At 34.4% G+C, this 72,089-nt stretch overlaps 4 protein-coding genes and 3 long non-coding RNA genes across 11 annotated transcripts in view; 2 read left to right on the top strand and 5 right to left on the bottom strand.

Moving 5' to 3' along the window:
- LOC112278111 (tryptophan aminotransferase-related protein 1) overlaps positions 1-174 on the bottom strand; it is a 3,575-nt gene extending 3,401 nt beyond the window's left edge. The window contains exon 1 of the mRNA XM_090248147.1: positions 1-174. This exon is cut by the window's left edge and continues 1,126 nt beyond it. The gene's annotated coding sequence lies outside the window, so the exon portion shown is untranslated.
- A 37,380-nt stretch (positions 175-37,554) lies between these two features.
- LOC112277689 (uncharacterized) lies at positions 37,555-39,742 on the bottom strand. The gene is made up of 4 exons (XM_090248048.1): positions 39,506-39,742; positions 38,970-39,393; positions 38,267-38,675; positions 37,555-37,929 (listed from the first exon to the last, which is right to left on the bottom strand). Exons 2-3 carry the CDS (start codon positions 39,195-39,197, stop codon positions 38,337-38,339), a joined length of 567 nt encoding a protein of 188 aa, XP_090104174.1. The 5' UTR covers positions 39,198-39,393; positions 39,506-39,742; the 3' UTR covers positions 37,555-37,929; positions 38,267-38,336.
- Positions 39,743-41,224: 1,482 nt separating this feature from the next.
- LOC141044969 (uncharacterized) lies at positions 41,225-42,609 on the bottom strand. Of its 2 annotated transcripts, none has more exons than XR_012216811.2 (2): positions 42,366-42,609; positions 41,225-41,666 (listed from the first exon to the last, which is right to left on the bottom strand). It is a non-coding gene; the product is annotated as an uncharacterized LOC141044969 (long non-coding RNA). The 2 variants fall into 2 exon arrangements; XR_012216810.2 differs by having other exon boundaries at positions 41,334-41,666; positions 42,366-42,581.
- Positions 42,610-44,350: 1,741 nt separating this feature from the next.
- On the bottom strand, positions 44,351-49,108 carry LOC112277911 (zinc finger CCCH domain-containing protein ZFN-like). Its single transcript, XM_073531726.1, has 7 exons — positions 48,388-49,108; positions 47,403-47,566; positions 47,125-47,187; positions 46,719-46,838; positions 46,315-46,605; positions 45,512-45,829; positions 44,351-45,366 (listed from the first exon to the last, which is right to left on the bottom strand). The coding sequence occupies exons 1-7, from the start codon at positions 48,605-48,607 to the stop codon at positions 44,989-44,991; spliced, it is 1,554 nt and encodes a 517-aa protein (XP_073387827.1). The 5' UTR covers positions 48,608-49,108; the 3' UTR covers positions 44,351-44,988.
- A 3,210-nt stretch (positions 49,109-52,318) lies between these two features.
- LOC141045001 (uncharacterized) lies at positions 52,319-54,373 on the top strand. The gene is made up of 2 exons (XR_012216861.2): positions 52,319-53,164; positions 53,299-54,373. It is a non-coding gene; the product is annotated as an uncharacterized LOC141045001 (long non-coding RNA).
- A 1,017-nt stretch (positions 54,374-55,390) lies between these two features.
- On the bottom strand, positions 55,391-59,717 carry LOC112277851 (uncharacterized). 4 transcript variants are annotated; one of them, XM_090248140.1, is made up of 4 exons: positions 57,549-59,717; positions 57,308-57,416; positions 56,892-57,090; positions 55,391-56,740 (listed from the first exon to the last, which is right to left on the bottom strand). In XM_090248140.1, the coding sequence occupies exons 3-4, from the start codon at positions 57,025-57,027 to the stop codon at positions 56,574-56,576; spliced, it is 303 nt and encodes a 100-aa protein (XP_090104266.1). In that variant the 5' UTR covers positions 57,028-57,090; positions 57,308-57,416; positions 57,549-59,717; the 3' UTR covers positions 55,391-56,573. The 4 variants fall into 4 exon arrangements, with proteins under 4 accessions (XP_090104266.1, XP_073387679.1, XP_090104265.1 ...); XM_073531578.2 differs by having other exon boundaries at positions 56,892-57,416; XM_090248139.1 differs by having other exon boundaries at positions 56,892-59,523; positions 59,614-59,717.
- A 5,215-nt stretch (positions 59,718-64,932) lies between these two features.
- LOC112277829 (uncharacterized) lies at positions 64,933-69,963 on the top strand. The gene is made up of 3 exons (XR_012216818.2): positions 64,933-65,072; positions 65,237-67,293; positions 67,622-69,963. It is a non-coding gene; the product is annotated as an uncharacterized LOC112277829 (long non-coding RNA).
- The last annotated feature ends 2,126 nt before the right edge of the window (positions 69,964-72,089 follow it).

Here is a 72,089-nt window from a genome sequence, read left to right as displayed (position 1 = left end):
CCACTAAACTGAGGAATCGCACAGACCTGATAAAGGACTTTCTTATCCCACAAGCTCCTCAGAACTGTAAACGGAAATGCCGAATGCACTGAAATCCCTGAAGAAGGCTATCCAATGCCAAACCAACTGATAAGGCGTATTGAACAACTGATAACTATCACCTGAAAATTCTTGTTTAGCAACATCAGTTGGTAATTCAGCACGAACAAAAATGATCTAAACAGACTCAAACACGCATCCATGCTCATGCGGCACTAATCCTTGGGACGTAGAAATAGATGTCTACCTCTCCGAAGCTCCGAAAATTTATGCTTCAAGAACCAGAGGTAGAGAAGAATAGGCCCTTTCGTTTGTAACGCTCCCTGGTAATTTTGTCGCATATTCCTGTCGCGAGTGAAAGACTACCGAGGTCGGCCAGTGGAGGTCACTTCGAGACACCACCGAGGCGGTCCCTGGCCATTGTAGAATCCACTGAGTCACCTTCCATGACAACCCGTGATATTTGATGCGATCTCACTGTTGGTTGTCTCGAACACGAATCTGGGTGATCTAGTTGTTCCTAAACATCCCTGATTAGACACTTGCACCTCGAATTTTTGGCATCAACTATGAAGCACAGAGATGAGAGGATTTCACACGTTTCAGAAGCTACATGTAAAATATACCAGTGGCTTGGGCGTGTGGACTCAGGAAGTCCGTCAGAAATTCGTTAAGTAATTGCGAAGCATAATTTCCGATCAGGATTCAGTTGTAGACTTCAGTGTCACCTCTGCACTCCAACCACGGGAGCTAGGTTCACAAAATGTACCACAACAGAGTTGAAATGTAATTAAGTTTCAGGCTTCAATATTTCTCCTTTCTTACCACCTCCACGATCACCATCTGGACACGAAACAGTATGGAAGTATAATCGAATCACAACTATAAGAACCCATGTTCTAGTTCACAATGCTGCATGGGTAAAATGAGATTAAATAGTGCAAGTTATCAAAACATCTGCTTCTCATCAATGATTAGGACGAGGTGTAATAACCACTGATTGTTTCATCATCTGAACTAGCAAATTGAACACTCCGTAATCATGTACGCACAAGAAAAGAATCAAGCGAACATGGGAGGTCATGCCAAAGCACCCTTCGATGCACACATCTCACGTAACATGATCATCGATGGATCATTGTTTGCTTATTTGTGCACCATAATGTGGGTACTTTCAAACTACACTTCTCGTGTCCAGTCTCGTGATTGTTCAGTCATTTCCATTACAACCCGCTGTAAATCGTGCTTTCTGCCACTAATCTGAGCTGATTATAACAGAGATGTATTGGTCACACATCGGGGAAGAATTATCATCGGATTAGAATGTGCACTAGCTTGTGCAGATTGTCCCTTTTCCTTCACTACCCAAGCTATGTCAACCAAGATTCAAACCAAGATCCCTCAATTTTATATTTATCGAAGGAACACCCTTGAACATGATTGTAAGTACTTTGTACGTACTTGGAAGGCTTTTTTTGTACTTTAATGAATGTATTCCTACCAATTATATATATATATATATATATATATTCATACATCTCTATATTTGATGAATGTATTCCTACAAATTTTATAAATAAACTAGTTGAATCCATATAGTTGTTATGAATAATATGTTATTTTATAATTCAATTGTCTAAGTTACAAATCTCTTCAAAATCTCTTCAAACCACTCATTTCAACATTATCCTCTTTGTATTATCCTTTTTTGAGATAAAAGTGAATCATATGTGTTGTTAAGGCCTTGTGAATTTATAAACCTAATTCTATTAAGACCTTGCAAATTATTGCGTAATTCAACTTTTGCTTTACTTTTCATAAAAATAATAAAATATGCAATCAATCAAAGATGGTTTTTATTTCCTTTGGTTTATCCTCCTAAGTTTATTCTTACTAATTTTATATAAATATATATATATATATATATATATATATATTTAATGAGTTTATTTCTATCAATTTTAAAAATAAATATATATATATATATTATTTATTTATTTATTTATTTATTTAAGTATCACTATCTTTGCTTAGGAATTTAAGTAGCTAATTTTTTGGTATCAACTTGTGATCTTTTAATAAGTTGAATCAATTTTAGTTCTATATCAAAAAAATCAAAATCAAAAAAAAATTTAAATGCACTAACTCTTTTTGTAAAGAAAATTAATTGTGATTGCAAAATTAATCTTTAAAAAAGAGCCTAACTATCATTTATATTATTTTACAACTTATTGTGCAACAAATTAACTATTCTAAAAGAAATTAATTCAAAAAAATATTGCTAAGAATATAATTTATCATTCAAAATTTCATGTAAGTGCACTAATTCTCTTTGTAAAGAAAAAAATATAAATCTTTGTAAATATATATAGAAAATTATGAATTTAGCAAATCAACTATCAATTTTTTTTTTTTTTTTTTTTTTTTTTTTCTTTGATATTAGGACTTCTTAGTTAATCAAATAAAGTTAAAATCTTTACTAAATTAAATCTATGAAGAATCTGTAAGAAATAGAATAAGAAGTCTATTTTATTTTAAACTAGATTTGATAATTACAAACATAATGTAATGTCTTTTGACTTATAATTACTCCAGTTATTTCCAAAAATTATTAAATAATTTATTTCTTAAATTTTTAGATAGTTTTGTTATGATGTATTTAAAAACATTCTTATCTATTCCTAAAATATAAAAGAATACGAATTTGCATTATATACTATAAGGAATCAAAAAAAATTATGTGTACTTTAAGTATCTTATGACTTCTTAATAGTATGATATTTTTATAAAATAAAACTCTAGAATCTAGAGTAAAAGATTTATAATCGTCTTAAAAATAAAATAATTATTAAAGAATATGTTGAATCCTATGACATTTTTTTCTTAATCAAAAGATTTGTCATTGATTATATAGACTTTTTTAATATCAACCTATTCTATAACAACTTTTGTCACCTATTATAATAGACTTTATTACAAATCTTCTAATTTCATATTTTATTAATTCTATCTTTGATTGTAGATTTTTTAACCACATTATATATTTTTTTTATATTTTAAAAATACTATTATTATTGAAAAAAATATGATTATTTTTTGATAATATTTACTAATATTATAGACTTCTAATTGATATTATATCTAATCAAAGACCTTAATTAATATCAAGGTTTTAGAAAAAACTTTTTTGACATATTAAATTTTGATGTTTAATTATTTTTAGTTTTTATTTTTATATTAACAGATAAGTAGAAAGTGTGAATGAAGTATTAAAAAAATATAATTTAATATGAATTATTACCAAGACAATTAGGCAACTCTCTTACCATTGGTAGAATTTTCCTAAGAAAATTATATATATATATATATATATATATATATATATATATATTTAAGGAAAAGAATATTTATTTACAATTAGTAAAAAGATATGGTTACTTTGTTGTCATATCAAAACTCATTGGCCTTATAACAAGCTATTTTATTAAATATTTAATTTTATTTATTATTTAAATTTAAATAAATTTAATTACATATTAATTAAAATTATTACAACTAAGAAAACTTTATCAAATATTCTCTATATCTCTTATCAAATTTTATAATAAAATCAATATACTAAAATGAAGCAATTACGACTACTTCTTATTGGAATAAATAAAATCTAAGAATTTAAAGTAGAAAAGCTTTTGAATTCATTATAGTTCCAAAATTTATTGAAATATCTTATTTATTTGTGTAGATATGATAATAAAAAACTTATATAGAAGTGATATAGTTTTCTTACTTTAATATGAGATATTATTAATGGCTCATAAGACCTATTTATAATTTAAGTGCAAAACTTTTTAAAAACAATTACTATTATTTTTGAAAGATATTAAAATTTATTTATAAAATGACTTAATTACTTCTTATAGAACTTGTCTCCAAAAAGCGAGGAAGTTTTGTGATAAATGCGTGTAATATTTAAGTGAATAGAAGTAAGTAGAAATAGATATAATTCTTAAATTTATAAATAATTGGCCAAAAAAAGTTTCTTAATATTTAAATTAATAATATATTATATTTATATATGATAATATATAAATATTTATGTAATTATATAATTATATAATTATTAATTTTAAAATAATTTTTTAGCTTATAAATATTATAATTATAAAATATTCAATTAAATCAAATTTAGAGATTTAAAAAAAAAAAAAAAAAAAAAAAAAAATTATGTTGGCTCATTAATTGTTTTTTTTTTGACACCTTTATATCTTGTGCCAATTTGTATCAATTATAATTTACTAAATCAATTAGACATCAATGTCTTTAATAAATAAAAATTAAACCTTTTGCATGATAGAGAAGTTACTATACAAGTAACATAAAACTTAGAAACTTATACCACAAGTCTTTAGAAGATTATTCTTATTTGTTACATCTAGAATATAAAACTTGACTTCTTTTCACAATCCACTCACTACATATATATTACAAATTCAGGCTTTTCTTTTGAATTTGAAATATTTTCTTTAATTTTTATCATTTTTTTTTATTCTTTGTTAAGAAGACCATTCTCCACATATTCAAAAAAGCTACTTTAGACCTCTAATTCCAATTCACAATTCAAGTTTATATTGTATATGCAATTTTTAAGCATAGTAAGACTATCACCAATGCAAAATAAATAAAGGTAATGCAATAATACCATCTATAAGAGCATACCTGCTAAATATTGTTCTATCATTTGCATGGAATTTTACATAATTGATCCAACATCAAGAAATGAGTAAAAATAATTGATCTTATACTTATTACTTATTCACATGTCATATTTTGAATAATTAAGTTAGGAATTACTATAATATATTAGATTTCTTTAAGAAGATTGATAAATTATTTGTTAATGCAACTAACAAGTTTATCTTTGGAATTAAAATGATGACTACATTATCTCACGTTCTTCTTAGCAATAATATCAATAATATATACAAATATTCAACAAACTTAAAGTCTTAAGTTAATAAATCATATATCTAATCATGTATGCTTTTTTTTCTTTGTTGATTTTATGGTTATTATTATAAGCTTACAAGATATTAGTTTTTCTTGTGAATATAGAAGAAAAAATAATAATATTTGATATTATCTTAAGATTTTACAAAAATATATATATATAAACAATTTTCTCATGTTTCTATACAATTTAAAAAACTATCTTTGAAAACTCCATATTTGTGCCACTTACCTTCATTGCAACTATTTGGTTATTTTTAGTAAAATCTACAATATAATGATTTATTTTGATGGAGCAATCTTTCTAATATCAATACCATCATTTGAAGAAATGGATGTTTCAATTTGTACATGATGTCTCCAAACAATCTACAAACATTGCATCATGACAAAAAATAATCAAGCATGGTATTATCTGATGTAACATTACATGTCAGATTTCATTGGATGTATGTGAATTAGTTCAATTTAGTGGATTTTCATCTACTTAACATTTTTTGTTATTTGACCTTCTAAGTATCAATTAGAACTTAAAGACTTAAGAAAAAAAGGTGCATAACTTGAAATTCTTATCAAGACAAGTCTTACGAGTTATTTTGAAGAAAAAAAAACTTTTATTGTAAGATTTTGCTTAGCTATGGTAATTTAGTAGTTTAATAAAGTTTTAGGATTTTTTTTATATACACTTATATTTTTAGATTCTTCTTTTGTGGTATAAAAAATAGTTTGACTTAGTAGTCTTAAGTTTTTCCATCTTTTACATAATATGAATGTTCTAATCCTCAACTTATCAAATACATTGAAATGAATTAATTAAATTTATAAATAAAAGAAAATTTTAAAGAATAAAAAATCTCTTCATTAATCTATTTTGATTGCTATGCTTTAAGGCCTAATTTTTTTACTAGATCATATTACACCACAATACAATATAATTCACTAAGTTATTGGCTTCTATACTATAGTATTCAATATTGTTGTACTACAATGTTGACATATTGATGCTAGTATAAGGCTATTATCCTATCAAATATTATTTTTGTATGCAATGTGGGAGTAAAAGATGCAATGTTGACTTATAGTAGAATGTTAAATTGTAGTTGGTAACATAAGATGGCTCAGTCAAGGTATAGTGTGGCACAAAAGCAAAGGTGATAGGTGGCAACATTACACAATTTGTGCCATATACATTCTTAGATTTTTTTCATTTTTGATTTTGTATTACAATTTTCCGTCACACATCATTGTGTGGATTGCAATGTGAAGACAAGCAATAATATACTTAACGCCCAATTGATACAATGATGGAGATTGAAATTCAACATAATACATAATGATTTAATGATCAAGATTCAACATAACAAGAGATGGAACAATCATAAGAGCCATACTGTAATAGACTATAGTATGGTCATAAAATCAGTGTCGTTATAGACATAAGTGAGTGGTCATAGAGGCTTGTACATATACATAGACACACACATAAATAGACACAAATACAAAATGTCTAACAATCTTAACTGTTAAAATTTAGAAATTCACTTTGAGAGCATATAAAGTCCAAATTTGATAATTATTAAAATATTTTTATATAAAAGTTGTCCAAAAAAGCCAATAATATTCTAAATTAATAAATTAGAGATAATTTAAAGTATTTAAGAAGTATTTATTTAATATTATTTCTTTTTAAGTAAATTTTAATTTTTTTATATATTTTTTATATTTTAGATTTTTTGTTGTAATTATCTTTTATTATTACAAGTTTTATAATTTATAACTATTAATTATAAGAAATTTTTGGTTATTCTAGTTTACTTGTGCTTTGTAACCATCAACAATAGAGAGGTCTTGGTTGTTTTGTGATATGGTTTACTTATAATTTTTGCTTTTGTATTGTTAGAAATAAGAATTCATTGTCAAATTTTAATTTTTTTTCTTAGTTACCTTCTTCTAGTTCCAAGTTTTTTTGTTGAAGATTTTTGGTGTTGTTTTATTTTTTGTTGTATTAATCTATATTGATAGGCATTTAATAAGCATGAAGTTAGATTAATGGCCAATAAAATCCTTTTATTTATTGGTCTCTTGGCTTTATAATAATTTAAAAGTCATTATTAGTGAATTGCAAAGATTGATGGTGGTTGTAGGTATACGTTGTTCTTAAGTCTTTAGATAGTTGTAAGTACCTAAATAGTATTTTTATGATACATACTAAAAATGGATATTATTGATTTACTTTATTAGACTATTTAAATAGAAATCACATCTATAATTTTAAGGTAGTGGTAGATACTAACAATGCTATTTATTATATTTCATTGTTGAATACCATTAGGAGGCTTTGGATTTAGAATGAAAATATATTTCAAAAGATAGAAGACTATTCTTGCAATATGGCAAGAGATCAATTCTCAAAACAAATTGAAGGCATTTCCTTATTAAATTGGAAGATAAAATTTCAAATATATATAAAAAAAAATGCTAAAGATCTCTTACTTTTAATAAGTGGTATATTTTTAAACTAGTATTATAATATTTAAAATAAGAGGCACCCTAAACCTTCAAAAGATGGAATGAAAAGCATTCACTTGAATTATAAGAGATGGAACATTATTGAGAATCAAGAATAGATCTTATTTTAGATCTTAAAATACTATTTTTAATTTAATTCCTATAATAAAGAAAGAAGATCTACCAAAAATAGAATTTAAAATATTCTCTAAAAAAAACCAAAAGAAAAGTAATAGTAGTGGCTTCAAACAATATTCCATCCACTTTATTACAACTAGAGCAATCTATGAAGATGGCATTATTTACATGATTAAGCAAAGCTTTTAAGGTAGCTATGCCTATGGCTATAGAAAACTTATCTATTGCTTAATATTGTAATAATTTATAATATGATTGCATTTCTTTAAGAACGTATTAACCTCAATTGTGGAGATTCTCAAAAGAAGATTATGCATATTTGCAACATGAAGTGCCTACAACTTTAAATGTTAAGATTTGACACACAATTCTTTATATTAAAGATATATTTTTTAGTGGTATTTTATTGCTTAGAGGCAAAGATGGAATAGTATATTCGAAGCATTCAAAGAATTGTGTTCTTTGTCAACTTTCTATTGATGATTTTGTATATTCTAAATTAGAAATTGTACTAGATGATCTTCTTCTTATTTGTATGTGGTGAGAAAAATGAAGATGCTACCATACTATTCTATAATCAATATTAATGTAGGTGGCTAGATGGCTCTTAAATAATTGAGGGGGGAAAAGAGACTTGAAAGTGTGTTGCTTATGCATTTATATTTGGTTTAAATTGCATACTTCATGATTGATTCCTAAGACTTACTTTGTTATGTGTAACAATCTTTATTTACATGATAATGGATCCACCAACTTATAATTTGCAACCATAAAAAGCAATTCTACTATTGATAAATTGTCTCTATACTAATGTGCATTTACACTCATATTCATACTCATATGTTTTCACACAAAAGAATTATTTTGATACTATGTTAGAATCAAATAATATATTTTATTATTGTTAATATAGATTTACTCATACATCCTTATGTAATAGACGTCATTAGTCCAATGTACACATCTTTTCAGCATGAAATGTTACACCTATTGATTTAGTAACATACTAATATACTACATACTATACTATGTATCCAATACACCATTCAAAGTATCAACTCCAATTACAATTGGAACCTTCTGCTTGAACAAACTGAAGATTTTTATCACACAAGGGAACAAAGCTTCTTGGGAGGTATTACTCCGCTTCTTTTCATTCACGAAATTCATGTATGCTGTGAACTGGTCAAAAAGGTGGTATATGATATCTGTCTTAAAAATTCAGACGCCGATTTCTTCAACAACTCTTTAGCCTCCAAAATTACCTGCAACATTGGGTCAAAATTATGGACACTGGAACAAGATCCACGTCCACATAAGACATGAATATGAACAACACTAACATGACATTACTTAACCACTCATACACATGTCCAAGGTTGATGCCACAAAAACCTCACATTGCGGTCGAACTAAAGGTGTAGCACGAGGCTTCACAAAACTTCCACCAATTACTAGACCCACTGCAATTATGTTCACTAACACAGAACTGTGCCGTTGGATAAATCCTCTCAGAATCTGACCACTTCCGCACGTACTGAAAACGATACCTCACAAGGCAAACATAATTATCGAGACGGAAGAAAAGGAGACTCAAAAAAGAGTATCCATCCTCATGAAGACAAGGGTGTTCATCCTCTACACGGTGATCACACCCACACAAACTTGAACATACCTTCACATCAAAAGCCAAAATTGTTGCAAACTCCTTGCGCTTCCTTTCCAACATGACACTAGCATGCTTAACATCCTTCTTGTGCACCGCACCAATACTAATTCTACTAACGGGAATCTTCATAGTTGGACTCGTTAATGACTTCAGCAGAGCTTCCAATGAACCAAGAGTGGAGGATTGCACGCATACACAGTCTCCGCTCTTACCAATTCTGCTCATTACGTTCCTCATATCTTGCATTGCTACATCTTTCATATTTTCAGTGTCATCTTCGAGACTCACAACATATAATTGGGTAGCAGCAATCACATGCTCCAACTCGTGAAACAAAAGATATAAGCGGAATGAACAAATCACTGACTAAATCCAAACTTAGGCACGATAAACTAGACGCTACGATGCAACCTTCATCCTGCATTGTGCATATGAATACTGCTTACGGATATTCAAAAGGCCCAATTCTTCTCATCACGACTCACAACTTCTTCTGTAGCTGGACCCTCTGAAAGAAACAACCGACAAACCAGTCACATGCCACTTCATACTCTAAAACTCACGCCCACCTGTGCTGTGATTTTGATTCCCTAGGCTGCCTTCAGCTCTTTATGATGTTGGTATGTCCCTTGCATCGCGCACCAAGTAAGAAAATATGCTCACAAACCCATCATACTCAAAGGACAGATTATAGATCGTCCAAGGCCTGCCTGAGCCACCACTTCTTGACATATCAGTTTAGAAATCAACCAAATCCAAAAATTAACAAAGTCCACTTGCGCACCCTCATCTCAACAGCCACAGCCAGCCGTGAAACGTTCAAGGTAAAACCGCATCCCATTTCAACTGGCAATTAAATCTAAGAATTGCAAAAGTATTGTTGAAAAACAGTGGCCATTTCAAACCTTTACACGAAGCTCTTTCATAGGATGTGGAGTCAACAATGCTTGGATATTTTTTGCAATAGGACCCTGAACATACCAGAAATCAATTCCAGCTTGATCATAGGCTGCTGAGCTGACCACATCGAATATATCAGCAACTTTTAGGCACCCTTGCACAAAATGGTTTATAAGCAAGCATGCACACTTTTGTGACAAGTTCTCGCCCCAGTGTTCACGTGGCATGTAAAATACGAGAATGCAGTCCCAGATAAACCGGACATTTAAATAAGGTGATAGAAAAAAAACAAACAAACAAAAAATAAAAAACTGCTTGCCTCAGATAACTATTCGATAGCCTTCATGGAGCACACCATTCACCAATACCACGTCGATAGTTGTTGCTCAACCACTTTGATCTCCAAACTGATGCCTGCATATCACAACCAACTGCTCCGAGTGAATAACCAATACTCAACCAGACCTCTAGCCGCACATCTGAGAGATGTGCAGCACCCACACCATACGGCTACCTATGGCCACGTTGTCAACCGCATAATAGCGAACATTTTCCCGGGCACAGAAGCCCATTAAAAAACACAAGCAATTCTAGTCTTCACAAGATGGGATAGGCGGCAGGAAGCACATAGCCGTAAGCGAATAATTCCAGCGAAGAGACAGCAACCGGGCTAATTGAACTTCTGTACCAACACATCAACAACCGCGGCTTTAAAATTATTTCTGTTGTGGTAACAGATGTCAACATTCATTCACCTACAAAAGTTGTAGATATATTCTCCAACTTCAGTCACCTGCACTTCGCTTATGTACATCAACTTATCCTCCATTAGCTTCTATGTTGGCTGGACTAACAGCATCAAAATATCTGGAACAACCTCCCCACTGCCACAAAACAATGCTAAATTCAAAAGGGACCCCGAAACTTTGAAAAAATTGGTTGGCTACTGCTCCAATATCTTCACAAATTAATAGCTCATAGTGGCGCTGCAAGCCAAGTAGAATCTGCACGATTTTTGTGGATGATGACTGTATAGCTCAGTATTACAAAAATTCGACCTTATTGCAGGAGAAGGAATAATGCTGATGAAGTTCCGGAGTTCCTTGTGTAGAAAATATGACTGCTAGTCCCAAACTTTCTGTAATACAATTGTACTCCAAGTGATGATACTGGTTATTGTATCACTATATTTATACAATTTGGTCCTGGATACATGTATGAATCCTCCTGAAAAATACATTCTAAGGTTAAGGAGAATAAATAGCTAATGACTGAAGCAGAGAACTCACATAAACTTTTGCTTCTCAACTTGCCTACAATCTTGGCTAATTTCTTGCCTACTACTCAATGATGTCCACGTTGTCCTTTTTCAAGTATGGTAATACATATTCTCATGATGAGTATATCAGATCATAGGGGATTTTTTGCTTCAAAACTCTCCTTCAAACCCTATAATTTGATTTCTTGTTGAGTGCACATCTTTTGTAATGATGGTTACAATTCAAAAAAAATGGGGAACTGTACTCTTATGCGAGATCATCAATCACTTCAACAACCTCTCCTTAGTAAGTGTAAAAGACCTTTGTTTTGTCTTCTTTTTCCTATCTTGCATTTGGATTTTGACCATCTCATTTGTTTTGCAAGTAGATGTTGTTGTAATCTACCTCTAATTTTATTTATTGCTAATTTGTTGTTGCTATAATTCCATGTATTCTTAACTTGAATCTAGTGGCCCTCTTATATATTTAGACTTTGTAGTTCCTCTTAACAATGCTTATTTTATAGTTGTCAAAGCTCTTTTTTATAGACTCATTGATGCCATGGTATGCAACTTGGTCTATTCATTACTTTGTGCCTTTGAAGATCTCTACTTGATCATGTATCTTTAAAAACTTAACCACTCTCAATATGTATTAGTTGAACAATTTCTAAAATGGCATGTGATTTATTTTTTGAGGCTTCACAAAGTTGCTTACTTTTGATATTGTAATTGGTTTCGGCTAATTAAACTCACAAAGTACTACTCTTTTGAACTAATGTGCATTAGGTTTCTTAAGCAAGAAGATCTTTTTAAGTTCAAGTATAGTTTAGAGTGGTATGATAAGTCTAAATATAATAGGTGTGAGTCTTAAGCAGTGTATTACTTATATAGTATAGATGATAGGATATTGTACTATGAGTATTTTTTATAATGTGTCACGGCCATAATCATGTAAGCTAATAATTACATATAGAAATAGGTAGAAGTAAGTAAAAGTAGATAAAAGTAAGTTAATTATATAATATTTAATATAGAAGCTTCCTAGAAACTTCCTAGACGCTGCTTTGACTTCATAGGTGTCTTTAATTGACTTTTTGGATTAGAAACGTGGTCAACAAGTTGGCCATGCGCCACACATGTTGTTAGCTTGAAGATCAAGCTAACTATGTGGCCCACACGTAGAAAAACTTGCCTTGTAAGTCAAGGCATGTGTCCTACAAAGTCAACACATATTGGAGGTCCTATAGAACGTCGCCACGTAGCCCCTAGTTAGATAGTATATATAGAGACAAGAGTGAAGGCTTCTTCACTCTTGACAACTCCTTTCTTGCTTCTAGTCCAGGTTCAAGAGTCTTTAGTTTCTTGTCTTGTGGCAATAGCCATTCCAGTTTCCTTTTAATATACCTACTTGTTTATATTTTGACTTACTATATCGAGATAGCCTTTTGATGTATATTTTTCCTCATCGAGTCTTTGTCCTTGACAGATTGACAAGAGTACACTTACAATATCAGAGCTTTGTTTTTTCTTGAGTAAGAGTGGATTACCCCTTTCTCTTGACAAGACATAAGCGTATTAGAAGTTTGCGGATTACCCACTTCTAAACTGATATTGTTCTTAGTATCTTCTTTGTTATCAAGTCTTTCTTTTCTTTTGTCTTGAGCAATATCAAACAAATTTTTCTTCTTAGTGTCATTATGGCAGAACTTGTTGAAATGAAGAGTGCAATGGCACAAATGCAAGAGCAAATGAGGGAGTTAATGCTTGCGATGTATCAACTCAATTCACCAACACATGAAAGAATAAGAATAGCAGAAAGTGGAGATATAGAGATGATCGGAGCTGCTTCAACATCTACAACAAATCACGTTCCTTCTCCAATTGTACAACACCCTATAAGCACTAGAGAACCAAGAATTGCCTTACCTGAAAAATTTGATGGTACGAGATCAAAGTTTCGAGGGTTCATCAATCAAGTACAATTGGCAATTGAACTTCAACCGCAAAGCTATCCAACTCCAGGATCACAAGTCAGGTTTATTGGCACTCTACTTTCTGGTTCTGCATTATCGTGGTTTTCGTCTTTTCTTGAACAACGAAATCCAATATTGGACAATTTGGAAGCTTTTTTGGCGGAGTTTCGATCTATGTATGGTGAACATGATGCAACTCGTGTTGCAACAAATAAGATCCGAATTCTGCGACAAGGAAATCGCTCAGTAACAGTATATGCTTCACAATTTCGACAACTTGCAATTGACATCAAGTGGGATGATGCTGCACTCATCAGTCAATTTCTTTATGGATTGCAATACGAAGTAAAGAAATTGATGCTCAACTTACCTGATCCTCAAACTTTGAGTTAAGCAATCGATTTTGCGGTAAAATGTGATAATCGACTTTTTGAATTTCGATCTGAGAATCATTCACGGGAACCTCAACGTTATTACTCAATGGCAACATCAACATCTTTACCAAACGTACATTCGGAAGTAGAAGACATGCAAATTGACGCGGTACGTTTTAAACCTCTAACTGAGCAAGAAAAGATTCGTCGTCGTCAAGAAGGATTATGTTTATATTGCGGAGAACCTAAGCACACTACTCAACATTGTCCAAAGAAACGACGCAACTATAAAATGAGGGGTACGATGGTCAAAGAAGACAACATGTCGGAAAACGGATTCGTCCAGCTACAATAGGGACCGTGCAACTGGAACCTTGTACAATTCCTAATGAAGGTCCTATCCTCTCCTCAGAACCCTCTCCTTGTTTTATAATAGACTTATATTTAGGACCTAAGAATTACAAAGCCTCTGCTTTATTAGATTCGGGAGCCTCAGCATGTTTTTTAGATGAACAATTTGTTAAAAGTCGTAAAATACCCTTTGTACAGAAACCTAAACCAGTACATGTAGAAGTCATAGATGGTCGTCCCTTGTCTTCTGGAGATGTCACTCATGAAACTCATCCTATAAAAGTAACAATAGACGGTCATGATAGCTACATAGCTTTTAACATAATTAAATCCCCGTCCAATCCAGTTATTTTAGGTTTATCCTGGCTAGAAAAATATAACCCTCGAATAGATTGGAATTTGCGTAAACTTGACTTTTCTAAAAGCGTTATTAATAGTTCTACGAACCAAGTAAAAAATTATAAGTCTAGTATAGTAAAACCCGTACTGATAGGTGCAAAAGCATTTATACACGCAGCAAAAGAAGGATCAACTTTTGCTATTTATGCTGCACCTATTTCTGAAAACGTAAAGACTTCAAGTGGCATTCCAAGTCAATATCACGAGTATCAAGACGTTTTTGAGAAAAAGAATGCAGATATTCTTCCTGAGCATCGTCCACATGATTGTTCAATCGACCTCAAGGAAGGAACTCAGCCACCATTTGGACCAATTTACAGTTTATCGCAAGATGAGATGGCTGAACTCAAGACATATATTGACGAGAATTTAGCGAAGAATTTCATACGCCATTCAAAATCCCCAGCAGGAGCTCCAATTCTATTCGTAAAGAAAAAAGATGGATCTTTACGAATGTGTGTTGATTATCGAGGACTCAACAAGATCACAATCAAGAACAGGTATCCATTACCTTTGATATCAGGACTCCTTGACCAGTTGAATCAAGCTAAGATCTATACAAAAATAGATCTAAGAGGAGCATATAATCTAGTACGGATCAAAGAAGGAGATGAATGGAAGACTGCGTTTCGAACCAGGTATGGACATTTTGAATATAATGTCATGCCCTTTGGACTCACGAATGCACCAGCTGCTTTTCAACATCTCATGAATGATATATTTCGTGAATTCTTAGACAATTTTATCGTCTGCTATCTAGACGATATCCTGATCTACTCCAAGAACGTCGAAGAACATGAAATACATGTTCGTCAAGTATTACAAAAACTTAGAGATGCAGGATTGTACGCCAAGATGGAAAAGTGTGTATTTCACACTACTCAAGTTGACTTTTTAGGATACATCATTTCAAATGATGGTCTCATGATGGATTCTAAGAAAGTCCAAACAATCGTGGATTGGAAGATTCCAAGGACGGTAAGAGATGTCCAATGTTTCTTAGGATTTGCCAATTACTATCGGATCTTCATCAAAGATTTCTCACGAGTTGCAGCTCCACTTACACGCTTGACTAGTAAAGGTAAATTTCAATGGAATCAAGAAGCGGAAGCAGCATTTGAAGCCTTGAAGACATCGTTTGTCTCTGCACCAGTCTTATATCGTGTTGACTTTTCCAAGGCATTTTTTATGGAAACAGATGCATCAGATTTTGCCTTGGGTGCTGTTTTATCACAAATGGGAACAGATGACAAACTTCATCCGATAGCTTTTCATTCAAGAAAATTCTCAGCAGCCGAGATCAATTATGAGATCCATGATAAAGAACTTCTTGCAATCGTGGATTCCTTTCAAGAATGGCGTCATTATCTAGAAGGCGCTTCTAGTCCAGTCACTGTATATACAGATCACAAGAACCTCGAGTATTTCATGTCAGCACGCGTGTTGAATCGTCGTCAAGCTCGTTGGAGTATGTCTTTGTCAAGATTCGAGTTCATTATCACTTATCGGCCAGGAAAACAATAAGGTTTATCCGATGCCCTATCTAGACGTTCTTATTTTGCACCAAAAGAAGGAGATGCAGCTTTTGAGCAACAAAGAACGGTCCTCTTGAAACCGGAGCAATTTCATCTCCGAGCAATGAAATCAACATTGACTGTTGATTCAACTTTTCTCAAGCAAATCCAGTCCAGTATGTCCTCAGATCCTCTTGTTTATGATATCGAGAATAATTCTTCCAAGTCTCATGATCCTTCTAAGTTTGAGTTCAAGAATAATCTATTATATTTTGAAGGACGCCTATATGTTCCAGAAGGAGAAGCACGTTTACGTGTTCTTCAAGCACGTCATGACTTTCCAGCAGTAGGGCACTTTGGATATAATAAGACTTTGGAACTCATATCAAGAGATTTTTGGTGGCCACAAATGTGGAAGTCAGTCAAAGACTTTGTACAATCATGTGATATTTGTTCAAGATCAAAAATTCCTCGTCATCGACCTTACGGACTTCTTCAGCCATTACCTATACCAGAACAACCATGGTCTTCTGTTTCTATGGATTTCATCACAGATCTTCCAAGCTCAAGATCTTATGATTCTATATTTGTGATAGTAGATCGTTTCACCAAGATGGCACATTTTGTGCCATGTACAAAATCTATCACAGGTGAAGAAACAGCTAAGCTTTTCATTGATAATATCTATCGCTATCATGGATTACCTAAAGATATCATATCAGATAGGGGAACTCAATTTGTGTCAAGATTTTGGAGGACCCTTTTCAAGATTTTAAAAGTGGACATAAAGCTATCTTCGGCTTTCCATCCTCAAACTGATGGACAAACAGAGTGCGTAAACCAAGTCTTGGAGCAATATTTAAGGTGTACTATCAACTACCAACAAGATGATTGGACAACCCTTCTGCCATTGGCAGAGTTTGCTTATAATAATACGGTACATTCTTCCACGCAACAAACACCTTTCTTTGCCAATTATGGCTATCATCCACGACTTGATACTTTTGATTTTTCAAAAGTTGATAATCCTGTAGCAGAAGATATGGCAAATCGGTTGTCAGAGTTACATGCAATAATGAAGACACAATTGAAGGAAGCTCAAGAACGACAAAAGATAAACGCAGATCTATATCGTAAGGAGCAACCACAAATCAACGTGGGTGATAAGGTATGGCTACTTCGTCGCAATATCAAGACTACTCGACCTTGTGACAAGTTGGACTATCGTAGGCTTGGCCCCTTTTCTGTTTCTGAACAGATCAACCCAGTTGCTTATCGGTTACATCTATCGGAGTCAATGAAGATCCATCCTGTATTCCACGTATCTCTTCTTGAACCATATAAGACAGTGGATATACAAGGAAGAAGACAAATGCCACCGCCTCCTATAGAAGTAGATAATAATGAAGAATTTGAGGTGGAAGAGATATTAGACTCAAGGCGGCGCCGAAATAAGCTGGAATATCTTGTTCATTGGCGCGGATATGATATTAGTGAACGCACATGGGAGCCATCCAGGAATCTAGGAAATACATCAGCTAAAGTCAAAGTTTTTCATCAACGACATCCATCAAAACCAAGATGAAAATCTCTCTTATAAAAGAGATAAGATTGAGGCAAGATAACATTCAATTTCGTATCCTTGTTTGTAACTTCTTTACATTTGTGATGCTAATTAGATGGAGAGCCAACAACCAGCGGATTCAACTTAAGAACCTTCGTTTGCTGACCTGCCGGACGAGACATTACGATTGTCACAACCTTCAAGACGACGCAATCGAGATGAAGATCTTCAAGAACGACATGTTCTTCCTCGAACAGATGGTGAGATACAACGCGTTTGGTATCATGATTTGGGAAGGGACTCCCGATGTTTGGTGATTTTGCTAGAGGTAGGAACAACTCCTGATGGTGTTCCGAATATTCTATTCGAAGGAAGTTATGAAGGCCTCAATAATGATCAAATAACTGGGTGGTCTTTCCGCCTTGGTATGGGACACTACCGATAGTTGAGAGGCCCTATCAATCATCTTCGAAGAGAACAGAGATCAGAGTATGTGGCGAATACAATTCGTCGCATCATAGATTTCCTCAACATATGATGACCGCTCTTCGTGGAACTCGTCTCTAGAAGGGGGGGTAATGTCACGGCCATAATCATGTAAGCTAATAATTACATATAGAAATAGGTAGAAGTAAGTAAAAGTAGATAAAAGTAAGTTAATTATATAATATTTAATATAGAAGCTTCCTAGAAACTTCCTAGACGCTGCTTTGACTTCATAGGTGTCTTTAATTGACTTTTTGGATTAGAAACGTGGTCAACAAGTTGGCCATGCGCCACACATGTTGTTAGCTTGAAGATCAAGCTAACTATGTGGCCCACACGTAGAAAAACTTGCCTTGTAAGTCAAGGCATGTGTCCTACAAAGTCAACACATATTGGAGGTCCTATAGAACGTCGCCACGTAGCCCCTAGTTAGATAGTATATATAGAGACAAGAGTGAAGGCTTCTTCACTCTTGTCAACTCCTTTCTTGCTTCTAGTCCAGGTTCAAGAGTCTTTAGTTTCTTGTCTTGTGGCAATAGCCATTCCAGTTTCCTTTTAATATACCTACTTGTTTATATTTTGACTTACTATATCGAGATAGCCTTTTGGTGTATATTTTTCCTCATCGAGTCTTTGTCCTTGACACAATGTTAAGAACTCTTCAATATCATGTACATCTACTTATTTTCTTAAGAATTAAAATTTAATTTTTTCTAAGAACTTTGTAAAAATATTTGCTTGTTGTTTTGTAGTATAAATGTACTTAACTTCCACTTCTTTGTTTTCTACTTTCTTTCTAATATAGTGATATTGTATTTCAATGTACTTAGTTTTGGCATGATGAATTGGATTTTTAATCAATTTGAAGGCACTCAAATTATGACAAAAAATGATAGTGGATTTTTCTTCCTTCACCTTAAGCTCTTTGAAGAGAAATTTTATCTAAGAGATTTTTCTAACTCCTTTTGAAAGCACTCAATATTTTTCCTTAATAGTAGACAGTGTAATTTTGGATTGTAACTTACTGCTTCAATGTAGTAGAAAACTTCTTTCTTTAAACAACATTTTCATAGTAGATTTTTTTTTGTTAAAATTCGTTTTTCAAGTCCATGTCTATAAAACTTATTAAGACTTCTTCAAAGTCCTTATGAGTGTAAATTTTACTCCTCAGTCCCAATTACAAGATGGCTTCAATTAAAAGTTGCTTGTAATTGGTGGTGTGAAGTGAAGTAAGCAATTGTCAAAAGACCAAGGAGGAATAACCACAATACAAGTAAAAGAAATGAAATCAAATAATCACAACATCCAAAACGAAGTCACAGTCCGTTCATTGGATTTTTATCCAGTAAAAAATAAAAGTAAAAAGTAAAAAATATATTTTTAGTTAGATAATTTTTTATCTTTCCAATGACATAAAAATCATGTAATTCCAAATTACTATGAGTAAGTTATGATAGATTAAAGATAGAATGTAAATAATAGAAAAGTTAAGTGAATAATTTTTACCTCAAGGGTAACTTGCTTAAGAAATCAGGAGTTCAAGCCTCACCAAGGCTCACAAGTAGTATGTATCCCCCTCCTCAAGAGGCCTTGAGGCCTTAGTCTTATCTTCCTACCTATACCCAAGGTGCTACAACCCATATGGGAATTGTCCACCTCTCTTCCTACAAGGACTATACTAGCTGCTGGTCCTCCTATTTTCTACTAGTAAAACTACTTTTTTTGTATTTTTGACTTCACCATGGTGTTCAAAAACACCCAATTAGCCTAGGAACCTTGCATAGTCTTCAAATCTTGCTTCATTTCTTCATAATGGCTCTCAAGGTGATAAAACTTAATTTTACCAAAGTCTTGAAATTTTCTCTAAAAATTCATAAAAAATTATAAATAAATTCTAAATAAATTCTAAAAAATCCTATAATGTTTCTATAATACTAATATCCATATGAGGCTGTATTTTCCTATCTTTTTGAATTTTATAGTAATAAAATCAATTTAAATTCACTAAAAATTCTATTTTTTATATAATTAACTAAAAAGACATGAAGCTCTTTTTCATGCTTCTTCTAACTACTAAATAATCATTGATAGGATTTTATAAGTAATACATATAGATAGGAGCCAATGAAGATATTGGTTTCAATAACTAACTCTTAATACTTAATAATAAGAAAAATACTAAACTAACTAAGATAATTACCTCTAAGACTTACTAAGACTCTATTTTTATAATTTTTCTTCTAATAACACTTTTGTAACTTATAAATACTTCTAAATTATAATAAATACTCAAATAGTCAAAAAAAAAACTCTCTACTTTTAACATTTGTATAATTGAATGACTTAAAACTATGTTTTTAACAAATCCACTAATTAAAATCAATTTGTGGGACTCACAATCATATGAGAAGTAAATTCTCTAATCTATTTTTATTTTTTTTGCATATCTAAATATCCTCTAAGTTGTATCAAGGTGAGATTCTTGAAAAGCTACTATCTACCTATTTACACAACTAATGAAAAATAAGATGTCTAGATGTATGTTTGTAAGAAAGATAAGACTTCTAACCAAAATTTGGTAGTATTTTTTATTTGCTTCATCTATTCTTGTATTTCTACAAAGTTTAATATCTTCTTTCATAAGAATAGCAATAATAGCATAATATTTCATATTGAATCTTTTTGAAATTCTTTAAATATTATTTTTTGTAACCAAAAGAATCTCTTCAGCAAAGTAAATGAATTTGATTCTAATGTAATATGTGAGTAAATCTAACTTTGACATTTTAAATTCTTCATCAAGTTTTTTTTTTAGTTTAATTACTTTAGCTTTGTGACTTTTAGTGATGAATAAATCATCAACATATAAAATTATAATTATATATAGATATATTTTATAAAATATGTAAAGATTTTATTTATAATTATTTCTTTAAAAACTTTGATTCTTAAAAAAACCATATATTTTGATGTATTATGTTCTTGATACTTACTTGAGACCATATATAGTCTTTTTGAATTTACAGACCAAATTATCTACATTATCTTGATACAAATGTCAAAGGCCTTCAAGTAACTCCATAAATATATCTTGATTTAAGTCTCTATTTTAAAAAGTAATTTTGATATTAATATGCTTCATGATCCATTTATTTTTAATAGCAGTAAAAATCATAAGTCTAATAGCTACCTATTTGATTGTAGGTAAAAAAATTTCTTTATAATCAATGTTTTCTTCTTGTTTAAAACTTCTAATTATCAACTTAGCTTTGAATTTTTCAACTTTATTATTAGTAGTCATCTTGACCTTATAAACTCATTCAAAGGTAATGGGTATCTTAACTTTGGAAATTGGAATAATTTTTCATGTCTAATTTATAACAATGGACTTCAATTTTTAATCCATTACATCAATCTAACCTTTATGTCTTATTATTTTCTTATAGTTTTTTGATTCTTTGACATCTATTAAGAATATATAGTCAAAATATCTTAATAGAGGCTTTTTGACTCTTTATGAAGTGCATCTTTTAATACTTGATTTGGATGCCCTTGCATTATAATCTAGTAATAACAATTCTATTATGGTTTGAGCATATTATAGCTATTGTCATATTACGTGTTGTCTTGCTTGGGAATGTACTAGGCACCTAGTTGTAGAAGGTGAGGTTGTATTTCACAAACATCCAAAAAATCCTAATAGGTTTCATCCATATGAAAAGAATATAATCCAAATTCCAATTCAAAAGTACTAAAAAATACTATTCTTAGTAGCTTCAATCAAACATAAACCTCAATTATCTTATTACTTTCATATTTGAGTAATTTAGATTTTTCTTATAAGCCCCAATTCTAATCAGTAAGCTTTAACAAGCTATAACTTCTAATTTGATTGTCCACTTGATTTAAAATTTTGCATAAAATTATTAATGTAAGTCTTTTATATGCTTAAGAATTTTTAGCCCAATCCAATTTATAAATTGTGAGAAAACCTCCAAAAATTGCACTAATATCATTTGGCCCCCAACTTAAAAAGTGAAGTAAAAATCCTAGTAGTGATTTCTCCTTCTCCAACTGTTAACTTTTACTCAAAATTGGTGTGCAACTTGATCTTCAAGTCCTTCAATATTATGCAAAATTTCACCTTGATCTGATTAGTAGATCTCCAAATATCATAGAAACTCTACTCAACCCCAAACTGCCAACTTCTCAAATCTTCTTGTGCTAAAAACCAGATATCTCTAAACTACACCATTAGATTATCACAAAATTTTATATATGCTTAGCACACCTAATAATCCAAATAATGTCAAAGTTTGAATTATAGATGTTACACCAATTATTAGCCCTAATTATACTCTATAAAATCCAAATCACCAATACAAACCCTAACTTTGAACAACCATTGTGTAGTCTTCAAAAATCTTAAAAAAACAACCCTTATGCCTTTGAAAAGAGATTCAAGCTAGCTTTCAAAATTTAATCTCCAAACTTTGAATAAAACACTAATTTTCCCTAGGCAATCGTTTTAGTGACTAGAGGTCTGATTTCAACCCTGTCTCACAAACAGTTGATCCCCGGGTATCAATCTAATCCATCCTAAGGATTTTTTAGCCCAATCCTACCCTCAACTTGACCTTAGTATCAACCATATCAACCATTTACCTCTTCTACTTTGATTTTAATAATTTATGGCCTTTCTAAGATAGCAAAAGAGTTTCTATATCCTAGAAGATAAATTACTAATTAATTTTTATCTACTTGCTATTAAGACAAGAAAATAGGCTAAGAGACTTTTATAAAAGCCTTATTAAAATATTTTGAATTCTTCTTGAACTAATATAATAGAGTATTAATTAAAAAATTATTTTACTCATATTTTCACAATATAATTGTATTACAACACGACTTTGCTTTGAAGTCTTTGTCCACATTTGTTCTTATGCAACATCTAAGGTCAGATTTTGAAGTCCATGGTTTTTGATGCAATTTTTCCCTTTGAAGTAGGTATAGGAGCAATTGATTCACTTTATTTGATTAGATCCAATAAATCGATCATTTCTACTTTCTACTTTCATTACATTATTTTTTGAATGGAGCATATTTTTTTATTAATTATTATATTCTTAAAAATCATCATCATTTTACTAAATAGATTTTATAATCTATATTTTTTGTATTGCTATCATATCTTAAAAGCATGCATCTATGAGATCTAAGCTGTAATTTCTTATGTTGGACTTTTGAAATGTGAACATATACTTGGAAGCCAAAAATCCTAAAATGCATAATTAAAGGCCTTTCTCTTTTATAAATTTTTTCTAGAGTATTATAAGCATTGGTTCTATTTGGGCATCTATTTATAAGGTATATTGCCATAGATATAGCTTCAATTTAGAGATATGTTGGAACTTTATAAATTAGTGATATATTCCTTATACATTCTATAAGAGTCATGTTTTTATGCTCAACTATATTTTTTTGATGAAGTGTATATAATTAGGTCAATTTTTTTGAATTATTTTTTGATTATAATATGTAATGAATTTATTTGAAAAATATTCTATATCCCTATCAATCCATAGTGCTTGAATTTTTAATCATGTTTGCATTTCTATTATATTTTTGAATATCTTAAATTTTTCTAAGCAAACAAATTATTTTTGAAGAAGTATATTCATATTTTGTAACTATAATCATTAATAAAAGTAATAAAATACTTGAAACCTAATAATAAATCACTTAGCATTGGACCTCGAAGGTCTAAATGTATGAACTGGTTTTCCTTAGTTTTTATAATGTGATTGATTTTTGACACATCATTTTTGTATTTTTTTTCTAATATATAATCTACACATTTATAAACCATTAGAATTATGTTTAGGAGTCTTATGGCACATTAGATGACAAACACATTATAAAACAATCTATAATTAATATATTCTAATATCTTGTATTATATATCAATATCAAAGGTTGCATCTATTATATATACATAAATATATATATATATATATATATATATATATATCTTTGATCATTGTTGGACTCTAACTTATAAAAACCATTTATAGGATCTCTCTTTCTTCTACCAAAGATGATATTAGGATTGCTGGAATTTACAATCTAATATTTATTTGAATCAAAGATGACAATGTAATCGTTATCTTATATATTTTCTATAAACAATAAGTTCTTGGTTATATCCAATACATAAAGAACATCATATTTGTCTACCATAAGTGAAAGCTATATCTTTCTTTCCTTCTACTTGATAAGAATAACCACCAACTAATTGTACCTTAAAGTCTCTAATAATGTAAAGATTATATGTATTAAAGTTTCTAGTCACATGTTTTGTCGTACCAAAATCTAGATACCAACTAATATCTTGCTTAGACCATCTATAATCATTATTATAACTTCAAATAGTTTAGTTTCTTTGGTTGGATTTCTAATTGTCTCTTATTCTATACTCATTTCTTATATGGTGTTAATCATAGGTCTATTATAGAATCTTAGATTTTGGCAATATTTTGGAGGTTTGGTACATTCTATGATGTAATGGCCTTCTTTGCTACAATTAAGATATCTTACCTTCTTTTAAAAGATCCTTACTGGTGGTAGTTACATGTTTTCTATAAGAAGTTGAAATGAATTATGTTGAAAAAGTAATGATGGTCCAACTATGGAGCTTTGTCCTACATAGAATTTTGGGGATTTATTGATAAAACCTCTTCTAGTTCTTAACATCAATTCTTCTTTATTATAACTTTTTGCAAGCTTCCTCTCTCTTCTAGCCTCTTTTAAAAGTAACTTATTAGCTATCTTTTTATAAAAAAAGAATTCATCTAAAGTCATGATAGACTAAACAAATTACTTATAGCTATTAGGTAAAGCATCTAAAATAATCTGAACTATTTTGCTTTTAGAGATTACTTTTTTAATACTATGGAATTATATTTGAAGTTCTCTGATTAATTTGATAAATTTAGTTACTAAGCCTCCATCCTTCAGATTGATTGAATGAAATTTTTTATCAAAAAAAGAATTCTAGTAGAGTTTTGAATTTCAAAGATGTCTTTAAGAGCTATCCAATACTTCTAAGGATCTTTTATTTTTGACATATAATGGATAATTTTATCTTTTAGTGATATAATAAGAATCACCATAGCTTTGTCTTTTTTGTTGTGGATCAATTAGAGCATCTATATTGAACTCTATAATATTGATTGTGTATTTTTTAGATACACCAAATTCCATAATTTTTTTTCAATAAATTTTTGATTTTGACTTTTCAAACTCCATAATTATTGGATATTTCCAACTTTTTTTTTTTTATTAATAAAAAACTATCCTCTCTAAACATTTTCATTATGTAACTTTTACATATAAGAAAAAAAATTAAGATTCTCTCTCTTCAATGTAAGAGCTTCATCTCTTTGAAAAAAAAAACAAACAACTAAATTCTATCAACTTATTGTCTTTTGAATCTTCTCAAATGGACTCTACTTCATCTTGCACCTCATGTTTAATTACTCAATACTTTGCTTCAGTTTGAAACAAACCTCTCTTTGGCTTGATGGATTTAAAGAAATAGATGATTGTTGCAATCAAGTTTTGAATTTTCCTTCTAAAAGTGATAACTTCAGCAATTTTATTTTTTTCAATTTAGAATTTTTTCAACAAATCTATCTTCACTTACTCAATCCTATGGCTTTGATATCATGTAGAAAATATAATAGCTAATTTCAAACTTTCTATAATACAATTATATTCTAAGTGATGATATTGATTCCTATATCATTGTATTTATATAATTTGATCTAAAATATGTATATGAATCATCTTGTTATATACATTCTATGACTAAAGAAAATAAATAATTAATTATTGGAGTAGAGAACTCTCAATAACTTTTACCTCTCAACTAACCTATAATCTTAGTTAATTTTCTTCCTACTACTTGATGATGTCTATGTCATCTTTTTTCATCTTTGGTAATATATGTTCTCATGATAAGTACATTAGATCATAATAGATGTTTTGCTTTAATATATTATTCTTATAATATAAGTATAATTCAAAATTCAATCCTTGCTTCTTCAATTGCATAATGACCTACAAAATGGAAATACTTATATAAGTTGGAAAAAATTCTTTATAACAATTAAAATAGTCTTTACCTCCAATTCTTTGGACCAAACAAAATTTGCTAAAAAAGTTAAAGATGTCATCATTCTTCTCTCCTAAATATATTAATACATCAAAGATTTGTCAAATATATATCAAGTCCAGTATAAAGATAAAGATCACAAGAAGTAAGCTCTTCTTAAAATATAACGTTGCAAGAAACCACAATTTTGTTGTTGCTAACTTTTTGAATTTTATAACCTTTGTTTATCATTGTATAATTCAAAAGGATACATTCATGAGATTTAATATTAATCTTTTTTTGATCCAAATATTATCAAATATTTTGGTAAATCACTTGCTTCTAAAAATTAAGAAATAAGAAATGTTGCATTTTCAATTATGCCAAAGTTCAAATGGGAACTTCTTGGAAAAAATTGATTTGGTGGAATATTAGTTTTGAAGATATGTGGCATATATAAAAACCTCTCTTCAATATAATTTTGCTAATTTGACTTTATAGAACATATACCAAGTAGTATTAAAGAGTGTGTGGTTTTTATATTATATTACATCATTTTACCATAAGTTGTAGATAATAATAAATTACCATAAAATATCATTGATAGCCAAATATTAATTGAATTTAGAAGAGAGATACTTTCTTCCTATTTTTAAATTAAAAAATATAAAGTTTGTACCTAATTTGAATTTTAATCTAAAGATGAAAAAAATTAAAAAATTAAAAGAAATCATTCTTTTTTAGAGATGATAGAGGATATTTTATCTTGAGAAGTTATTAATAAAAGTGACATAATATTCTAACCTATAAAAAATCAATATTGCAAGTCCTTTACTTAAATCCAAATGTACCAATTCAATTAGACGAGTAATTTTAAATGTTGTTGTTTTTGAAAAATTAGTCATAATTTGCTTTTCATAGATACAAATTTGGCACATATGAGATAATACTTTCTTAATTGACAAATTGATAATTATTGTTGTGATGTAACATGGCTGATGAATGAAAGAGAGAAAAAATCATTATATTATAAAAGATCTTATTTTATGATGTTACAGCAAATTATCTTAAAAATATAGATAATAGTCGAAAAGATAATAAAATTAAAAAGTATTAATGATGCCTTTTTATAAAATAGACTTACTTTGTAAAGCCATAAATAAGGTAAAACAAAGTAGATTGGAAAATTAAATAATATAGACATGTGTAAGAAAGAATTAAGAGTAGATTTTAGAAAATTTTATTTTAAGAAGCCAAGAATTGATATCCAAAGAGGATTGGTTCTCAACCTTGGTTGAAATTAGATCCAAAGGCACAAAACCATATACCTATAGTGACTTTGGGATTCTTTGGCTAAATTAAAGAATGAGATTTGAGAGTAAAATTTTAAAAAAAAGATTTTTATATATTGATTTTATTTCATTTGAATCGATATTGAGATTTTCAAAGATTTTCAAAGTTTATGATATTCTTGGTAGAATTAGGCTTTAAAAAATAAAAAAATAAAATTACAAATTTGAAGATTTTTTGAGTTTTGTAGTATGAATATGGATGAAATTTGGATATTGTATTTTTGTATTAGTTGTAAATGTGTGTCCAAATTTTGAGATCAATTGAATAATTAGATTGAAGTATATAAAGATTTTTATGGATTGAAGTCTCAAAAATTGGAGTTTGAGGATTAGTGAGTATTTTTGAGATCTTCAATAATTTGTCAATTGAATTGAAGTTAAATTTTTTTGTATAGATATTAAACTTGATTTCTAATGTTTAAGTGAAATTTGAAAGTAATTCAATAGTTCAAAAAGGAGATATTGGTGCTAGAAGTTCAACATTCAAATTGGAATAAAAGGCCGTCTAACATCCAATTGGATTACCTTGCATTTCTCTCAATTGATAAGTGCAATTGATTTCATCTTCTTTGTGCTTATTTTTAACTAAGATATTAAGAAGCGAGCAAATTTTGAATTGATATTAATGGTTTGATCATTAGTTGTTGAAGTTCTATTTTGCTATAGGATTTGTAAAGAGTTTGTTTAAGATCTAGGATTTGATAAGGTTTTGCTTCAAGATTTTTATCAAGATTTGGTTATAATTAGAATTTACTTAGGATATAATTTATAATTTATCTAGAATTTATCTAAGATTTAGGATTTCATTAGGATTTAATTTAGGATATTATTGAGGTTTAATTAGGATTTTAATTAGGATTTTATCTAGAATTTGGTTCAAATTTAATTAAGATTTTAATTAAAATTATATTAGAATTTTTATTTTTAATATTTCTTTAGGATTCTTTTAATTTCTTTTGTAACTTCTTTTAAATTTATTTTGATAGATTTAAGTTAGATTGGATTATTAGAGATTATTTAAAGTTTATTTAAGGCTTTATTAGACTTGATAGAATTGTTTTTGCATTCTTATTTATCTTCCACAATTAAGTTTTTGGTGTATTTTTAAGAAAAAATATACATAATATAATATTTTTGTGTTGTATATCAACTTAATTTAGCTAATTGGAACTAATGTGACTCAATTTTTGATATCAAAGATGAGCTAATTATTTAGAATTGTTGAAATTGGCGTAAGCATAGAACATTTTGGAAAAATAAATAGCAACTAATTGGGTTGGAAGGCACTTATTTGATTGTCAACCAAACACTATTAAGTTAGAAAGGAGTTGCAATAAAAATTAACAAAGTATTGTCAAAGCACATGACTATATGGCACTATTTTTGAATCCTTATTTACTATGATTAATTGATGCAAGAAGTATCAAGGACATGAATCTTGAAGAAAGAAATCCTTAATACATTCTTATGTCACTCAAAAGAATTAGAAAGTCACTTAAAGATGATATAGTATTAAATTAAAATCGCTATTACTAAAGGCAAGAAGACTAAAAACTCTTCAAATAAGACTTAAGACTAAAAAGGTGTTGAGAAGAGTGAAGAAGGCTTCACTCTTGCTTCCATATATCCTCTTAACTAGGAGCTATGTGGCAATGTCTTATACGACCTCTAAAACGTGTTGACTTTGCAAGACACATATTTTAACTTATAAGATAAGTTTTTTATATGTATGCCATATAGTTAACTTATTTCAGAAGTTATTAACACGTGGTTAACTTATTGACCAGGTTTCTAATCTACCAATCAACTACAAATATATATAAAGTCAAAGCAACATCTACGAAGCTTTTATGAAGATTCTCTAGAAAATATTATAAAATAAATATACTTTACCTACTTCTACTTAATCATATAGGTAAATATTAGAATATATATATATATATATATATATATATATATATATATATATATACGTGACATTAATCTCCTTCTAAGAACAAGTTCTACAAAGAGCAATTTTCATATATTGAAGAAATCCAAGATGTGATAAATTATGTTTGTCACATATTCTGATCTTTGTTCTATTTAAAGATAGTTAATAGGTCCTCTCAACCATCAATAATGTTCCATATCAAGGCAAAATAACCACCCTGTTATTTGGTCATTATTGAATCTTTTATAATTTTTTTCTAATAAAATATTTGGAGCACCATCAAGAGTTATTCTTACTTCTAATAAAATCAGCAAACATTAGGAATCTCTTTTAAGGTCGTGATACCAAATACATTATATTTTGCCATTAATTCAAGGCAGTACATGTCATTCTTAAGGATCTTCATCTCGATTATATCATCTTGAAGGTTGTAATAATTACAATGTCTTTTCTCATAAGTTAGTAAATAAAAGCTCTTGAGTTGAATCTGCTCGTTGTTGGTTTTCCATCCTTTCAATGTCACAAATAGATAAAAGTTACAAATAATGGTAGAAAATAGAATGCTATCTTTTTTAGACCTTATTTCTTTTATATCAAAGATTTTCTATTCTTTATCTTAGTTTTGATGGATGTCATTAATAGAAAGCTTCTATTCTCTTTATTATATTTTTAAGATTTTTTGATGGCTCTTATGTGTATTTATTAATATTATATCCATACCAATGAATAAGATATTCCAACCTATTTTGGCATTGCCTTGAATCTAAAACTTCTTCTATCTCAAACTCCTGATTATTATCTACTTCTATAAAAGAAGGTGGTATTTGTCTTCTTCTTGAAATATTTACTATCTTATATGAATTAAAAAGAAATACGTAAAATACATGATGGATCTTCATAGACTTTGATAGTTATAATTAATAAGCAACATGATTGATTTATTCACAAATACGAAAAGGTCCAAACCTACGATAGTCTAAATTATCACAAAGATGAGTAGGCTTGATATTACGATAGAATAACTATACCTTCTCATCTACATTGAATTATAGTTGTTCTTTGCAATAAGTATCCACATTGATCTTTTGTCATTCTAAAGCTCTTTTTAATTCTATTTTTATTATTACATATAACTCTCATGAATAATTTGCCAAATTTTCTATTGCAGGATTATTAACTTTTAAAAAGTCAAAGGTATCAAATCATGGATGATAACCATAATTGGAAAAGAAAGGTTTTTGTTCAATAGATGAATGTACTGAATTATTGTACACAAACTCTATCAATGGCAAAAAAGTTGTTTTATTATTTTAATGATAATTGATGGTATATCTTAAATATTTCTTGAGAACTTGATTCACTCATTTTATTTGTCTATTAATTTAAAGATGAAAAGATGAAAAGAGCTTTATATCCATTCTTAGAATCTTAAAAAAAAATCTCCAAAATCTTGTTATAAATTGAATCTCTTTATCTGATATAATACCTTTAGATAATTCATGATAATAATAGATATTGTCAAGAAAAAGCTTAGCCATTTTTTCTCCTATAATAGATTTTGTACATAGTATAAAATATACTATTTTAATAAAATAATCTATTATTATAAATATAAAAATCTACAAATTTGAAATTACAAGATTTGTGATAAAATCTATGGAAATACAAGACTATGGTTGTTTTGAAATAGGTACTAGCTAAAAAAGTCCATAAAATTGATAGTGAGGAGTTTTGGAGCTTGAACAAATATCACATGATTATATAAATTCTTTGACTTCCTTCCATATTTGAAACCACTAAAAATCTCTTGATGTTACTTCCAAAATCTTATTGTATCTAAAATGTTTGGCTACTAGAAAGTCATGACAAGCTTGAAGAACATGTAATCGTGTCCCATCTTTTGAAATATATAATTGTCTTTCAAAATAGAGTAGATTTTTTTTGAACTCAAACTTAGAAGTAACATGATATTTAGAATAATTATTCTTGATATTATAGATGAGAGGATTGGAAGACATACTTGATTGAATTTATTTGAAAAAGGTTGAATCAACAATCAATATTGATTTTATTACTCTAAAATAAAAATGCTCTAGCTTCAAGAAAATTTTTCTTTATTAATCAAAAGATGCATCTCTTTTTTTTGATATAAGATAAGAATGTCTAAAAAGAACGTCCAACAAGCCTTATTATTTTTTGGATTGATAAGTGATCTTAAAAACAAATCTTGATAAAGACATGTTTCAACAAGTTTGGCAATAATTCAAAATATGAAGCAACATAAAGTTTCAAGGTGTCTTTTTGATAATAATGCCATTTTTGAAATAAATCCACAATTACAAAGAGCTCTTTGTCACGGATCTCATATTTAATCTTAGCTGCTAAAACATTTTTGTAATAGAAAGCTATTGGATGGAATTTATCATCTGCTCTTATTTGTAGCAATACTATATCTAAGGTAAACTTTGATACATCTATTTCTTCAATAAAAATATCTTAAAAAATTCAACACAATATAAGATTGGTACAAAAATAAACTCATTTTTTAAAGCATCAAGCCATGATGTTGTTTCTTTATTCTACACAAGTTTGTCTTTATAAGTCAAAAATATAAGTAGAATTGCAACTTGAAAAAAAAAATTAATAAAGATTCAATAGTAATTAGAAAAGGCCAAAAAGAATTGCATATTTTTTACTATTCTTAGAATCTTCTAATCCATAATAGTCTAAATCTTCTTTGAATCTATCATTAACTTTTTATTGGAAATTATGTATTTTAGGAAGTCAACTTGAATAATATGGAATACACACTTTTTTAACTTGTCATATAATCTTACATTTCTAAGTTTTTGTAACACATGAAGAATATGAATTTCATGTTCTTTTGTATTCTTAGAGTAGATTAAAATGTCATCTAATTAACAGACAATAAAATCATTAAAAAACTCACAAAAGACATCATTTATTAGATGTTGTAAAGCAACTAGTATATTCATAAATCCAAAAAGCATGACAGTAGATTCAAAATGTCCATAATTGATTTAAAATATAGTTTTCTATTCATCTCCTTATTTAAAATGTACTTGATTATATGCTCCTTATAGATCTATTTTTGTATAGATTTTTGTTTCATTGAGTTGATCAAGTCTTGAAATCAAAAGTAGAAAATAATTATTTTTTATGGTGATCTTGTTGAATCTTTGATAGTCCATACACATTTGCAAAGATTTGTCTTTTTTCTTTTCAAGTAAGATAGAAACCTCGACTAGAGATTTAGAATGGCTTATGAAATTTTTAGCCAAATTCTTATTAATATACTCCTTGAGCACAACCAACTTGTTTTGTTATAGGCTAAAGGTTGGTCCAAATGGTGGTTGAGCTCCTTCTTAAAGATAGATGGAATAATCATAAAGACAATATTTTAGCAGAATATCTATATTCTTCTTTTCAAAAATATCTTCGAAATCTTGATACTCACTAAGAATATTACTTGACATCTTTCCACCATCAAAATGGACATGATACATATAGCAAAAAATGACCTTTCTTTTATAGCATGCATAAAAACTCTTGTATCTACTAATAAGAATTTGGATATATTAGATTTATGTATTTCTACTTAACTAATAGGATTTTGGATTAAACTACTAGAAAAATCAAGGTTACGAGAAATCCAATCTATCTAAGGATTATATTTTTTTAATCAAGATAATCCTAAAATAATAAAATTAAATAGAGATTTTATTATATTTAATATAATTATTTGATTATAATCTTTAATTAATATATAAAAAATAAATAAATAAATAAATAAATAAATAAATAAATCATGTGTAATATTTTTAAAAAATAAAAAACAACCATCTATAATTTCTACATGTATAGATTTAATTTTTGTGACTAACAATATCTCTTGTTTTTTGACAAAATCTTTGTCTATAAAATAAGCTAAGACTCTTGAATCTAACAAAGCTAAGACTTTGTGATTTTTTGGTCCTAAATAAACTTTTATTATAAAACAAGGTGAGGAGTCTAAGAAGAGAATAGGACCTTTACTAAGAATTATGCAAGATTTTAGCTACAGAATATCTATTGTAGCTAGAAAGATTCGTTTTTTGACACATCATCTTCTTTAGCAACCATACTTCTCATTTTTTAGTTGCGTTGTTTCTTTGGATAATGCTAAGTAGTATGTTTATCTTTTCCATAATATAAGCATAAACCATCTTGACATTATTGAGTCATTTTCTGCTCCGTGAAGGATTTAAAACATATCATATGAATTTACATTAGTTTTGGCCTTAATGAATAAGTTTCTAAAAACTTGAAAGCTGATGCCATTATTTGATTTGTTCTTCTTTAGCCAAGTCTTTGTTCTTAATATCTTTCAAATAATTGATTATTGCATACAATGGCTTGAGCAATAAATTATTCCAAAGATTTTACTTTTGATATTATCAATAATAAATATTTGACATTATCTTTCAATCCATATCAAAATTGATTGATAAGGGCTTTGTCATTCTAGTCTATGTTGCAAGCAAGGTTTTGAAATTCAATAATATATATGGTGGCTGACCATAATCTTTATTGTAAAGATAAGAGCTTAATCTCAGCTATTCTTTCTTGAACATTTTTTTCTAAATATAGCCATAAATACTTCTTAGAATGAATTCAAATCATAAAGGAGTTGCAAATCCTTTTCTATTAAAGATAGAAAATAAAAGAAAGCACTTCTTGATAGAAGTTCACCTATGAATTTGACTTGAGTAAATCCATTAAGATATTGGAAGAAATACAACCTTAGATAGATCTTGACTTGTTGCAAAAATCTTCAAAATTTTGATCTTGTTCCATCAAACTTCTTAAGTATACTAATCATTGTCCCTATTATATTTATAGAAGAAAAACTTCTTAGATTTGGTTATGAGGTTAATCTACTTTCTTCCTTCAATTGCACAACTTCTTGATGTAGACTGAAAATTTCTTCTACAAGCGTAAGAATAATATCTCCATGATTCATGTTGAAAATACGTGAGATTTCTATTCTTAGAATATTAATAAGCTCATGACGATATGTAATAGTTACAAATCTATTTTTACTTTTGCTAAGACTAGCATTTATAGTCTTTTCTTCTATAGAAAACTTTAAAAAATTCAAAAGTTAAATTAGAGGAAGATAATTCATAACTTCTAATATCAAATAAAAATTTCTACAAAGAGTGATAATCCACTTTTTTTAAGGAAAAAATTATTTTTTTAAAAGTGGATAGTCAGCAACTTTTAAAATATAATAATAAAAATAAAATAATTTATTTACTTCTAAAATAAGATAAAAATAGTAAGTTAAGACTCTTATCAAACTATCAAGGATATGAATCTTAAAAAAAGAAATCCTTAATATACTCTTATATCACTCAAAAGAACTAAAAAGTCACTTAAAGATGATATGGTATTAAAGTAGAATGGCTATTGCCAAAAACAAGAAAATTAGAAAGTTTTAAAATAAGAGTAAAGACTAAAAAGACATTGACAAGATTGAAGAAGGCTTCAGTCTTGCTTCTATATATACTCTTAACTAGAAGCTACATGGCAATGTCCTATAGGACTTCCAAAACATGTTGACTTTGCACAACACGTATCTTAACTAATAAGATAAGTTTTCTATATGTATGCCATACAGTTAGCTTGTTTCACAAGTTATTAACACACGATTAACTTGTTGATCAATTTTCTAATCTACTAATCAATTACAAATTCATATAAAGTCAAAGTAACATCTATAAAGCTTTTATAAAGCTTCTCTAGAAAATATTATGAAATAAATGTACTTTATCTACTTCTACTTAATCATATAGGTAAATATTAGAATAAATATATATGTTTGTGACAAGTAGTTGACTTGTGTATATTGGTGATGGTACACATATTTGATTTGAAGGTTAAGACTTTATAATTTTAAAATTGATGGTAGTTCAAGAATATAGAGAATTGGAATTTAGAACAAAGATCTACATTGCAATAGATGCTGAAAAAGACTAATGTGGTATTTGCAAAAGTATTATTGCATTCAATAATTTCTTGATATTATAGGTAATATAAGCAAGTAGGAGTGGTGATAAGGTATTTATTTTGATGTAGCTATATTTACATGTGGTGATATCATGAATATTGAAGGTGGATGCAAAAATAGTGCTAATGAGTGGAGTGGGATGTTAGAGCTTTATTGGCCTGTAGCAATATAAAATTATTGTGAAATTAGATAGCATGGTGATTTTTTCAATAATAGTAATAAAATTGGCTTTAATTATATGAAAAAGAATTGATATTATGCCAAAGAAATAGAAGTTATCTTGTTGGAAGCAAATAATAAGAGTAGTATCATCTCAAGCTAATAGTTGGCATATTTGATTTTTGATGAGAATCTCTCCATCTTATTAATCACAATCATTAATTAAAAAGATGTTCTTTTGTAAATCAAAGATATATAAGATGTTTGTAAGGTAGATGGTATTCCTATTAACTATGCAAATTTTGACTTTATTTTTTCTACAAATATTTAGTGTTGTAGTGTCACTAAAGTAGACTTTATTTTTTTTAGGTGAAAAATATTCAAAGTTAATGAATTGGTGTTTGTTGTGTGTCAGGTGATGTGTAGCTCCTATCATTATTCATCTTTTTTTTTTCTTAGTTTTTTTTATTTCTTAAAATAAAAAGCTTAAATAAGATGAATATTTTTATAGAATGCACTAAGTAGTTCTTTTATATTTTTGGCCTTTGATGTTGATTCTTACTTTTTATTTGCATAAGAAGTTGATATATTTGTAGCATTTTAATTTCTAGTATCCCATTTCTTTGCAATGAAGATATATGGAGGTTAGTTTGGATCTATTTTTGAATGTTTGTAGAATTTTTTTAGTTATTTTGAAGCTAATGTAGATTGCTATTTACTCTTGTCTTTGAGTCTTGCAAAGAATACTTAGAATTTAGAAGATAAGTCTTTTATAGCTGTCTCTTCTTGAAAGAAGATTGCAATCAACTTTGGTATTATTATCATTACTATGGTTTGTAGTATTTGAATCAGTGTATTATAATATGATAGCATAGATTTTATGAGAGTAAGTATTTTTGTTTGTGATGGAAATATCACTTCTATAGAGTGACATTTTTATAAGATTATTTTAAAATTGTATAGATGTTATATTATAATTTCTCTTGCTTAAATTTTTAATATTGTAAATTTTTCTTGCAATTGTATTTAAATGACATTACTTGCACAATATGTATTTTCTAAAACTAACCATGCTTTATTGGTTGTTTTGCATGTTCCTGCATGTGAAAAGATAGACTTGTCTATACAATCTCAAATGGTTGTTGGAACAACATGATGCTTTTTTTTCCAAGTAATGATGATAGCTTGGTTTGTTCGAAGTGATTGTGTTGTTGAATATAATTTTTTAATATGTATTGGTTCTTTTTCTATGCCAAAAAATAACTTCCATATTTCTTCCATCTCAAATTTCTTGGTAATGTTATTTGAAGCCATACTCATGACAATCTATTGGTACCCTAGTTTTTGTGCAAAACATCTTCAGCACAACACTTCTTCTCGTGAGTTCTTTTTAATTTTCCGTGATTTTTGGAGTTTTTTCTACTAAGTTCTCAAAATTATTGTTGCTTTGATATCATACTAGAATTGCTAGTTACTGTAGATTTGAGTAATCTAGAGTTTTTGTATATTTATTTTTATTATTAAACAGTGGTTTTTACGGAGTCTTTATTTTATCGAAGGCACACTCAGGAGGGGTCATGACTCGTCGACAAGGTGTGTTTCTGGCTCTATTTCCCGATGCTCACCACTGATTGGTTATGTGCTGTTAATTATGATTTCTAATACAATCTTGAACGCCTATGACATGAAGAAAGGTGGGTGACCAATGCAAACTGGAACAATATCCCATAACACCAAAGTTTTCATTGTTCAGGGCAACCACACAAGGAGTGTGTCGTGATTGCAGAAGACCGAGGGACTCGATGGTTTGTGGCTCCAATCCATGCATGATATCAATGACCAGAATGGCTACATCACATAGACTAGAACCCCCGGCCCTTAGTAAAAGACTCGTGGCCTGGTGTATCGAAAACAAGACCAGGAACTTTCAGTTTAGCATCTGTTTGCAATTCTTTAGTTGTCTTGCTAAATCGTGAAATCGTGAAATACGTAACTACAATCTGCTGAGTAAAACCACCAGCTTCTCCCTCGTGCACATTCCTTCGCCAAATACAATCAAGCAGCTCTGTCTTGCCTGCACGAAATCGCAACCAACCTTTATTATTTGATCACAAGTTTGACCGTGCTGCATGCAAATTTCCTCCTCCCCCTCTTCAGCCGGAGTGAACGAGAAACTACACTTGAGCATGAAAATTGGAAGCCAGTACAATTCACCCTCAGCTATAAATAATGAGCCACTATGGCGAACTCCGGAATATGCAATCTGCTATAAACTTCGAACAATCGGAAGCCAATGATCGAAGACACCAAAACAGCAAGAAAAGCACACACACAGAAAACTGCACGGCACACTCGTCTGCTGCACAAAATCAAGTGCCAGTTTGTGTAAATCAGGTCATGCATTCCCATACCTGTATCAACGTGACATAACATACAGCATACCGGAAACCTCAGATCCACTGCACTTCTCTTCTTCAGAGCTTATGCTATTCGAGCTTTTCTTCTCACCTTCGCCTCCTGGCGTTTCCTCACGTCCACACCTTCCTCGCTGTCCTCATCCTCCCCCTCATCCTTCCCATTCTCGTCTTCACTTTCCACAACCTTCGCCTGTGATTTTGAAGGAGGTGCAGGTTTCTTCCTAGGAGAAGGTTTAGCAACAGCTGGAAGGGCACTTGGAGGAGGAATCACAACTTGCCCAGCTTTTACTGGGCCATCGTCAGCTTCTTCCTCAGCAAATGCACTCTTGATTGAAGGAAGGTTAACCTCCTCAAAGCTCTTAGCATCCCAGTCCTCTTCTTCCTCTTCCTCTTCCTCTTTCACCTGAACAAGTGCCAAATCTCACTCAAAATCTGGTGCGCATATGATAACTAGGTGACCGAGAGCCAGAAAACACCCACCATCACCTTATCTTTGAAGGACACGAATCCAGCGCCAGTCAAAAATAGCACACAACCAAATAGGTTCCATAGGGAAAACGGTTTGTTCTCATAGGCAAACTCATTCCCTTCGATCCCTCTCCAAAACACTCAAGTGTAATTTTCAAACTAGCCAATGCATTTTGTAACTGAATACGGCCTACACTTATTTACAGCAAATTGCACCAGCTCAGCTCACCTCCATTGGAACTACTGGCTCCGATTCCGCACCTAGCTCTGGTATTACCTCCAGCTCTGGTTCCTGCACTGCTGGCTCTGCTAACTCCGCTACTGCTAGAACAGCAAGATCTGCTTCAGCTGTTTGTCCCGCTGCAGCTGGCTTGCGCCTATTCTTCGTTTCAAACTTGGGTCTCCTTGGAGCGGATGCCTCCTCTCCTGCGGGACTGTCCTGATCCACAGAGGTCATAAACTGCTCTCTTATTCAAGCCAATCGTCGAAGCTCCTCCTTATCCTTGCTGTCAACAACTTGCCCTCTTTCTTCTTCTACAGCAGCATTTCTCTCTCTCACACTCCTTGCGCCTGCGCTTGGATTCTTCTTTCTGCTGCTACAACTCCTCCAGCCCTTGCTGCTCTTTCTCCACTCTCCGGCGTTTCTCCTCTTCCTGTGAACGATGGCAAGGCTACATCATTCATCACTCTTTACAATCCTCGAAAAGGATACCCAACCTGGACTCTACCCTTACCCCTCAAACAGACTGCAAGTACCCAGGCTACCTGCAAGCGGAGGCATGTAATTGCATGACCAATGCCGGAATTAAAAAGTGTGTCCCTGTCAAAAAGGGTCCATAATTCGAAGTGTCTTCTCTTCAACCTCTTTCATCTGGGCCAGCGGCTCTTGCATCTCCCGCACATACTTTGGTACCTTCTTGTCAGAAGCCTTGGCTTTAGTTTCCTCTATTCTCACTGGAGCGTTCTTCTCCTCAACTACTTCATCCTCTGCAGGTTTGTCAGCTGCATTGCAACATGGTTAACATCAACAACAAACTTGTTCCCTCACCTCTGAATACTGATCCAACCAGTGCCACAGCACTTCCGAAGTCAAACAAGACCCTTGATGCAGATGCAGATAGCCACATCGCAAGAGAGAGAGAGAGCAAACAGCCACTTCACCTTCGGACCAAGTACACAACAAGCTGTAAAGAATAGGGTGAGAAAAATGAAAAATGAAAGAACAGATATATATATATATATATATATATATATATTACCAATATATAGTATTAAATCAACAAACACATAACCTGGATTCTCCAATTACCTGCTCCAACCTTTGCAGCCTTTTCCTTCTCTTTCTTCTTCTTCATCTTCTTCTTTTTTGAAGCTGCTGACTCTGCGACTTCTTCGGCTTCAAGCAGACCAGCTCCAGTTGCTGAAAACTTCTCCGCAGCTGTAGGTTCCTCCTCTGCAACTGACGCAGATGATTCAGGAGGAGCAGGCACAACAGCCTCCGCGGCAGACGAAGCAGGGGGTTTAGATTTTCTTGGCCCTTACAATTCTGCAAGAATGGCATCAAGGTCTTCTTCCTCTTGAGCGGTTCGTCCACTCTTTCTCCCTTTTTTCTTCTGTTTGCCCTTCCGCTCTGCAGGAACTGCGGATGGCGCTGCAGCTGCTTCTCGACGCAGCGCTGTCAAAAACACGACGAAATCCATGCTTTTGCAGTTAGGGATGTAAAACACGGACTCAAATCGTTGGTAGGCAAATTGCTCAGGCACGACTATCATCCCTCAACGGGTGATACGACGCAGACACGTCCAACTACAGTAGCAGGTGCTCACAAACAGCAGGCTTACATTGCCATGAGCTAAATCGGTTCATTCCACTAACCTCTTCACAATCGAGACTGCTGGCTGGAGCTCATGTAGTGTGCATGTCACGACGGCGATCACTATACAATTCGCCCTCGTTACCTAATCGTGCATGAACAATTACCTTCAGTCATCGTGTGTCCTTCCAGCTTACCAATTAGAGCATCAATGTCCTCATCATCATTCGAAGCCTTCTTTTCCTTCTTCCCTTTCTTCCCCTTCTTCTTACCGGCGAAAATGAGAGTCTCCTCTTCCTCGGCTTCGTCACTTTCTGCTTCGTTTAAAGCAGGAACGACTAGGCTTACTAAAGTCGCTCTGCTATCAGAGATATCTTCATCTAGCATACTAAACGCTGATTTTTTGCTACTTCCTCCCCCTTCTTGCTATTCTTAGCAGCAGACAAATCAACGGCAGCTTCGGCTTCAGGATCCAGAGCAGGATAATGATCATTTATGAAGGCCTTGTTGTCCTTTCCTTTCTTCCCTTAATTCTTACCGACAAACGTGATAGTCTCCTCTTCCTCGGCTTTGACCTTTCCTGCTTGGTTAACCAACGGGCTCACTGAAGCAAATTCTCCATCGAATACATCCTCATTCAACATACTAAACGCCCCTTTCTTTGCTCCTCCTTTCTTACTCTAAGCAGCAGATACACCAATAGCTTCTTCGGCTTCGACTTCGGCTTCAGCTTCAGGATCGAGAACAGGATATTCATCATCCACGGAGGCCTTCTTGTTTTTCTTCCCTTTCTTTCCTTTCTTCTTGCCACCAAACATGAGGACCTCCTCCTCTTCCTCAGCTTTGTCCTTTTCTGCTTCGTCCACAGCAGGACCAGACAGGCTTCCTGAGGCAACTTCGCCATCGGACATGCCCCCACCTAACCAATCGAATGCCACTTCCGATGCTCCTCCTTTCTTCTTGTTCTTCTATTTAGCAGCCAATGAATCCAAGGCTTCCTCAGCTTCAGCCGATCCCACAGAAGCTTACGGGCCATCTGTTGCATCAAAATCGTCTTCGTCTTCGTCTTCGTCATAAAATAGACCGCCCTTCTTACCCTTCTTCTTCTCCTTTCTGCGATATACACACCAATCAAACCAATCTGACTTTCAGATCATGCCGGCGAGTGTCAGAAAAGCCGTTCTAAACTCCATTCCCCGCTTACGATCTAGCCACCAGCAATCATCGCCCTTGCTGAGCTGTATTCTCAATCTAACAGCGCCAAAATTCCCTACAGCGACCATTGAGCGCGATACTCGTCAAATCAGGACAATCCAACCCCAATTCGATGCCAAAACTTTCATTAATTGCGAAAGCCACTCGTTCATATCGGTTTCCGCGACTTGGGCGCAATCCACGAAACTCTTCTTCAAATCAATCGAGAGAAACGAGCCACCTCGACCTAATAGAGCAACTATGCGGCGACGGACGCCACCTAGAGAACCTTCGTGCTTGCTGAACACCAATCAGGGAGCACCGGAAATTGAAACCAAGAAACATAGGTCCAGGGACGCGATAAAGGGGATTTGCTTCACAGACTACTAATACACTCTGGAACCCGGGCACTACGCCATGTGACCGTGCGACGAGTACGTATCAGCGCACAACCAAACACCTCCGCAAACTCGTTGCCGGCTCTCGCATCGGACCACGAAAACCTCATGCGGTGCAGATCGGTCCCCAATGATTAATCTAGGGATCCTACCCCCAGCTAAACCCTCTCACTGAAACCAATTGGGATCCTCCGGCACAAGGGCAATCCTGGAAACAAACCTGTTCTGCGCGGTTCCGTTGGCGCGGGAATCGTCCTCCAGCTCCTTGTCGACAACCCGCAGGCACGACTTCCCAGCATGCGACTTGGCCGATGACCCAGGAGAATCAGACCAAGACTCTTCTTTTCGTTATTTTTTTCAGTTGCAATTAATTTGAAGAAAGGAGCGCATTGCGCACCTGCCTCACACGATCACAACATACGTAAGGCTGGAGGAACGCAGTAATGAATCTCCGCACGAGGTATGATGCCCGAATTCGAGACACGGAAGTGTAGGAAACCGATGCAAGAAGGCCATGGAGCGACTTGGAGTACTGGCTTCGCACCAGCAGTGCCGACACCAACAGCGAGGAGAGGGGGGGGGGGGGACACCTGGATGTGCACGACGGATCAGCGAACCTCAAGGAATGACCAAAACCACTAGCTGATTCTGTTTTCAGAAAGCGAACGGATCGAAGACGCAATATGTCACGGATATCCAACTTTGATAGAACCTGGACCCGGACATCGCTGTTGGTCAGAGCGCCAACATATGATGCGCGCTCTGCTGATGTTGTTGGTTTTGCTGGCTGGTGTCATTGGAATCGTATGTCAGACTTGAACTCATTACTTTCTATTCATCTCAGATTGACACTGGGATGTTGTGAAGGTGTGGTCTGATTTGGAGGCTTTCTAATCTTGATGAGGACTTTTAACTTTCGGAAAGCTATTGTTTGAGTGATGGTGGTCATGGTATCAGTGCAATTACTGATCAGTCTTTCTGTTGAAATTTCTGGAATGAATCTGAGTGAATGAAAGGCTCCATGGTATGTTTGAACAACTTCCATTTCATAACTACAGGAGTAGGTCCGTAATGTCCTTACAGTTGAATGGATGACGAAATATTTGTGTTAAAGTGCGCTGGTTAGTGGTTTGAATCTTATCTTTGAAATTCAAGCCTTGCAAGATACGAAACTAATAGCAAATTTCAATTTGATAAAATATATGTATTTAAAAAGTAGCCCACAAAGAAATATAGGGGAATTTACTGCTTTATTCATAGAAATAGTTTGGAAACATGAAAAAAATTCTTATATACTATCAACTCTATTTTTTATGACTATATCTAATGAACAATCACTTGGTTACAATATATTTATCTATTCTATCCTCTCCTTCCAAATCTTGGTTTTATTTATTTTAACCAATTTCTAGTTTATTAAAGTTCTAAATTGTGTCCCAAACAGCATCACCTAAAATTATAGTTTTAATATTTATTTCCTTTGAAATTCTAAACATTGATTATTTATTATCAAAATTTATGGTCATACTAACATCAAAAAGAAATGTATGTCGACACCATGCAAATGTAAAGCAACTAAGTCTACTTTTTACCATATGTGTATACATACTCAGAATTACTTTTGTAAGTTATTGAATATACCAAAAGAATTGTTATGAACCTTGTTCACCTGCTTTCATTAAGATAATTTTTAGTTATACAAAAATTACCGTAAACACATTGAGAAATACTTTTTCAAATTCTACAAGACAGTGTACAAAATACTTGCGATGCGACATTAGTCACTATTATGCTTCGGAAATAAATGTTAACAAATGAAGTAAACAACGATACTCCATGATGGAAACAAATCGCACAACAGAAAAAACAAAAACACTAAATAATAACACTAAAATCCGTAACATCCAGAAAAAAAACTCTAACAGACAACCGGAATACAAAAACAAAAACAGTTCATCCAACGACAGCACGGGAGCACAAAAATATGAAAATAAAAAGGAAAAAAAAAAAACAAGCCAGTTCAACTTAAACATATTATAATACAGCAAAGATATTCAACAACCACAAATCGACATCGACCAAGCAAAACAAACACAGTTGTGACCCATGAAAAAGCAACAAACTGAATACCAAAAAGAAACAACAAACAGTGACAGGAACATAAAAAAAGTGTCCGCACATGAAAAATTGACCTTGCACTAAATACAAGAGAGAACATGCACCAAGCGAGTCGGGCAACTGTTATTTCAGGGTTTAAGGGCAATGAATCTAACGAACTCGGGCCTACACAAAGCAACTCTACCATCATGCGAAAAGCGCACTCGTCTCCTCTCTGCAGTTCCGTTCCCCCCGAACGGAATGCTCAACGCCCTCCCAACCATTCCACGGCCAAATCATTGGCCTTTCCTTCCTTCCTTCCACAGGACAGGTGTGAATGCCGACCTACCAGACCTAACTGTCCACCTAACAAATTCTCCTCCTCTCACTCCGCTGCACTGCCCTGCAGTGCATTCCAGTCAGACCACCCGACGGGACAAGAATCGGTGTCCTGCGCCATACAACTCCGTAACTTCTCTGCGCCTCTCAACACTGCTGCGCGAACACCACCACCACCTGCCCATCTGCTCCGTCCAACCCCTTCCACCCACTTCCACGTTGACCCAGCCTCTGGCCTCAACCCCACCACAGCCCCATCCACGCTTCATGGCCCCGCTCCTCGCCTTATTCACACCCACTCCACCGCCCCCTGCACGTACTTGACCAAACTCAATCACCTCTCGGTAGCTTGCCACGGTCCCGGACGCTCAAAGAGCAAGGCAATCCTTCGCTTCCTACATGCTCCTCTAGCTCTTGCCCACGCTCTCCGCCTGAGTTGGACCACTCCCGCTTCCCGCCCCTCCCACTCCTCCGTTCACACCCGATCCCGAGCTCACCCCGCCTCCCTCTGAATTGCTCCGCGATGTCACATGGTGACCAATCCCGTCTTCCGCGTACCCACCCGCCTCACCTGAACCCTGCCGCTCCAGAAGACCTTCTGAATACGCAGACGGTGCTAGGTTCATCGGCGATGACCCAATTGGATAAGGTGCCACTGGAACGTCCGCAAGCGACCCGGCCGACGGACTGTAAGTTAAGCTTCCAACTAGTGGGTGGTCGAACTTGCACGTCGGCCCGAATTTGCATATGCCGTAGCGTGTGTAGAACGAGCAAGGAGGGTTTCCCTGTAACCAACCCCAAACAGCACACACTCCCTGTCAACCACTCAATTCCACTCCAACAAAGTCCTGCCAACCCAGACCCCATTTCACAATATCCTCCCTACCCCGAATAATCAAACACTCTCTCCACCCATAAATTTGTACTTACAGGGCGCAGAGGAAGACCCATGGCGCTTAAATGACATGTTGATGAAGGCGTCGAACGATCCTTCGGATGATGATATCTACAAGTCGTCCCAAACTTGCATTCCCCAGTTTTCATATAGTACTGGCACTCCGGTTGCCCAAGTCTCTCAGGAAACAGACTTTCTTTCTGTCCAACAACGCTCTGCGTTGCCTGATGGGCGGGGAGACCCACCGCCGACGAACCCTGCATGTAAGGACCAAACCCCGATACGTGTTCTCCCTGAGGGGCACCTCCAAACACATAACCCTGCTGGTGACCGTCTGCCGGCCCGACAGGTCCCTGCATCAAAGAAGACCACGCCGTAAGATTAAGAACTCAATCAAACCAAACACAGAAATCAAGTTACTAAAACAACTACAACCAGAACTCGATCAGATGCAGCACCGACCACGCTGAATCCAAACATCAACCATCATCCTCCTCCATCTACCAAAACATATCCTAAGATCAATAACCAAACTCCACATCTGCAACCACTACATGTAAACCTACATCCCTCACTCCTCAAATGCCACGACCACAAACATTATCCCCACATGCCGACACAAATCGATAGAAAAGAAACCAAACTAATGCACAACACATCACTCCGTTCAAACAGGCTACACACATTAACAACTGTAGATATGCACAGCCGACTACACATGTCACACCCATAACCAGACAATCGACCTCAACATAGCCCGAACCGACACCGCAACCAGCTAGCCAGGTAACGAAACTCTCCATCCAAGTGCATGCTCCCCTCTTCCCACTCCACTTACTTGGTAGCTCCACCCTGGCATCGACATGATCCCTTGCTGCAGTGGCAGCATTGGACCGTAACTCGAATGTGTCTGCAGCCTTGGTAGCGGATACGGAGATCTTGCCAGTGGCCACGAAGGCAGCGCTCCCGCCGCATATCCCTGCGGAGCCGGAGACGATGGGCCCCCGCCACTCCCGAACGGCACTGGCACCATTCCCCCCACCGTCGCTGGCTGTGGATGATGGAATTTGCATGTCACTCCGTACTTGCAAGACCCCGTCCGCATGTAATACGCGCACTCCTTCTCCCCCTGCGCACCACCACCCCCACCAACCTCAATCACGCCACCACCCCCGTTTCCACTCCCTCCGCCCACAGTAACCCGCACAACCACTCACTCCCAAACCATCCAACACCACCCACCAGTCTCAGCGGAAGCCCCAGCACGTTCAAAAGCACTCGCCCTGTTGACCCCGCCTTCTCCCGAGGATGATGGTACTTGCACGTCGCTCCAAATTTACAAGTTCCCGTCTTCAGATAATACTGCACTCCCCCACCCCCGACACAACCCCAACTGTCAATCCTCCCGCCCGAAACTCCATCCTCTCTCCACCTCCCGCACCACATTCCCATCCTCCCCCTCTTCCGAACCCCAACCATCCCCTCCCCTTCCCCACTCCGCTCCCCAACCTACCCCATCCTATCATCCGCCCTTCTAACTCCCCCTCACCCTCATCCACACCTCCTCCCTCGCACAACCGCTTCTCCACAAACCATCCACTCGTCCTACACGCCTTACCACACCTCCTTCGCCTCCCCCTTCCCCTACCTGGCATTCCGGTTGCCCCACCCTCTCCGGATACTCGCCCTTGCCCCGAGCCACCACTGCACCCTGCAGCACCACACACATCGTCAGCTTTGACCGCTTCCACGCATCAATTCTCATCCACCTCCTCACGCCCCACATCAATTAGGTTTCCGCACCCCCCCCCCACCCCAACCAATGCCGCCACCACCCACTCCTCCCTCCACCACACCACACACATCCCCCTCCCCCCCCCCATCCCAACCGTACACTCCCCATTCAACATCACCAAGAATGCGCACCAGTTTCCGGTTCGCTGGATGATTGAACCGGCATGTCACTCCGAACCCGCACAATCCTGTCCGCATGTAGTACACGCAATCCGGCTCCCCCGCCCGCTCCGGGTACAACCCCTCACCTCCGTCCACGCCCTCCTGCCCCTGCATCGTCATCGCCCACCCTGCTTCTGCAAACCCCGCACCCACACATCTCCGCTCAGATTCCCCCACACAATCTCATCCCTCACCTCGCATTGCTACTCCCCACTCCTCACACCATCGCACCCACCCCGACGCATCCCCTCCGCTTCCCCTCGTCTCCGCTCGCCCATCCACCGCCGCCTGCAAACCACTCACCAATTCAACTAATTGCGCCCCGCCCCTGCCCATGCCCATGCCCAACTCCGGACAGCCTGCCCCCCCCCCGCCTTACCAACCCCGCACCCACACAATCTACCCCGCATTGCCTACCAGGATCTACCCACCCAGCACCCCACGCGCCTCTCCATGCCATCGGCCCCGTCCGGACCGCCTCCCGGGGAGTGACTCTCGATCCAATTTCCGCCCCACCACCATCATCCTCCCACAACCCGACCCCCACCGCCCACCTCCACCTCCACCTCCAACACCCCCGCTCGCACGCTCACCAGATCCAATCCCTGCACCCTCCCTCACTCCCCACTCTTCCCTATCGCCCAATTCCCCAAATCGCCCCGACCCACACTCTCCCCAATCCCAATCCGCAGCTCCTCAACCCCCATCACCACCCCCTCTGCGCAATCGTTACCCTCCCCGACGCCAATTTCCCCACGCTGATCCAACGCCACTCCACACACACATACACGCACGCAAGCACACCAACCGCCACCACCCGGATCGAACAACGCCATCCCAATTCCCCCCACCACCCACTCCCTCACCACACCCTCCCCCCTCACGCGCTCGCTCAAACCGCACCCCCACACCCTCTCGCCCCAAATCCCACCCACAAATCACACATCGTCACTACCTTCCGACGAGGGCGACGCGCCGACTGCGTCCACCACCCCCATGTTGCTGCCGCCCCCACCTGGCGACCGCTGCGCACCTCCGGCATGCTTCGAGTGCGCGCGCCAGTCGTCGTAGAACGCCAGACTCGACCCTCCGCCCGCGATGTCAGACGCCGGCGATGCCTCAAGACCTGTTGCAAAGGAGGAAGGCGCCCCTTTGGCTGGCGCGTAGAATTCCATCTACCATGCCCCGCACAGGGATGGCCTCGATGCCAACCCCACACCCTCGCCCTCCGTCTCCCTCAAAAACCACCCCAATCACCCAACTCCTTTCCACCACACCACAGAACACCTGCCCCGACCAAAGCACGCCGCTTCACGCACCGGACAGCACAGAATGGCCACGACACGAAAGCGAAGCCGGGAAGGAAATAAGGGATGTAGGAGGGGTTGCTGGAGATGGAGACTCCGAGGCGCAGAGAAGAAGCTGCGGAGAGGATTGAGCCGAAGAGCACAAGACGCAGCAATCGGCGGAAGAAGAGAATAGAAGAGGAGAGGAGACGAGAGGCAATGCTGCGCGAGTGAGCACAGCACAGCACAGCACAGCAAGGCAGTGCAGCAGGCAGGCAGGGAGTGAGGGCCAGTGAGGGGAGTGAGGGGAGTGAGTCGTGAGGACTCTCTCTCTCTGTCTCGCTAGGGGTGAGTGAGTGAGAGAGTGTCTGGCGAGGCACAAGACTCGTTGGAGTGCGTTTCAAGTGGCGGAAGGCTGTGGGCCCCTAATGTGAGGTGGGGGGAGCTGCCTCATCTAGCCATCCATCCTCTCCCCCCCGCAACCCCACTTTGTCTCGCTCGCCTGCTCGCCGCCTCCCCTCATCCTCCAACTCTTGCTGGACTGCTTTGCGTTGTGCTTTTCATTATTTTTACCGGCTTTTGTATAGTTTGGTTGTGGTATGCTTTTTCGTGTTTGATTTTACACATGGGTAACTTTAGGTTCGCTTTAGGAGTTGCTTGCCAACTGGGTGTTGTGTTGGTTGTTTGGTCGTGTGCCTCTTCGTTCATATTTCCTTCGTCTCAAATTCCATTTTTATTATTCTTTTAATTCGTCATTTTTGTGCCTGTGGGTATTGGTGGAGGAATTTTTTTTCGTATTGACAATATGCAGCATATATCATCACTGATATGTAGTGGCTTTTGGTGTGACGTCTCAATTAGTTCTTTTTCTTTTTCCTTTATAACTATTGTTTATTATGTTTCTCTCTCTGAGTTTATGTTCAATAGTTTTGTCGTTTGTGTTGATTTTTGTTGGTTGTTAGAGCTTAGTTGAATGTGTTATTGGAGCTTACTTGAAACTAAATTTTGCACTAGTATTGTGAAAAGTATTGAGCTGGCTTTAGGCAGCAGAAGTTGTTGATTGTTTTACTTTTGTCACAATGTGTTTTTTGTGTGGTTGATTTGAGTTTCAAATATTGGCTTGTTGTTTTCTATTCTTGACATATTGTTCTTATCCAGCATGTTAGTTTTATACACTCGTATGTATTTGTGTTACATTGATGTTGTTAGAAACATTTCAAGACTACTTTGAGCTGTATTTTTAAGCTTGCTATGGCATGCTTACAATGGATTTTTATATTATTGAGTGCAAGAGTTGATTATATCTCTTCATATTTCAAAAGAGTTGATTATATCTTCACAAGTAAATATACATTATAATACGTGCAAGAGTTGATAATAATAATTTTGTGCATTTACATGGAATTAGATCCTTGTCATTAACAGCTTGAACTGCATGTCTTAGTGAAGATGGAGATGACGATGATGATGATAACAATAATAATAACAACAATAATAAGAATAACCACAAGAACAACATGCTGATGGGTTTACAGGATTGGTCCCAACAGATGGGTATGCCAGAGCCCAATCATCCTACTGTGTCCAAACACTGTACTCGTGTCTCCTATCACTTCCATGTCACCTAGGACGGACAATAAATCATAAAAAAGTAAAAGTAAAAGTAAATTGGCTACATTAATTGCTGATGGGTGAAATTCACAACTCATGGGCCCAAATGCAGAAGCAAAACCTGGTTTTGTCTTAACAAGCTTGCTCACTCAAAACATTAACATTTCCTTTTGTTAATGACTAGAATGCATCTCACCAAAGGCAGTTTCAGAATCCAAATCGGTAGTTTTTTACTCACTGCATTTGCGCCAATTACAAGTTAGGGATATCAATACATTTTTTATTTTTTATTTTTTTGACATTTTTTCAAATTATGGTTATAGTCCTGCATGGAAGTGCATGTGTTTGCATGTTCATATATGCATATATATATATATATATATATATATATGTATATATATATTCTTCAGTGGATGTTTTGGGATGAAATCTGTCACCTCAATTGTGTTTGTGCTTTTGCTGTTATTGATTGGGTTGCTGTCCTAGCTCCAACAATGGCCGTTCATTTAGATAATTTTCACTATTTTTTTTAAAGTGAGGAATATAACTAAAGAAAAATATTGGAAATTATCTCCAGTCTTGTGGATAATAGCAACAACCCCTCCACGTTGGTTTACGGCACAAAACCCTGTTTAATATCCAACTTAGCTCTATTTCCACTTTGACATGTTTTCCTTCTAATTTTCTGTTTTTCTTTATCATTTTTTTCTCTTTTTTTAATTTTCTTTTCTCTTTCCTAATTCTATAATTATTCAGCTTCTTTTAATATTATATTATTCACAATACTGCAAATAAATTTGAAGCTTGCTGAGTAGTATAAGATTGAAAATGTTTTATGAACAAAATCAACCATGTAACAGTGCATAAATCAAGCTTTTAACAATCTGATCAACTTCTACAAAAACAAAGCAAATCATTTTTTATATTTTTTGAATACTGTATTTCATTTCCTTTCAAAAGCTTCAAGTCGTGCAAATGACATGATCTTAATATTATTTTCATGAAATGGTCATTGTCGAATGAGTTAACAACATAGGATCTAAGAAGAAACATATTTTACTATTTGTCAAGGATATCTGAAACTAGTTAAGATTCCATAAAAGAAAATAAAAGATGGAATATTTCTTCCTTTAAAATCTAATAGAATAGTACATCATGCTTGGAGTGAGTTACATTTTCAAATTGTGTGCAAGTTTATGTTGCTCATTAGATTCTGTTCATTTTTATTGAAGTGAAATAAAACTGGACTGGGTGAAACAGTAATGAATAACATGTTTGCAAGGTTGCTTTCCACTAAGCTTTAAAATACTGTTAATGACAGGAATAGCATCATTGCAAGGTAGTCACTATAGAGTAATATTTATGACTTCCTCTTTTTTTGGCTCTAAAGTTCATTTACCCACTCAAACTTTGTGTGTAGGCTACTTCAATGTTGGATGAAAGCAAATAATCTCAAATGATCTTTAATAGTAGAAGAAAAATTAAATGGTTAATGGGTACAAGAGATGAAGGAAAACACAAGCACACAATGAATGAAAGCTTTGTAGAGACTTGAGATTTAGAATCACATGGATGAGTGCACAGAGTTAGGGCACAAGAGTTTTTAAAGTCAATGCCAGAATTAGGGCACCACAGAGAAACGTAGTGCAGTCTAAGCCTTTCCTGTTCATGACTCAATTGTTTCTTATATTATTTAAAGCTTGTTGATTTAAAATAAAGCTTGTTGATTTACCTTTTGGAAGATGATTATTTATGCGAGTTTCTAATTTCAATATACTTAAATGGAAATGAACTCCACAAGAATGTTACAGTTCCTCTCAGACAGTCTTGGTTCTACTTAGTACACAGCTGTTTGAAAAATCTAATATGGAAATTCTTATTTAATAATCATTTTCTTGCCCAAAATCAAACCCAGAACTCAATAATATATATATATATATATATATATATATATATTGAGAGAGAGAGAGAGAGAGAGAGAGAGAAATTCACATCAATACAAATTTGATCACAATAATTTAAAATTTTATTTTTTTCTCACTTAAAATAATCCTAGATAATTTAAATTCTATGTTAACAACTGCAACCATTCCGAGTTTATGTTAAAGATAAAAGTAACCACACTCATTCCTTGCCATATACCGTACAATTTTTTTAAAATTAAATATATACAAAATATGAATACAATTGAATGAAGTTGTTAAACTTCAATGGGTAAGGATGTGTTTTCAATTTGTTCTTAGAAGAGCTTAGAGAAAACTCAAATCATATGCAAAAATCAGTCACAAGATTCAGGAATACTTTATGATTATTTAAATATTCATATTCGTTGATCCAATTTATTAACTTTTTTTTTGCATCTGGTGATGCAGTGTGGGGAACAGAGCTTGTTATGAAAAGGATCCAATGACTACAACAGGGTCACACAACATTATAGGACTGCTCAAGTGTGAACACTTTGATGGGTGCCAGCAGATTGGGTGGGAGTGCCCCTCCTCTGCAGATGGCATGCAGAAAAAGCTTCAATTCAAGGGCAGTGGGGGACCCTAAAGGACAATCTTATTGAGCAATCCACAAGCCCTCAAAGCTGAAACTAGAAAGGAGGCCCTGACTTCATAAAACTGGACCACACCCTCATTCCTTCCACATCAAAGCTCTATGACCAGTCTTGCCAGAGGATCTTGCATGCTTGAGGACTACAACCAGTTTGGTTTTGGGTGCTCTGCTACTCACTCCTCTGTGAATGCCAAACCCTAACCCTAATTTCTCCCCCATCCATGAAATGAAGAACGTGGGTTTTGCTAGCCCTGGAGCTGTGGCTTGGGAAGCATTAGGGTATGGAAGTCAAGTAAGGTGGGAGTGGGGTAAGGGTGCTGATGGATGCTTATTTGTTTATTTATTTATCTATTTAGCTGTTTCTATATTCTCTGACTGAGTTAAATGTGTGTGTGTGTGTATTTATTTCCCAGCCAGGCAGAAATTTGTTTGATGCCTGGATGGACACCAAGCAACATTACTGTGCCTCCACAAGAAGGTGGCCATGAAGGGGGAGGTACAGAAAGGGCTCTGTTGATGGGAAACCTTCACTCACTGAAAACAAAACATGTTGAAGAATTTAGCGTGCAAATGGATTCCTCAACAGGAGAAAAAAGTAGAAGAAAGGTGAATGCTCTGATGTGTGCTGCCTGTGGGTAGTGGCAGCAGACCAAACCAACACACACAACAAGATAGAATCAACAACAGCAAACAAACAGAGGGGAGGAGGAAAAAATAAGCAAATACTAAATAAAAACAGGGGGACAATATTGAAAAAGAATCAATTTCTAAATTCTTGCCAACTATGTTGATCTATGGTTATGAAATATATTTTAGGTCACTTTTTCGTATGAATCTTAACATATGGTACATACGTATATAGGTGCAATAGATAAATTTTCCACCATTTTTGTATTAAAAATCGAAACTTGTGATCATGAAACACACAAACTGCATGTTTTCAAATCTATGACTGATTTTATCATAAAAAATGAAACAGAATTGTTTTTTGAGTATGGTGAAATCATTGGAATCTGTAATAGATTTACAGCAGATACTGTTTGAACAAGAGACTCGCAGTATTCTATTCATTCGAAGATTTCATCAGTTTTGTGTGTGCATTAGAAGGATGATTATTACCATTCATTCATGAAGACTTTTGGAAGCATGCACATTGACAACCGAGGGTCATATTTTATTTAGTGGCTCAAAATGAAATAAGTAAACGTTGATGCTATAAACAATGTTATTCATTCTTTCAATCATTATTATCACTGTTATTAGTGTTATTCATCAAAATAGTGGTTTCTGTTACTCTCTTCTTCCTCTCCTCGTCTTCTTTTCTTAATTTCTTAAATTTGATTTTATGACCTATTCTCCAAAATTTAAGCCTCATTCAAATTGAGGAGGATTGTCAATGGGGGGGCCATCTACCCACCTCACAAGAGCTGGCTGTGAAAGACACAGAAGCTCCTTCCCAAAGGGGAAGAAAAAAAAAAAGAAAAAGAAGTCTGCAAGTGGTTGCGGCTTTTGCAAAGTCCATGATAATAATAACAACAACGACACCGTTTGTTTCTTTCCTTTTATTTACTTAATTTTTAAATTATTTTCAAAGTTAGAAGAAAGAAAAAACATATATAGATATATATTAAATGACAAAGAAGGGCTCTCTCTAACAAATTGGGAGCATAATAACAAAAGGACGAGAGAAGCACATCTATAGAATTACGTTGTTGTCGCCCCTTCGAAAACTCCATGGACTTGTTTACACTGAAACAGAACAAAAATAAAAATAAAAACACAAATAGATAAATGACTTTGCGATCGAGAATGAAAAGCTAGAGTCACGTTCAGAGTTCATTCGTTCGTTCGAATCGGGGGAGCTGACGTGGCATATTTGTGATGGCCCTGGCGGATGCTGACCTGCCTCCACTCAATTCCCAGCATCTCGGGTTCCCAGCGAATCACGTGGCGCCACGACAACAGCCCTGGGGGAAAATCACTTGGAGGAAAACACACCATCGTAATTATTAATAAAGTTACCATTAAAAAGTCACCTCAACAAAGTTGTCTTTATAAAGTTATCTTAAACAGACATGATTGAATGAATAGAATTTTTTTTTAAAAAATAAAAATATAAACTTTAAAGCTTTTGAAAAAGACTTTATTTCTTCAAACATGGGTTTAAGTTGGTGCAACTCCAGTAGTACATTTGTACTGTGGGTGCATTGCCCAACAGTGTGTGTCTGAGTAAAGCTTACAGTTGCAATGTCACACATCTGGCAACTCTTGATCTGATCAATTTGAAATAAATAATGAGCTCCATGCTTTGATGGGTAAATATGGTCACACACACACACACATATATATATATATATATATATATATGTTGGTATGTGTGTGTGTGTGAGAGAGCACTTTGACTAGTTCATGAACTACTTTGTCTCAGTGGATCACAAAACAGCGTTCTTTTTCTGTTTTTCTTTCTCCGTTTCAAAAGATCATTAAAAAAAATGTTAAGTCTGGATGAATATATAAGATGAATTTATTACATTGCTGGTGCGGATGAATGAAGATTGTGTGGAAACGTTGCAACCTTTATTTTTAGAGTTTTCCAGAATGGGAATGAATACCTGCGACCATGCTAAATCGGTACACTTGGGGGCTGGTCTGAAGCTTTTTCTATTTGGGAACTAAATTTGGGTGCTGGCTTATCAGAGGGAATATTTTTTGTTGTGTTCTGTTAAAATACCAATAAAGGAGAAAAATAAGCTGCTGCTGCTGCGGCGCTTGTAATGGCCAATCTTAGTAATCCTCACATGTGCCCAAATTCATACCACAAACATGCTTCTGTTGGAGACTTCCCTACTCTTAAAATGCAAACCTTTTTGTGTTACCATTGTTTCAACTAGTGAAGTAATTCTTCAACTGTTGTTAACTTTTGACATCGTGAAATGTGGTTGTATATAGAAAGTACAAAATGTGTAAAGAAAATCATGTAAATGTTAAGCTTGTTTGAACTCAAATGTTAACCACAGATGTCACGAATGACGAGTTTCCAATGTTTAAACTGATGTAGTTTTTTATTTTTATTTTTATTTTTTTTAAGGAAGTGGGTTACCCAAGGTTAAAAAAATATATTTCTCACCAAGAATTTTGAAATGAAAACCATACAATTACGCCATAGTTTATGGATATGGATGTGTGATTAGGGTCAGTGTACAGATGGTTGGCATGGAATCGTCACGCCGGTGGAAAAAAAAACTAAAAAACTAAAAAAACAAACAAATCTCAACAACTATAGACCAAATCGCAAACGTTTCCACCATTCATGCTAAATTGTATGATAAATCTTTCCGAATACATTGAAACCTGTGATCCAGCAATTTTTCAGGAAAACTGTCATCCCAGAAATGTAGGTTACTGAATCGTTGAGAGAATTTGTGTGTGCTCGGTTTCTTCGTCAATACACCGCGAGCAGCGTCGAGGAGTAAATCGCCCACCCGCAGGTATGGCTCCGAATTCAAGGGCAGGTCGTCGGGCAGCGAGAAAAGCATATGTGGGCTGGTTTCGACGACTGACAGTGGGAGGTTCCTGCGCAATAGGGTCGGTTGAATCATGGACTTCAGTTAGGGACGACTTTCTGGAGCTTTTTCTGGCGCAACCAGGCAAAAGCATTCCAAGCTGCAACTAAATTATTCTGCTACAATTAGAGGATACATAATGCCGTTACTTTATATAATCCAAGTACGGCGCCAGAGCCCCTTGACATGCATGCGCGAAGGCTTGCTGGATTTGGAAGTTCCGGAAGGAGAGTCCCTCGATGGGCTCTGCCGCAGATCGCTCCAGCGCCTAAATTGGAACTGATCACGAAACCTGGCATAGGCAGCTTCCAGTTCGTGTTCAGTGACTGCTCCATACGAGAGGATTGGGCCAAGCGTCAGAAGAGAAACCGATATTATTAGGGATCCGCTTCCGCCGGGTATTGTTAGATTCGCCATGCGAACATGTTTTGATTAAATCTTACCATGCAATGTGCCTTTGGATGGTAATGGGAACGTCGATTGGGCCCTAATTCGACTGATGACGTTGCGAGCAAATTTGGCCATTTCTGTGTCGATCGTTGCTTCAGTTTGGATAGGCAGAGACCAGAAAGGCGCCATGTTGTGATCGACCGGAGGACTTGCTATCTCTGCGGACAAATCGGTGGAAACAATTACCGAAACCTGTTGCAGACATATCATGAGCCTTAACTTATGGGTGAAGAAAGAAAAGAAAAGAAAATGTTACTTTTGTGACCCATCAAACAACATTTTGAAACAACCACAAGGGATGAAGATAGGATTAAGATCTTCATCGTGGAGCTGGCAGTCAATTGCTCCCGCAATGGATTCCACGGCGACCTTGCCGCCGCTGGTCTGCGTTACACATTGGGATGAATACCTTTCGTCAACACAGACAGTGCCTCTGGTACAGCTTTATATATCTCTAAATTCTATAGAAGCCCTCACACCCTCCTCGCACCAGCTCGCAATCCGCGTCTCTGTCCGTCCTGGATTATTATGCCAGAGTCCAAGTTAATCCAACAATATGCGATTCAACATTCGTAGGGATTTGTGGAATCAGAGTTGACGTACGAATACCCCCATCACGACGTTGATATCAGATGGGTTAAACTGCTTACCGCGTTGCCATGACTCACCGACCATGACGCCTCTGATTCACAGGTTAGATCTGAGATAGTGGATCAGTGAAAGGGAAAAGCTTTTGGGGGCAGGTCTAAGTAGACATCCTGGGCGAACGTACACCCAGCTCAAATCCTGCGCGTCACTGACGTGGGGCGGCTTCCGAGTTGTTCTGCCATGGCAGATGCACTCATTTTATTATTCTTGTTTTATGCCCAGGAACCCATTAATGAGTTTCAAGTTCGTCATCTTTCGTAGAGGGATACAATGCATGCTGGAAATGGCGCGATGTAGTACGATTCTAAATAGTTTGATGAAAAGTAATGTGACTCCGTCAGCTATCGAAAAGAATTTGAAACAAACGTGGTCTTAATGGAGACCATGGTTTTACCAACCTGGATGTGGATTCTAGCACTCACAGTCCAGTACCTCTGCCAACCTTGGCTGAGACTCTGATTGACAGCCTGTGTATGTCTTACTTTTCCAAGTTGTTTAGTTTTCATCCCCAAAAAGGAATCCAGAAAAAAGACAAAGCGGAGTAGGAGAAAGATGCAGAAGAAGAAGAAGAAGAAGAAGAAGGCGGAGTCCAGCAGACATGAGAACAGTGTGAGGCTCTGCCTGTCCGCCTAATTTCCCTGCACATGTCGCTGTCGTTCCTCTTAAAGTCGAGAAGCGCGGAAATAGGAATAGCAGGGATACGGGGCCACGTTTTCCAGTGCTTCAGATGATTTCCGCTGGAGAGAGGATCACTGCGAGCCCCTGCAATAAACTACAATTAACTGCAATTTTGAATCTGTGATAACTCTGTCGTCAGCCACGAAAACCTAAATCCATGAGTGTTTCCGACTTGCAGTAGCTCCTAAACCCTAAAGTAGAGTAAGGGTTGCCAGTAACATCGAGACGCTTGAATTGCGATGAATCTGACACGCCAACCTTTCCAGCTTCTGCGGAGGTTTCACCTGCGGAGGTGTCACCTCCTATGTTAGGGTTTTCTGTGTGCCAACTACAGTTGTCCCGGTGGTTAATTCGTATGCAACGCCAGCTCTCGAGAAGCATGACTCAATGCATCCCTGGATAATGCTTGTGGACGCGCTCTGCAGAGCATGAAGATCTTGTTGGAGTACTTTTCCATCACTTTAGTATGCACGTTTCAATGCCGATACATCCATTCTTGATCGTTTCCGGGCAAGCTCTATGCGGATTTTGGTGAACGTTCTTAGTTACCTTTCAAAGATTGGCCTCGACATGGCAATTTTGTAATTTACCATGAGACTGATCTGAAATACACGGTGCGCTTGCTGCCGGAATCTTTGTGCCTCAAAGCAGCTGGGATCTACAGTAACATTCATTCCGCGGCATTCAATATGCACACGACTGCAGCCTGTCGGAACCCTGCTCACGAGATTCTGCTACTAAAGGAAAAAATAAAAATAAAAATAAAAATCAACGGACATGAGCGATCTTCACTCGGTATGTGTATATGAGATACATACGATAGATTCTTTCATTCCAAACTCTCGAGAGTTCAAGTTCATAGCACAACTTGATTGCGTCTGAAAGACCCACAAGAACTTCGAAGCAGAATCCACGACCACGACTTAGACAACACTCACGCCTCTTGTCACAAGCGTTTCGTGATCAACACTGGCCAAAAAAGCTTCACAGTTCTTGGCACAAATCTCGAATCCCAGTTTACTAAGCTACGGTGACGTTGAGATTCCACACTAATCAGTCAATGGTTTTTGTAGGGTAGTAAATGAGAGCTTGAGTCCCCCATGATCACAACCAGAAGGCAGACACACAAATACGTTGCCACCATGACCGTGGCTGCATCGGAAGCTGCTGCGAGGTTGGTTGACTCGCGAAGATGTTGCTTTCTTATCGACACATATCAACGACTCGAAGGCCACGACGTGTCCTCTTGACGCTGTTTCTGCGGCCCAGCAGCTGCCGATTCCCCCACTTATGGGCCATCTACAAAATCGACAATGATTTTGGGTAATCTTTATGAAAAAGATGCTTAACAATCAGTGAGGGTACTGCAGCTGCAGCAGCAACACCCACCTGGTCATGTCGCCTACGTTAAACACATTATGACATCAGGCACTGCATCAGACGCCACGACAAAATGACCTCATTAACTCCGCCGCTGCTGCTGCTGCTTCTTCTGGTCCTCGTCCCCCCCCCCCTCCCTCCTCTCGTGCCGAGCTGAAGCGTGAGAGCTCTGTTCACACAAGACTGCACTGTGCGGCCTGTTCACACCTGGCCCTCACTGTGGGGACTTTTCACACCTTGTTGAAATGTGTGCCCCGTTCAAACCTGACCCCAAGTATGGGGTCCGTTCACACATGGTCCCAATTGTGAGGTCTGTTCACACGTTGCGCTTCAAGGGTTCGGTATAATAGCAGGTTGCATGCAATCTTCATTGTGAGGTCATGAATATCTGGAAGACTTTCAATTGTTTATTATTATTGTTGTTATTGTTGAGTTTTTGATGGTACCAAAAGGGAGTCTGAGTGAAACATTCAAATATTTATATTCTGGACAACAAACCTTGGTTGTTGTTGAAAATTTTAATACGAAATGATAAAGAATTATACAATTGGGTCTTGTTAAATGCTGAAACGATGTATTGTGGTGAACCTGGAATTCCTCCATGAATAATTAGTGTCAGAAATTGATAGTTGTGCAGGATTAGATTGAAAGAATTCAATGGTTGTTAAAACTTGATGTTAAAACACATTGGGATACAAATAGGATACACGTAGACATGTATCTTTTATTGGGATCCAGGTTTTAAAACACAATGGATATACACACGCATCCATACACTAGGGTTAAATTGATTTAATAATAATTTTTAAGATTAATTTTTTTAATTCAAGATTGAACATTACAGTTTAAAGCAGTTAACACAAGTATCAACAATCCAATCAAATCAAGAGGTTTGAGGTTTAATGGTGTCAACTCAGCCCTAGATTCTTTTAAGGCAAGTGGGGGACTAACCTTCAAAAGAAAAAGAATCCTTCAAATGCAGACAAGAGCATTACTTGCTCAAGTAGCCAACTGTGCCGGATAAATGCACCTTGATTCAATTTCTATGGGTCTTCTGGTGTTTTATTATACATTGTATTATATTTTTTAAATTTATTCTATTTAAGAAAATATATTTATTAAAATGCATGTATAAAAATTTACAGATATTTACATGTGTATGTGAGTGCACTTCAAGATCACAATTCTTCCTTTCACTCTACAAAGGAGGCACTTTTATTACTATGTGTGGTAGTGATACTTCAAATTCTACCATTTATTACACCAGGAGTCCAAGAAGCATGGCTCAGCAATGTTGTAGATGCTTGGTGGCAAGCACACATCCATGTATATCAATACATTAAATTTAAAGGACTTAATGGTACAAAATTTATATGCAACTTGAAGATGAGAACTCTTGCACAACAAGAATGCATGGATAATATGATGATATATATATATATATATATATTTATTTATTAGTTTTTGTGTGAGAATAAGATATTCGAGAATTCTAGTTGATGGTTTGATCATTAGAAAATTTGACGAAGTTAAATAACTTCCATATTTGATTTCATAATGAGTAATATACAAAAGATTACAAAACATGGTTATTCTTTCACTATCAATTAATATTTTGTTCTATTAATTATTATTATTATTATTATTATTATTTTAAGTATTATATGACATATATATATATATATATATATATACTTGTATAGAACATAAAGTCCTTAATATGCAATAATGAACAATATAACTTAGATGGATGTGTCAATGAATGAGCACTCATAGACATGTATCTTTTATTTTAATATTTTTTAAGGTGTATAATATAAGTTTTAGCATTCAAATATTTTATGTCAAAAAACATTTTTATAGTATTTGTACTATTTTTGATCAGTCAGCTGATTATTATTATTATTTTATTTATTTAACTTGCAATAAATAAACATACAACTGTTTGTATAAATTTTGGCAAATAAGATTCTAAATCAAGAATTTTTGTATTTCAGATTTTTTAATTTTATTTTGAAAAGAAGAATATTTTACAAAAAATATTTTTATTATAGTTTAAAGGAAAGTTGTGTATCTAAGGGTCCTAAGTTGATTTATAGAATAACTACTTTTAAAAAAAAACTCTAGTTTTATTGTTGGTATTAATTACAATGAGTTAGGCTACACAAACATTCTAAATTGCTATATACACACTCGATGCCTTTAATGGCTACTACACTTATCTCAAAAAAATAGATTTGGAAATGACATTCTCTTCTTTTTTCTTGTCTTGGCAAGAGTCTTTGAGTTCCTTTTTCTCTTCCTTGTCTTAGTGTAGATCTTAGGTCCAATACAACTCTTGGATTTTGTTTTCATTTTTCTTGTCTTAGCATAAGTTCCAATTCCAATGCAAGTATTGGGTTTTCTTCTCATCTTCCTTGTCTTGGCATTAGTTCCAAACTTAGAGCAAGTCTTGGACTTCTTTTATCTCTTTTTGCTCTTAGTATAAGTTTCAAACTTCTTATATCTCTTCCTTGTACTTACACAAGTTTCACACCTCTTCTCCCTCTTTCTTCTCAATTGCCAATCAAATTAGCAAACCAACTAATCAAAGGCCTATATTTTCTTAGGTGTGCAAATATGGATTTAGGATATGTATGTAGCCTAGGCCTAGTTTTTATAATAAAGCTTATTTTGTTGTATAAAATATATGCTAAATTTTTTAATATTTTCTTAAGTATTTTAAATATTAATTTTAGATATTAAAGTAACAATCTATAAATGAAATAATAATAAAAAAAAAATCAAATAGATAGTTGATAAATTTGTCTTTATTAACACCACAAACTAAGAAGTTTATTTGAAGAAGTTTCACATCTTATTAGAAAAATATTACAAGCAGTAAAGATTCAAATAATGTAATGATAGATAAAATTTTGTAATTTGTAATGTATTATTGGTTGATTATACAGACAAAAATATTGGCATAAATAATTTTGATTAATTGATCTAATAATATTTGCAAGGTGATTCAATATATATATATATATATATATATATATACATATATAGATACACATAGTTTTTATTATTTATTATTTTTGCTATAATAGAATAAATATTGTGCAAAATACCTCTTTTTATACACATAGATTTTTGAATAAAATATATGTTGGATTTATTGAACTTTTTAATGGATTTATTTAATAAGAAGATCAAATTTGGTAGACAAGTAGATTAGATTTGAAGTATCAAGCATTAATTATTAAATACATTTATAAGAATAAATAATTTTATTTTATGTGTTTCTTGTTTGATTTAAAAAATATTAATTAAGAACAAAATCATAAGCATTAATTCAATTTTTATTTAATTGAATGTTAAAAAAATAAATATTTTATATCTATGTGGTATTTTGGAATGTCAACCTTATACTGAAAATTATGCACGTGCAAGAAATCAAGTATGACAATCTTACTATTTTTTCACATTCCATATACAGACAAACATCTATTTTTTTACATATTATTGTGAATTGCTTGTAATTTATTTATTTATTTTTATGTTATGATAATTTATATTCCTAAGACTCTTATATTAATGTGTATGTATGTATGTATGGATATATATATATATATATATATATCACATAGGTGTTGTTGGACATTATGCAAATTGTTACATCAGTTTTAACGTATAATTTTGGAGCTTTACCTCAACCAATATACTTTGAATCAATGTGCTACAAATACAAATTTAAGTTTCTATTTACACCCAAACCTTACTAAACAAAAATTAATGTATGGAAAAAAAAAATTGTTAAACATTGTATATATATATATATATAGATATATAGAAATGATAATGCGACCTATTCTATCTTATCCATCATTGCATCTTTGCAGTCCCCATCTTTGTCTCAGTTGTTTTCTATTCCCAACCGTTGCTTAGGATGGAGGCGATAGTTGGAAACATGAGAATGGTTGGGAATGGTGGTGATAATTGGAAACAAGAGAATGGTTCAAAACGGGGGTAATGGTTGAGAACAAGGGAATAGTTGGGAATGGAAACATGGCTGAAAAGATACAATGATGATTTAAACATACATGACAATTTAGTAAAAATTTAGGTTACTTTATCATTTCCTTATATGTATATATATATATATATATATCTATATATATATACATGGAATAAAAGTATTTATCTTATCTAATCAATGACATATTTTCAATTATTTCCAAAATATTGAAAAATAAAATAAAATAACAATTGCCCCAAATTCAAAAACATCCTTCATGATTGTGTTTTAGAAGAACACAATTCTAACAATCACAACACACTATCAAACTTCAACCCATCCTATTATTTTGAATGATTCAATTCTTCATCACACAAAAGAAAACAGAAGAAGCATGTTCCATAACAAAAAAAATTAGAAATGAAAACGAAAGCATATGCATGCTATTACACTAGGCTCACATCTCACACTAATATAAATACTAATGAATAAATAAACAAACAGAGCACAACACTATAAATGGCATCGTTTTTTCACCACGTCAACAATCGTCCCATAACCACCGCCTGAGCCTGGACCCAGTGAACACAAATTCCATCCCTCTCTACGAGACCAAAGTTTCCAGTTTTGAATAACACCCAAGGCAGCAGCAGCACCGCCATTGATTCGTAACGGGATGTTAACCAAGCCCGGCTTTTCTTCATCCTATCTTATCGTTGCAATGGAATACTCTGAGAAGAAGTGATGAACACCATCGGCATCAACGAAAATCTCAAGAAGTTCGACAGGAATGGATGGAGATGGAATCGTTTTATTTGCTTTCTTTCTTCTTCTCCTCATGCAGTTTTGTTGCGATCCTCGCTTTTGCTCTCTTGGTGTCTCGGGGACTTGCGTAAAGCAACCGTGGGTTCGAAGATCCAATTGTGTGGTGCTCAGCCTTGGAGGCTTTCTTTCTTAAAGCCACGACGTGCTGGTGAGGATCAGACAAGACGAAGGAAAGTGAGAGAGGGATGTCGCCGAGAGGTGGTGACTAAGTCACTTCAAGGTGGAGGCGCATAAAAAAGGACAAGGATGCAAATCGACTAGATCTAAGGTCCATTGCCTTTCTCTATCCATCGGTTCCGTTTTGTCATCGCTCTATTGGAAGGTGCGATGTTGCGGTCCAGTGAGTAGATCGCACAATAAGAGATGAACTTGGTTTAGTGCGTCTGATTAGAAGTGACTGAGAGCGAGTGGAACACGAGCTGCAGGAGCCCGATGCCGCTCGGAGTACCGTGGTGGGGTTAGAAGGGTCTGGGAAGCCTACGATTGTTGCTGCCTCGGCAGCAATTGGAGGAGCTCGGAGAACCGCTTGACATTTCGACGCTTTGACCTTTCGAAGCTTTCAGGCCGAACGTGGTCCACTGAGGGAATATCGATTTCGAACACGGTTTTCGAAAACGAAGCCGATTGGAGGAGAAGTAATTAAGTAAGAACCAGTCCTCTGCTGTTCATGCCGGGTAACGAGGCGAGTGTTGGGCTGGTTCAAAATCTGGGAATGAGAACTCCACGAGCAGGAGGTGGTCTTGGATGTCAGCTGTCTTAGATACTAATCTCGGGAGCTGATGCAGTGGAGTGCGGTGGTGTGGACAGGTTGATGATGGGCAGCTAATTCAGAAACGCGAGATTTGTTATGATTTCTTGGTGGTATTGGAGCTTACTGAAGACCGATACAAGGCGAAATGAGGGTTTCGACTGCTATCAAAAGTATGCTCCTGCGAAATAGGGTCGGTTGAATCAGGGCGACCTTTCAGAGCTTTCCACGGCGCGACCTGACGGAAGCATAGCAGCTAAATTATTCTGCTTATGCTAGCATGCAACTAAAATTGTAAGCCAAATTTTATAAATGAGACAATTGCAGCGCTACGGCATCATGGGCCTGCTCGCCCAATGTGTGAGACGTTCTCAGATTCTTACGCCAAATCACCTACGAATTCTTTAGAGAATGCCTCCCAGGTATTGCATTCGACAACCTCAATCTGGGTCCTACTTTGGAGCCCGTGATCCTGAACGCTGGCCTCGATAGGCCGAATATTGCCGCAGTCCCTGTAAGTAGGGCTAAAATTGGGATCAGACGAAACAAAAACACAAGTCTATTCATCCCTGCGTCTCCATCAAAGGCATAGCAATTGAAATCCCACTTATTGATACATCGATTCCGATTCAGTTGGCACACTCAATCACCAAATTTAACACCCCCCCCTAAGGACCCCACGCCCCCACACGGCGCAGTCGAGAATGTCCCTCAAGTGTTTGCCACTCATCGTGCATACCCCCCACTCACACCCCAGCAGTTTCGATTGCACCGCTTCGATCCACTCTCGCGCCCTTAGTTTAATCACCATCGTCTCCCCGAGTAGATAAATGCCCCAACCGTCACAACGAATTGCTCGCCTGCGTCCGCTGTTGCTAGAATCGCAAAAATCGATGAACCAAATCGAGTGAGACGTCCGAACGACTCACTCCGACAGTGTTCCCATTCTCCACGAAAACACTTCAGTTCGGTTTTGGATAAACCCATCCCCTGGTTTCCTATCAGCAAATCCCAATGTTCACAGTGAACAAAAAAAAAAAAAAGAAAAAAAAGAAAAAAAAGAAAAAAGAAAAAAAGAAAAAAGAAAAAAAGAAAAAACGCATTTAGCCACATCCCTCGATGACATTAAATAGCGGAGTAAGCTTTGGGGTGACAAAGTCTCACAAAGTAGCCACGGAAATAAGCGCGAGACGGTGGTGCTGACTCAGCCCTATTGCATTGTTGATGACTCAGCAGCTTCTCTTTGTCCCCATGCTGTCTCGACGAGGGGGTGCTTGAGCGGGCAGCACAGCCACAGCACCTGACCACAGATCTCCCCCCCCCCTGGAAAGCTGAAGGACAAAAAAGAAAAAAGTAAACAAAAAGTAAACGAATCTCCACGCTGGCATCCGAGGAGATCTCTGGTGGAAATTGATGAGTTGGCACGGCATCTCCTACCCCCACCACTTCGCGCCACGTGGTGCGGTCTCATTCGTGCGATTTGTCATGACCCCCCATTGCGTCTCTTGTCCAAAGTATTGTGACACTTTGTTGGATGATTTGGAACTTTAAAAATTAATTGATTAACAATATTTTGTGTTTCTATTTGAGGTTAGTTATGGGTATTGCACTATGATGAATGAAGCCCCTCGCCCCACAAGAAGTAAACGACAATTTTCACACATCTTCAATAATTTTACTTTTCTCTCATCGAGGTTCTGAATGGGTTGAACTTTGTACCACTTCATACACTTTTTTCTAAAAATAATAAAGTATACATTTTTAAATATAAAATGAAAGCTATAGTTTTAGTGGTCACTCTCTACTTGCTTTGATGATTTATTTATTGTTTAATTATTATTTATTATTTTTATACTATTTAAGTGATATAAATTTTGAAAGAATGAACATTTCATAATAGTTTACACACCGATGGGAGTTTTTTTATACGTGTGATGATGATGAGAGGGGAGTAAATGTGCCACAATTTCATCCACAATAATGCTATCATTCAAAAAATAGGGCCAAAATGGTCACAAGCCCCATTCAAGCTCTGTTTTCTTGGTCAGTGGGAAAGAAAATGACAACCTGACATGTTCTCAGAAGAGCGAAGAAGGAACTAAAGATCCTCGAAGAGGTTCGCTTACCATAAAAATACAGTGTAAATTTGTATGAAGTAATTTAATTCAACAATTATAAAATATTTGTGAAAAATTAAATTAAATTAAATTAGTGTGTGGAAATGTAAGTTAGGGCAAATTGAAGAGATTGCAACAAGATTTCTATACTTATGTCATCACCTTTTTGTAGATGGATAATGTGTGGGTTCCATCACATTCATAAGATTGCAAACAATGATTTATTTATTTAATTTAAAAATGTATTAAATATTAAATATTGGTTAAATACACATATGTATTTTTTTGTTTGTTTTTTTGATTTCGTGTAACTCATTCAACTTACAGATTTGTGAATGAGAATTCTAACATTATAAATACACAAAAATGTGTAGTTTTATTTTAAATGTAAATCAATTATTAGAAAATTAGATTATGATTTCAGTGATGAACTCATATGTGATGTAAATGATATTTAAAAACAAATAATGAACACAATAATGAAATAGTACGTTTTTGACCTGGAGATAAAATATCAGATACAATGCCTTAAAAAAGTGAATACAAAACATAGAGTAAGATTAGAGTGAAAATTTTAAGTGTTTTTTAAGTATTGAAAATTCCAATGTATAATCAAAAGATTAAAAAATAATTTTTAGGATTGATGATTTAGTCCAGATACTGAATATCAATTGGCGACTCAATTATGAGATTCTATAGCATCTGAGAGGACATTGTTAATTTACATGAAAGAATTATGACTTTACAATTATTATAAAAATAAAAATAAAAGAACAGTAGGAGCAGTATGATGCTTTAAAACTGCAAATGTATAGATCAACTGCATATTTTGCTAATAGAATAAAAGTTATAAGAGTTATAACAATTAAATTGATTATTATCCACTTCTATAAGAGGAGGTGGCAATTGTCTTCTTCTTGAGATATTTATTCTCTTATATGATTCAAGAAGAAATACGTTGTCGTGATGTAATATGGCTAACAAGTGAAAGTGTGAAGAAAATATCATGTTTTGAGGATCTCACTTCAAAAATATTGTAGCAAATTATCTTGGAAAAATAGATATTAGTCAAAGGGTAGAAAAATTAAAGGTGCTAATGCTGCCTTTTTGCAAATTATGCTTCTATTCACTTTGTAAGGCCATAAATAAGACAAAACAAGGTAGATTAGAAAAATAAAGCATATAGACATATGTAGGGAGAAGTTAGGAGTGCAAATTAGTAAAAATTACCTCAAGAAGACGAAAGTTGATACCCAATGAGGACCGGTTATGAACCTGGGTCGAAATCAGTTCTCGAGGCACAAAACCACGCTCTGATGGCGACTCAAGGGTTCTTTGGGAGATCGGAGAGCCGAATTGGGGAGAAGACTTGTGGAGGGATTTTTGAGAGGTGATTTTGTATCGCTTGAATCAGTATTGGATTTTTGAGGGATTTTCAAAGCGAGTGATGTTCTCTGTGAATTCAGATCTTTGAGAAATAAAACCAGTTTACAAATGTTTGGATTTCGTGTCTTTTGTAGCATTTTTACGGATAAAAATTTAGAGACTTATTGATATGCTTGTTGTGAATGTGTGTAAGAGATTTGAGGTCAATCAAATGGCTAGATCAATACATATGAAGGTTTTTGTGGGCTAAGGTCTCAGGATTTAGGGTTTTGAAGACCAGTAAGGTTTTCTTAAATATATAGCAATGTGCCAGTTGGATTGGAGAGATTTTTGGTTTTATCAGTAGAAGACTTGTTTTCCTATATGCAAGTAAAATTTGGAAGCAATCGAACGGTGGAAAAGGGAGATATCAGCGTTGGAAGTTGGCATCAAGATTGGAGAAGGAGAGACTAGCCGACATCCAAGCGGAATTTTGAGGTCATCGACTAATTAGTAAGTGCGATTTTCTTCAAAATTTGTATACTAGTTTCTAACTTAAACTCCAAGAAGTATGCAAATTTTGAATTAGAATCAACGGTTCAATCTTTAGTTATTTAATTTTCAAATCTATGATTAGGGTTTGGTTTGGATTAGGATTTGATTAGGGTTTAGGGTTAGGGTTTGGTTAGGATTTGGTTTAGTGTGTAGGGTTTGTTAGGATTAGGGTATGGTTTAGGATTTAGATTAGGGTTTAGATTAGGGTTTAGGGTTTGGTTTAGGATTTGATTAGGAATTGATTTAAGGTTTAGGATTTGATTAAGGTTTGGTTTAGGATCTAGGGTTTATCTAGAGTTTGATTAAGGTTAGATTAAGATTAGGATTTTGTTAGAATTTAAGGCTCTATTAGATTTTTGTTAGGGTTTGACTAAGTTTTCTTTAATATTCTTTTATATTTCTTTAGGATTTCCTTATGTTTCTTTTATAACTTCAATAAAATTTAATTGAGCTTGCTTAATGTTTGATTATGATTGTTAACGTTTAATTTTAAATTCTCTATAATCCTATTGGATTTTTAGGACCTTTTGTTGTAATTTTCTTTTACCTTCCACAGCTTATGGCTCGATGCATTCTCAAACAAGACTTCACATAATACAACAACGTGAAATACATGAAAGATTTTAATAAAATTTGGTACATGTAATCAATAAGCAATTAGATTGATTTGTTTACAAATAAAAAATGGTTCAAGCTTATGGTAATCCAACTTATCACAAGGACAATTAGCCTTGATATTATAACAAAGTTACTATACCTTGTTGTTAATGTGGAATTGAAGTTGCTCCTTGCAATAGGCATCCGAGTTGGTGTTTTGTCATTCTTGAGCTTCTTTTAATTATGCCTTCATTATTGAATGTAGCTCAGATAAATAATTTTTCAAATCTTCTACTACAAGATTATCAACTTTTGAGAAGTAAAAAACATCAAGTCATGGATGATAACTATAGTTAATAAAAAAAATATTTATTACATAGAAAAATATACCATATTATTATAAATAAACTTTTTTAATGACAAAAGAATTATCCAATCATCTTGTTAGTAGTTAATAATATATCTTAAATATTACTTCAAATCTTAGTTTATGCGCTTTGTTTGTCCATTAATTTGAAGATGAAAGGCCAAAGATAGTTTAATATCTATTTTTATAATATTAAAAAGTATTCTCTAAAATCTTAATATGAATTGAGTCTCCTTATTTAATACAATATCCTTAGATAATCCATAATAGCAATAGATGTTATAAAAAAAAAAGCTTAGCCATTATTTTTACTTATGATAAATTTTGTATATTATACAAAATGTACCATCTTAGCAAAACAATCTACTATCACAAATATAAAAGCAAAAGAACCTAAAATTAAAAGATTTGAGATAAAATCTATAGAAATAAAAGACCATGGATGTTTTGAAGTAGGTAATAAGTGAAGAAGTCTATAAGGTTGATGATGAGGAGTTTTTTATTTTATTTTTATTTTTATTTTTATTTTTTTATCTTAAATAAATGTCAAATGATTGTACAAACTCTTTAATTTTCTTTCACATTTGAGGCCACAAAAAATCTCAAGTTATTAGTTCCAAAGTTTTGTTATATTCAAAATATTTAACTTTTGAAAAGTTGTGATGAACTTGATGAATACATAATTGTGCTTCATCTTTCAAAATATATAATCATTCCTCAAAATGAAGTAGATTATTTTTGAAGTCAAATTAAGAAGTATTATGAGACTTAAAAGAATTATTCCTAAAATTAAGAATAAGAGGATCAAAGGACATATTCAATTGAACTTCCTTGAGAAGGTTGAATTAACAAATAGTATTGATTTCATTGCTTAAAGATGAAAATTTTTTGGCTTTAGGAAAATAATTTTTTATTCATCAAAAGATGCATTTTTTTCTTTTGGTATAAGACAAAAACATCTGAAAAGTGTGTTTAACAAATCTTGTTGTTTTCCAAATTCATAAGTAATCTTAAAATCAAATCTTGATAAAGATATGCTTGAACAACTTTGCAACGATTCTAAATACATGTTCACAAGACATACTCAAGGTTTATGTAATTCATTAATTTGGTGACGAGAATAGAAGTGCATTCTAGATAATAATGTTACTCTTGAAATGAATCCACAATTGTAAGAAGTTCATTGTTGTAGATTTTGTAATTTATTTTGGGAGTTGAAAATTTATTAGAATAGAAAACTATCAGATAGAGCTAGTTATTTGTTTCTATTTGTAACAAAATTGCATCTATTACAAATTTGGATGCATTTATTTCTATAAATAATACCTTAAAAAAGTTGATGTGATATAAGATTGGTACAAAAATATATGTTGTCTTTAAGACTTCAAAAGATGATTTGATTTTTTTTGCTCTATTCAAGTTTTTTTTTACTTCTTAGACATATAAAAAGATTTGCAATTTGAAAAAATTTCTTTACAAAGATTTGGTAATAGTTAAAAAACTCTAAAAAATATAGCACATCTTTAATTATTTTTGAAATATTCCAATCTATAATAGTTTAAATCTTCTTAAGATCTATCATAAGACCTATGTTAGAAATAATATATTTTAGAAAATAAAATTGAATTTTGTAGAATAGACACTTTTTCATCTTTAAGTTTTTGTAATCCACAAAAAATATGAAATTTATATTTTTCTATACTTTTAGAGTAGATTAAAATATCATCTATATATTAGATAAGAAAATCATCAACAAACTCACAAAAAACATCATGCATAAGATGTTCAAAAGCAATTGGTATGTTTGAGAGTTCAAAAGATAGAAATTTATATCCAAATTGTCCTTACGTAATTTAAAAAATAGTTTTTTATTTAAACCTTATTTTGATGCAGACCAAGTTGTATGCTCCT

The sequence above is a fragment of the Physcomitrium patens genome, chromosome 26 (assembly GCF_059467195.1).
Source record: "Physcomitrium patens ecotype Gransden chromosome 26, ASM5946719v1, whole genome shotgun sequence".
NCBI classification, from domain to species: domain Eukaryota; kingdom Viridiplantae; phylum Streptophyta; class Bryopsida; order Funariales; family Funariaceae; genus Physcomitrium; species Physcomitrium patens.
This window is presented reverse-complemented; position numbering and strand designations above follow the sequence as displayed.

Coding starts and splice junctions, on each gene's coding strand:
- LOC112277689 (XM_090248048.1), bottom strand. CDS start 39,197: ATGACCTCTGTGGATCAGGACAGTCCCGCAGGAGAGGAGGCATCCGCT. Junction 38,676..38,969: donor AGCCAGTAGTTCCAATGGAG/GTGAGCTGAGCT, acceptor GCACTTGTTCAG/GTGAAAGAGGAAGAGGAAGA.
- LOC112277851 (XM_073531578.2), bottom strand. CDS start 57,108: ATGATATGTCTGCAACAGGTTTCGGTAATTGTTTCCACCGATTTGTCC. Junction 56,741..56,891: donor ATCCAAAGGCACATTGCATG/GTAAGATTTAAT, acceptor TGCCTATGCCAG/GTTTCGTGATCAGTTCCAAT.
- LOC112277911 (XM_073531726.1), bottom strand. CDS start 48,607: ATGGAATTCTACGCGCCAGCCAAAGGGGCGCCTTCCTCCTTTGCAACA. Junction 46,606..46,718: donor TGGGGCTTCCGCTGAGACTG/GTGGGTGGTGTT, acceptor GGTGGTGCGCAG/GGGGAGAAGGAGTGCGCGTA. Junction 45,830..46,314: donor TGCCAGGGTGGAGCTACCAA/GTAAGTGGAGTG, acceptor TCTTTGATGCAG/GGACCTGTCGGGCCGGCAGA.